The sequence below is a fragment of the Eptesicus fuscus genome, chromosome 22 (assembly GCF_027574615.1).
Source record: "Eptesicus fuscus isolate TK198812 chromosome 22, DD_ASM_mEF_20220401, whole genome shotgun sequence".
Taxonomy (NCBI): Eukaryota; Metazoa; Chordata; class Mammalia; order Chiroptera; family Vespertilionidae; genus Eptesicus; species Eptesicus fuscus.
The window spans coordinates 13,309,372-13,366,185 of NC_072494.1; the positions used below are offsets into that span (position 1 = coordinate 13,309,372).

Consider the following 56,814-nt stretch of genomic DNA (forward strand, 5'->3'; position numbering starts at 1 on the left):
CTGTAAAAAAAAAAAAAAAAATGTTTGAAAACCACTACACTAAACAGTGGAATTATTTTAGGTGTGGGAAGGTTTGAAAAGTCATCTAATTCATTCCTCTCTACTTATAGTTCATTTTAAAAACAGTGCAGGCTTTTAATTATCTTTTTTGCTGATCATCTTCCCATCTCAACATCTGCTAGTAATGATTAGTGAATAATTTATCTCTTGAAAGCTATTATTTTAATAAAGCTATAGCTTAAAGTATGAAGGCAAATCTTTCAAACTCCCCGTTTGTTTTTTTTTTCCAATGGCTCCTGTTCTACCCCAGGTCCCTGGGGCCACGGGCATATGGCAAATGTGTCCAAAAGAGCTGTCTCCCGTGCCGTCCCAGGAAGCCTGCGTTGCTGAAATACATGTGACCTAGTATTTCCGTGGATCTACTGTATTTATATTTAGTTGGCCCTTGAACAATGGAGAGGTTAGGAGCACCGACCCTGTTCAGTGGAAAACTCATGCCTACCTTTTGACTTCCAGGTGTCCTTCTTACCCTGGGGAATTGGTTCCAGGACCCCTGTGGATACCAAAATCTGCATTCGCTCAAGTCCCTTTAATCAAGTGGCACAGAACAACACACACAGTCAGATTCTCAACCAAGAAAATATCGTTTTGGCCGAAACCGGTTTGGCTCAGTGGATAGATCGTCAGCCTGCGGACTGAAGGGTCCCAGGTTCGATTCCCGTGGTGGGGGGAGGGGGGCATGTGCCTTGGTTGCGGGCACATCCCCAGCGGGGGTTGTGCAGGAGGCAGCTGATCGATATTTCTGGCTCTCTCTCTCTCTCTCTTCCTCTCTGTAAAAAATCAATAAAATATATATATATTTTTTTTAAAAAAGAAAATATCGTTTTGGATCCGTAGTTGGTTGAAGCCACAGATGAGAAACCCTCAAATACTGAGGGCCAACTTGTACATTTCTTGAAAAAAATAAAATAAAATCTGCTTATAAATGGACCCGCATAGTTCTAACCTGTGTTTTCAAGGGTCGGCTGTAAAATTTATTTTCCTCTTTTCCCTTATTTTAAAGTTTTTATCCTCCTGTATAGATACCATGAAAGCCTGAAATGCTTGGATTTCACTTTGTCCCTTCTCCGTCGGGGACGCTCTCTCTCACGCTAACCAGGGCTGCCGTCTTTGACTGAATTTTCCATCTGTATTGCCCCTGTGCTCCAACTGCCCACATTCACTTCCTTCTTGTGAGTCTCCTTAGCTCAACATCCAGATCAGAAGGCCTGAGTGCATGTGTGGGCACTATTCCTCATTGTCAGCAGTGGGCTACAGGCCCAACAAAAACAATAATACACTTACTATTCACAGTCTTGTTAATCAGCCGTGAATAATATTTACTCAACACTTTTCTGTGCTGGGCATCCTACATGCATTAATTAGGCCAGTGAAGTCTCCTCAATAACTCTATCTCATAACGGAAGAAACCGAGCTTAGACGAGGTTCAATAATGAGCTAGTGAGTGCGTGGCGGGACTCTTCATCGGCTACCAGGCTCCCCCTCGCTTTGTTCACTCGCTCCCCAAGTATTAGGCCTGAGCATTTTCCCCCAAAGGCCTCCTGCCTAAAAGACAGTTGTGATATCCATGAGAAGGTCTCTGTTCCTTGAAGTCACGCCTTGCTAGCTGGCGGTGCACCAAGCACACTCCGCAGATCGCCCTACCCGGCGGGAGGGGGTCATTGCCAAGGTGGGCGGAGGAAGGTAGAATGCTCACAAGGCTGTACACACGTGTGCCCTGGGAGAGAGCAAAAGCAAACACTGAGAACTGACTTAACTGGTTTTATTTCCTCGGCGTGTTCATCACGGGTCAGGGCTGCGATGCAGCTGGCTGTTCTGCATGTTGAGTATCAACCTGGCCATAAATCTTGGAGTTTGACCCATGGGGCGGGGGTGGGGGGGGGTGGGGGTTCTGGGCAGTTGTCGGAGCTCTACGGAAGGAGGAACAGGGGAGGGGGCGAATTTTAATGCCATTAGAAAGGTAATATCTTGTAAAATGGCATGCTTTCGTGTTTTCCTTTTCTAAATATTGACTTTATCCTTAGCTGGCCCTTGGCTTCCACCTGCCTGAGGAAGATAAGGATTTGTTACCGAAGGAATGGGGGGTGGCGATGGGGGGGGGGGGGGGGAGAGATACTGAGATATTTAGCTCCTGGCATTCAAAATAGGATTTTACAGCAAGACAAGCATTTCCTAAGCCAGGTTAAGAGGCTTGAAAGATTTCCTAAATTCCTTTTCAGATTTAAAAAGATTTCTGTAACTCCCTCACGAGTCCAGCTTGGAGGACTTAACGCAGGAAGTTCTTATTCGATGGGCCTGCCAGGCCTCAGTGCCTGCTGCTGCCAGGGAGAGGGACATGGAGTGGAGGAAGATGCGGAAGCCTGTGTGTTGGGTCCTGGAGGTAACGGGAAGGAGGGGGAGAGAGAAAGGAGGAAAGGGAGAACGGTTAGATGTGGGTCCTGATTTCTCCTCTCCGGGCTTCTGGCTAGAGATGATGAGAGGCATCAGATAAGGAGCAGTGGGGACGTACTCCCGTTTGGGCTCCTGTGAGGAGGCACAGGATGCTCGGTACCCACCTCTGGCATGAAAGTACAAGCACCCTGTAGTCAGGCAGGGGGACCTGAGGTCTGGCTTTCCCGGGGCGCTGCCAGTGAGGCCACAACGGCTGACTGTCTGGCTGAGGAGCTTGCTGGAGGAGTCACCTCAGTGGGGCACGGTGACACAGTAGTGAGGACTGCAGAGTGGACCACCCACACCACCTTCCCAGGGTCAAGGTCACATGGGCCTTTTAGACACCCTCTGGGACCTGCAGAGCCAGAAAGCTAACAGGAGTTTGAGGGACAGCCAGGAGGCCCGAACAACCTAAGGGAGGCCAACTCACGAGTTATATCCGCCCGGTCTCTTGAACCACAAAGTTCAGCTGCAAATACCAGCGGGACCAGGTGGGTGGGAAGCCATTACCCCCAAGGCCAGAGGAGTCAAAGAATCCTGCACTCGGGGGCTCTGGGCTCTCTCCTGTCATATGGTTGCTGGGAAAAGGGTGAACGTCTGAGAATTCTGAGGAAAACAAGCTTTACTTTCCTAAAGAGAATGAATATTACTTGAATGGGTTGTTTAAATTATTTGATGAGACTTAACTCTTTTTTTTTTTTTTTTGCTTTTTTAAAAATTATTTTTTAGCCCTAGCTGGTTTGGCTCAGTGGATAGAGTGTCGGCCTGTGGCCTGAAGGGTCCTGGGTTCGATTCCGGTCAAGGTCACGTGCCCGGTTTGCGGGCTCGATCCCCAGTGTGGGGAGTGCAGGAGGCAGCCAATCGATGATTCTCTCTCATCGTTGATGTTTCTATCTCTCTTTCCCTCTTCCTTCCTTTCTGAAATCAATAAAAATATATTTTAAAAAAATGATTTCTTAGAGATGATTATGAAATATGTAAGAACTACAGAAATAAGGAGTAATGCAAGGAACCTATGTACCTCCCACTCAGTATAAAAAAATAAAACCTCATCAATACAGTTGAAACTACCAGGCTATCAATCCACAAATATCACTTTTATTAGGCTGAATACAAAATTGCCAATATTAGATTTTTTTTTTTTTACCTACCACCTCCCCCCAGCAATTTTTATATGATTGAACCTAATATTTTCTTTTGATGTACAATTTCCATTTATTTTTCCCCCAGAGAACTTTCCTTCACTCTTTATTTATTTATTAATATTTTATTGATTTTTTTACAGAGAGGAAGGGAGAAGGATAGAGAGTTAGAAACATCGATGAGAGAGAAACATCGATCAGCTGCCTCCTGCACACCCCTCACTGGGGATGTGCCCGCAACCAAGGTGCATGCCCTTGACCGGAATCGAACCTGGGACCCTTCAGTCTGCAGGCCGACGCTCTATCCACTGAGCCAAACCGGTTAGAGCTTTCCACTCTTTAAAGACTTAGCTCCTTCCATGGGCTTGGGTGGAGGTCGTGGGGCAGCACCCACAGGTCTAAATCGGGGTGGGGGTGTTCGGTCCTTCCGGGCTTCATGAGAACGGTTCCTGACCGCCTTGCTGTGACTGGCACAGCTCACACGGTAATGCAGCTTCACATACAGCTTGGGAAGCACATAGGCGTCGAAGACACTCGCTTTGGAGATGTCTACGTTTCTAAGGACAAACTTCTTAAGGGCCTTGTCCTCGGGAACGCACCGGGCGGGCGCAGCTGGTGCAACGAATAGGCTGCACATGGCCTCGGCCTTTTTTGGCACGACCGTCATGCCTTCTTTTCTTGGTCATCTTGGAAACAAGGACCCGAGAGAGCCTAACATTTTCTTTTGATCAGTGCCTTGATCATTCTGTGGTCCACCTGGAGTGCCTTCCTTCCTCTCCCTCATTGTCCCACCGCCTATCCAAGCTTCACGACAAGACCCGAACTCCACTCCTCGCGAGAAGTTTTCACTGAAGACTTGAGCCTGCATAGAGCTTTCCTTTCTCTTTCCAGAATGTGCTATCTGTCTCACACAGTTAGCATCATTTTGTATGTCATATGCTTTAATTGTCTGGATCACTTAAATTACCACTTGGCAATATTATGGTACCTGTGATTTTGTTAATTAACATGTAGAAGAAATAATGGGCTTTTATTAAGTGTTTGTCTGATTAAATACAATAAACTACTTACTTATTGGAAGTTATTACTCCTAGAAATTTCATAAAAGATGTTTGACTCCAAGACTCAAACTATGTAGAAGAGATATGCTCAGGTGAGAAATCTGGGGAAGAGTGAGAATAGGGAGCCTGTCAGCCATGAGTATAGTCAAATTTTATCATGACCCATAAAATACTTACATTATAGTTTAGGATAGCTTAAGAGCTAATAATAAAAGCCACCACTTAAGGAGTAACTAATATAAGCCAGGTACTGTCCTATGCATTTTATGTATTATATTTGTAATACAATGTAGGTAATATCAGGCTCTACCCAGTTAGCCATACCAACTCCCACTCTTTACCACGGAAGTGTTGTGCAGTAATTTTTTTAATCCAGTCTTTATACCAATGTATTAGCATAGTTAGTCTATGACAGTGGTCGGCAAACTCAGTCAACAGAGCCAAATATCAACAGTTCAACGACTGAAATTTCTTTTGAGAGCCAAATTTTTTAAACTTAAACTTCTTCTAACGCCACTTCTTCAAAATAGACTCGCCCAGGCCGTGGTATTTTGTGGAAGAGCCACACTCCAGGGGCCAAAGAGCCGCCTGTGGCTCGAGAGCCGCAGTTTGCCGACCATGGGGCTATGCTGAATTAACAAATTAAGCAGTTTCAGTGGCTTCGCATAATACAGGTTTGTTGTTGCTGTTGTTCTGGTGAAGTCCATTGTATAGTGGGCAACTCACTACTTCAGTTCTCCTCCCTGGGGTGACTCGGGGATCTAGGCTGCTTCCATCCTGGGATTCTACCATCTCCCTAAATGGGGAGGGAGGGCGGAAGGAACCCTCACTGACACTAGTGTTTCCCATTTCCCAGGATTCAATCTTGAGGCCCTACCTAACAAAAATAGCTGCAGAGGATGCTGGGAAATGTAGAGAGCCATGAATAGTCCATGAGCCACAGCCAATGAGTCGGTGAAGTAGGGCCAGGAGGGTCTCTCTTTTTCAGGATTTGAGAATCTGAGATAAACTCCTCAATTCCAATGGTATCAGTTCAACTAGCCAAGGTAGCTGTCTGTCTTCCTGGCTTTAGAGGTTCCTGAACTATCCCAGATATTGAAGAACATCTTGGGCAAAGATGAAGGAAGACATAAAATAATAATAGCAATAACAATTAGTACCTTAATAATAAGAATGATAAAATACGTAATAGTAATAATAATATCAATTAGTACTTTAATGATCCTATATAATAAAAGGCTAAAATGCAAATCGACCGAATGGCAGAACAACCAGTCGCTATGATGTGCACTGACCACCAGGGGGCAGACGCTCAATGCAGGAGCTGCCCCCTGGTTGTCCGTGTGCTCCCACAGGGGGAGCGCTGCTCAGCCAGAAGCCCCGAGCCGGGCTCACAGCTGGTGAGCGCAGCAGCAGTGGCAGGAGCCTCTCCCTGTGGGGAGCGGGCCTAAGCTGTCAGTCGAACATCCCCCGAGGACTCCCGGACTGCAAGAGGGTTCAGGCCAGGCTGAGGGGACCCCCCCCCCGGCCCCAGTGCACGCTTTTCATGCACCTGGCCTCTAGTAATAATAATAAGCCACTTGTTAAAGTGAGAGGAATCTCTAGCTTCTTGGGCATTCGTGTTTGTATGATTACTGTGAGATGTATCATTTCTCTGGGAAGAGAGGGAGTGAAGCCTCTTGTCCGATGAGCCCAGGGCCTGAGGCTTTTTCTCTGAGGTTCAGGCACAGGCACACACATGGGCTTCAAGCCTGGACGAGTGGCAACATTTTGCATCTATGTACAAATGTGCATTGTTCTAGAGGAGATAATCCATAACTTGCATAGAGATTTTCAAGGGGTTCACAATGCGGAAAAATTTAAGATTCACTTTTCTAGGACGGGACTAAAGTCTTTGAGCAGGAGAAGCAGAGATCAGAGGCACCGGGAAGCAGGGTCTGCGGGAAAGGAAGACTCATAATCACACCTGACTCACGGTGCTTATACACTGACGCATTTACATGCAAACCTAGCAATGTGAATTATTACCTGGATACGTGGAGGTTAAATCATTTTCCTCCTATGAAATGACTTTAAACTGTTGAATCTTGGCACTTGCACATTTTCAGATTTTATTACGTTTATGTTTCAGGCAATAGTAAAGGCACTAAACATGAATCCTGACTATGATAGGAGATAGCCTCCTTGCTACTTCTCACTCTTACCGTACATGCTCGACAGTGAGAAGAGACCCAGTCCTGACCCAGCGCCTCAGTTGTTTGGAGTGTCATCCATGCACCCAAAAGGTTGGGAGTTCAATTCCTGGTCAAGGCACATAACTAGGTTCCTAGGTTGTGGGTTCCATGCCCACTTGGGGCGTGTATGGGAGGCAACAGATCGCTATTTCTCTCTTACATCGACGTTTCTCTCTCTCTCTCTCTCTCTCTCTCTCTCTCTCTCTCTCTCTCTCTCTTTCTCTCTCTCTCTCTCTTCCTCTCTCTCTAAAAATCAATCTAAAAACATATCCTCAGATGAGGATTTAAAAAAAAAAATAAAAGACCCAAAAGGTATCTTACCACTTATCTACACCAGAAATCTTTAAAACGTAATTCTGGAGAATACTTCAGTCTCCTCATCTGTAAAATAATGATATTAATTCTCATGTCCTCAAAAAGAATGAATCAGTAAGTTAATGTCCACAGTTTTGTTCTGGAGATTATCCATGACTATAATGAAATACAAACACTGCTAAATTAGAAAAGAATGAATCCTAGAGAAAAAAAAAAAAGGAAGTTTTAATTAAATTTTATTTTGCAATCTATTATAATGAACAAGCCACATAACAAGTGTGTCTATAAAGTAATCCAACTCATTTTTCCATGAAGCTTTATGGAATCAATTCAATTACTTTGTAATTATACCTGCTCAACCCTGTAGCAACAACCTAGATAAAACAAGTACAGCTTTGCTAATGAGTGTCTCTTAAATAATATTAATTTAACTCAAAGTTTAACTAAATTATTATCTTCCGTGACATCACACAGCAACTCACAGAGAAGTCTTGATGACTGATGAAGTTGTTGCTCTGCATTTCTTACAAAATAAATTTTGAAGACAGAAACCTTTAATTGCCTCTTTCTGAAAACTAATGAGGAACTCTTCTTTTAGATACCCAGTCTGGAACTTTCTTTGGCTCCTGAAAATTTTCTGAGCCCCAGAAAAGCCCCTAGCTCCTCTAAACATTAGGAGGTAGCAAATAATATTCTTTTTTAAAATATATTTTATTGATTTTTTACAGAGAAGAAGGGAGAGGAATAAAGAGTCAGAAACATCGATGGGAGAGAAACATCGATCAGCTGCCTCCTGCACACCTCCTACTGGGGATGTGCCCGCAACCAAGGTACATGACCTTGACCAGAAACGAACCTGGGACCTCTCAGTCCGCAGGCCAACGCTCTATCCACTGAGCCAAACCAGTTAGGGTGCAAATAATATTCTTAAATAAAACCTAGCAGCAGTTCCTGAGTTCCCATTTTAAAAATTGAATTTATTGTGGTGTCATTGGTTCACAAAACCATACAGGTTTCGAGTGTACAACCCAACATCATCTGCACACTGCATCCGTGAGCCCATCACCCAGAGCAAAGTCTCTTTCCATCCCCTTTATCCCCCCTTTGCCCACCTCCACCGAACCCCACCGCCCTTTCCCTCTGGCTATCACCACATTGTTGTCTATGTCCATGTGTCAGTATTATTTTTTGCTTAATCCCTTCACCTTCTTTCATCCAACCCCCCAAAAAAACTCCCTCCTCTCTGACAGCTTTCAGTGTGTTCCATGTAACCATGCCTCTATTTCTATTTTGTTCGTCAGCTTATTTTGTTCATTAGATTCTACATGTGAGATCATATGGTATTTGTCTTTCTCGAACGGGCTTATTTCACTTAGCATAATAATCTCTAGGTCCACCCATGCGGTCGCAAAAGGTAAGTTTTCCTTCTTTTTTTTTTTAACGGCCGATTAGTATTCCATTGTGTAAATGTACCATGGCTTTTTTATCCACTCATCTACTGATGGGTACTTGGCCTGTTTCCAGATCTTGGCTATTGTAAATAATGCTGCAGTGAACACAGGGTGTATACACTGAGTGGCCAGATTATTATGATCTCTGAATGCATAATAATCTGGCCACTCAGTGTGTATGTGTGTGTGTGTGTGTGTGTGTGTGTGTGTGTGTGTGTGTGTGTATTTATATATATATATTAGAGGCCTGGTGCATGAATTCATGCATGGGTGGGGTCTGGCCAGCCTGGCCAGAGGGAGGGGACATGGGCGGTTGGCCGGCCTGCCTGCTGGTCGAACTCCTGGTTGAGGGGACAATTTGCACATTAGCTTTTATTATATAGGCTATACACTGAGTGGCCAGATTATTATGTGTTCAGAGATCATAATCATCTGGCCACTCAGTGTATATTCTTTGAAACTTTGTTCCCCAAGTGAGGCATTTCAGTGTCCTTCCCACTCATACATGTTGATTTCTTCTGACCTCCAGGCTCAGTGCAATCTGCTTTCAATCCTGAGTTGGGAGATGCTCAGATGGTGAAGATTTCTCCGCTATTTTTCTAGCTAGCTCTCAGGTCTTCCCAAATGAGTAGCTCCCTTTGAGCTCCTGCATTTGACCACCCTGAGTGTGTGTTGTAGGGAACAAGATGCTTGTTTTTGAAGAAACCTGGCTTTGTCTCCCACGAAGCTGCTTTCTGCCTGAACTGACCTCACAATCCTCTCCACTCTCCACCCCAACACCTACCTGTCAGCCTCACACTGAACCTGAGCAATCGGGGATTAATTGCCTCTGTATATTAGCAAAATGACAGCAGAGGGACCCCCATGGCTCACTGCTTTTGAAGACATGTTGAAATCATTTGTCTCTCTGCCTTGACACTCTCCGAGCTACAGGTGGTTCCAATTTTCAACTTGTGCAAAAACCATAAGCCAAGGAAGCAAGTAAGCGTTTCCACAAAATGTAGATAAGAAACACTCTCCTGCTACCCAACTGTGCAATGCCCAAGTTGGTACTTCCATTAACTTTTGACCTTCTTTCTAAGAAACCCATAAGGAGAGGATTCCATTTCTTCTAAGTCGGCTACTGAGGCCTGGGGTTGATTTTTAGCAACAGAACTTGGGTTCAATTACTTCAATATACCAGACTGAAGTGGCTTTCAGACCCCGCCCCAAGGTGGTATGGAGGCACACGTGAATTTCGAAGGATTCCATCCAGGTTATTTATGCTGCTTCTTCGGTTTCCCCTCGTTATTAAGATGGCGCACATAGAAGAGCGACCACAGCTATCGGTTCCATCACTTCACTCGTCTAGACACTTGTGTTTAGCTGAAGACAGCAAAATGTTCCAACATTATGTCCAAAGGAATATGGCCATTCCCTCTTCAGCATGGGGAATATGTTTCTGGAAAGAGGAGCCCTAACTGTATGGTCCTTTTTGAGATACTGCTCCAGTTTTCCAAGGTGGTACAGCTTTCTTCAAATTCTCTGTGGCATAGCTAAGGACACCTTTTTTAAAAAAATATATATTTTATTGATTTTTTTACAGAGAGGAAGGGAGAGGGCTAGAGAGCTAGAAACATCGATGAGAGAGGAACATCGATCAGCTGCCTCCTGCACACTCCCCACTGGGGATGTGCCCGCAGCCATGGTACATGCCCTTGACCGGAATCGAACATGGGACCCTTCAGTCCGCAGGCCGACGCTCTATCCACTGAGCCAAACCAGTTTTGGTGCTAGGGACACATTTTATAATGTCAGAGAGTTTACCCCATTCCCTGATTGTCTGTTGATCTTTACCTTTCTTTCCTGAACTCTTTCCTTGAAGGTGCCTCCAGGCCCCACAAAATTCCCATTTTAACATTCAGCCTGATATGCTTCCTTTATTTCTTTGAGGGCAGGCATGGCACTGTCACTCATACACATTTTGCTAGCCATCATGAGCCAAATCTCCCAGAACACAAACTAAATTACAGAAAAATAGGTCAAAGAGAAGTAAACAACACACTGAGGAACTCACGTAGCTGAAGCAGCAGCTCTCCAGCTCTCACCCTGGTCCAGGCCACCATCACCTCTCACCTGGATTATTGCAATAGCCTCCTAACTCATCTTCCTGCACCTACCCTTGCCCCTACCAGTTGCTCTCTACAAGCAGCCAGAGTGTTCCTTTAAGAGGGTTAGCCAGGTCATGCCACTCCTCTGCTCAAAACCCTCCAATGACTTCGCTTTCACTAAGAGTAAAACCTGAACTTGGCTTCCCTGTGTTCAGGTCTGTGCTCAAATGTCACCTTAAGGATGAAGCCTCCTCCAACCACCCCCACCTCTGCACCACACTCCCAATTCCCCCATCCTGCTCTTTTCCCCATCCATAGCACAAAACACCATATCACATCCTATATAAGAAAAGCCTAATATGCACATTGACCGAATGGCGGAACGACCAGTCACATGACATGCACTGACCACCAGGGGGCAGACGCTCAATGCAGGAGCTGTCCCCAGCCCGCAGGCCCCAGGCCAGCCAAGGCAGGTGCCAGCAGGGCCCCTGACCCCCCCCCCCCCGAAGAGGGAGGTGACTGGCGGGCAGGGGTGGGCGGGGCCGGTGAGCGGGTGGCACCAGGCTGGCCAAAGTGGGTGCCAGTGGGGACCCACCAATCACCCTGCTGGTCACTCCCACAGATCGGCCCTGATTGCCGGCCAGGCCTAGGGACCCTACCCGTGCACGAATATCATGCACCGGGCCTCTAGTGTTATATATTTCTTTCTGTAAGGTGTGGCAGGTCATATTTCCAAGATGGCCACAACAAGATTTTCCATTCCACGTACTTTTCTTACAGCAGGGTGTTTCTCCTAACTCCTTTGAGAGATGTTCCCCATCCCACCTGCCCTGAATCGAGGTGGGTCTGTAATTGTGGCGGACGTGATGCTATGGGACCTCTGAGTTAGGTCACAAAGAGCCATACAACCTCTGTTTGGTCTTCTTGGAGCAGGCAACCTTGGGACTCAGCCATTATGATATGAGGAAGCCCAGGCCACACTGAGAGGTCAGTCCAGAGCCAGCTGTTCTGGCCAACAGTCCCAGCTGCTGTCCAAGCCAACATTCATCCACTTTCAGACTTTTGAGGAAGCTTCTGAAATGACTTTCAGCCTCGGCCACCACATGAGACTCTAAGTGAGAACTGTTTAGTTTAGCCTAATCACCTCCTAGGACCTTGAGAGATAATAACATTGTTATTGTTCTAAGCCACTAAGTTTTGGAGCCATTTGTTACTTAACAATAGATATTGGAACAATTTGTGTATGTGTATGTTGTATACATCTCTTCCCACGAGCGTATGCTTCACAAGTTTAGGGATTTTACTTGTGTTCTTTGTTGCTGTATTCCCAGCATCTAAAGCAGTGCTTGGCATATAGCAAGTACTCAATAAATATATTTTGAATGAATGGATGCAAGATGCATTTTCAATATGGAATGGCAATGATTATTGGTCAACAGTACGTGGTCTAGACCTCATTGGCAGAGAGCACCAGTTGGCACTTGCAGCATGGCAAAATATATGATTCAACAAGAATACTTTGGAGGAAAATAACATTAAATAAATTATAATAATTATTGCAGGAAAGCATAAAATAGGATTAGAACTTCATGTGGAATTTGTTTTTGCTGATTGATTCCATAAACTCACCATAGGCTTTTCCCGATCCGGTCTGGAAAGACTTCAGAAGTATTTTAAAAAGGATTAGTGATTCTCTCAATTCCAATAATGAAATTCTTCTAAGAATGACTACTTGAAATCACATTTTTACTATGAAATGGGATGAAAATGGGTGGTGGTATATGAGTACACCATTTGGAATGCATACTTCCACTATCTATTTTCATAGTCCGGCGGTTTGAATGGGGTGTGTATAGAAAGAGAAGGAATAAATATGATTCTGGATCTCCCCAATCTTGCACCAAATACTTGATTTAGCATTTGGAATGAAGCAAAAAAATTTTAAGAACTTTATTGTTTTGTGTAAAACTTAAGGTGTTTGTTTTTTTTAAAAAATATATATATTTTATTGACTTTTTACAGAGGGGAAGGCAGAGGGAGAGGGATAGAGAATTAGAAACATCGATGAGGGAGAAACATTGATTCAGCTGCCTCCTGCCTCCTACTGGGGATGTGCCCGCAACCAAGGTACATGCCCTTGACCAGAATTGAACCTGGGACCCTTCAGTCCCTAGGCCGACACTCTATCCACTGAGCCAAACCAGTCAGGGCCTTAAGGTGTTTTTTAAAAATATATATATTTTTATTGATTTCAGAAAGGAAGAGAGAGGGAGATAGAAACATCAATGATGAAAGGGAATCATTGATCGGACCGTGACCTTGAGGTTCATAGGTCCATGCTCAACCACTGATCCATGCCAGCTGGGCAGATGTGTGTTGTGTTTTTTAAAGAAACACCATCAAAAGTCCATCCCTTCCTCAATTATCTGCTTCCCACCGTCCTCCACACACTATCCCCAAACATTCTGGAGTCAGGGAGTGGTGGGGAGGCAGCTAATCAGGGTCTAAGGATACAATGTATCCATTGTGTGGCCACACTCATCTTCTAAGTACCAGGTTGGGAGGGTTGTAACTGGGGGGTTAGGGACCACTGGGCTGGAGATGGGCTACCGAGGGAGCTGGTCATCAGGCCATGGCTGGGGGAGTCCACCCTTGTTGACTGGGGCCTTGGAGGCCAAGGGAGAAGGTGGGTTGGGTAGGGTACGTATCTTCTTCCCAGTCTCCTCATCTATCGCCCGTTGCCTTTCCAAATAGTTCAGAAATGGCCTCTTGAGGTGACCCACGCTGTGGATATCAGAAACTCCCACACTTCTGGAGCTAAAGGGCAACAATATCCTCAGACATCTAAAGAAAATATTAACATTTTATCATCTTGGGAGATAATAAAGGACACAATTCCTTAGCGTCCTGGAAAAGAGGTTCGTTTTTGTTTGGGGGAAAAACAACAAGTGGATGCTCTTCAATGGACTAACCAGTATTTTTGAGCCAAACCATCTCTGCCATGATTGAAGCAAAAAACACGGTTATTGAGACTATGGCTTCTTAGGATGGAGGGTCTTGGCTGAGTGTCTTCACAATGATTTCAAAGCCGTTTTCCTATATGAATCCCCCTGATAAGCAATCATGCGCCATTTTCAGAACCCACAAGGATTCGGGGGGGGAGGGGGGGAATGGCTTTTAGAAGTTCTTCACTTTTAAGGCTGTGCCATGAGGCTACTTGGCCGGATGTCTCTTGAGGAAGAGTGTCATTTTGCTGCCTTTGTTCCGATGACAGTTGTTGGTGTCACTGGGCCTCACCATCTGGCCTGTGCCAGGAGGTTCCCCTCCTGATGAGGTGGAAGCCTTGAGTGGCAAGTGGGGACATTCCCAAAATTTTCCTCCAAAGTCCAGGCAAGTGAACTGGGGGAGCATTTCCTTTGGAAATCCCATTTCCCTCACCCCCACCAGAATTTATATTCTTTAGAAACCTGCCTCTGCAGCTCATTATTCTTTATTTCCTATTTTAAAAAATAATACATGTTTTTATTTATTTATTTATTTGCAGGCCCAGACGAACTTGATTAGGAAAGAAGCCCAGGCGGGGGTTAGGCTGAGCCCATGACGTGCCCCACACCCCAACCAATGGAAAGGCCCCGAGAGGGGGAGGGCGGAAGTGACGAGCCGTATCCCTCCGCGGGGCGAGAGGGTCGGTGGGGGGAGTCGGCGTCTCTCTCCCCCGCGCCAGCTCCTGTACACGGAGCCGCATTCCTTGGCCCTCCCACCCCCTCCCTCGGGGCCCCCCCCGCCCCCCTCGGGGAAAAAAAATCCATCCCAAATCACTCGAACACGAGGGAGGTTTCCTCGCACCCTCAGGGAGACGAGCCTTCCACGGTTCCCTCTCCTCCGTCTCCCCCCAAGCCCCCGTCCCCTCCCCTGCTCCCACCCCCTGCTCCCGGCGCCGAGTGCAGGTCCCTTTAAGGCGACGGCGCCTTCTCCGGGTCAGACTACCGGCGGCGACGACCACGGGAGGTGAGTGAGCGAGCCTTCTCTCTCCCCACCCCCTTCTCCCGGGGGTTCCGTTATCTTTTCGTTCGGCGAGGCGTTCGGAGGCGAGACAATGAGAGGGGGGATGGGGCGGGTACGCAGGGTGGAGGCGGGGGGCCCGGTGGCGCGCGCCCCCGCCCCCCCCCGCGAGAGCGGCGAGTAGCGGCGCGGCCCGCGGCGGCGGCTGGCGTGGGGCGCGGCGCGCGAGCGCGAATGTGAGTGCGTGCGACCCGCCGGAGCCGCGCGGCGGCCGGGCCGGGAGGCCCCTGCCTGCTTGCCGGCGCCCCCGCCCCCCGGCGGCCGCCGTGGCGCTCGCGCGCGCGCGCGCGCACTCGGGCCCCACGGCCCCGCACCCCCGACGTCCACACGCACGCCCCGGCGCGAGGCGTCTCGGAGGAGTGGGCGGCGCGGGTGCGGGCAGCGGCCCGCCGGGGAAGGGGCGGGGGTGCGGGCGGCGGCGAGACCGGCGGTTGGGGCGGGCGTGGGGCCGGGGGGCGAGGCTGCGCTGGGGAGGCGGGCGGGGTGACGTCCCCGGGGTGGGGGGTGCTGGGCCTGCTCCGCTCCCCTCGCCCCGGGGAAGGAGCGGGGCGCTCTCTTGGAGGAGGAGGAGGAGGAGGAGTGATGGCTCGGCCTCTCCCTGGGTTATGTAATGCCCACTCGGTCCAGGAGCGCATCCCGAGCCTCCGGGCACTGCAGTTCGTTGATCCCGTCTCCTCCCTCGGCCCCGCATCTTCTTTGGGACGGCGCCGTGACTTATAAAAATGGGATGGGGCGGAAAAATATTTCCTGGTGATTCCATTCCGCCGCGGTGGGCGCCATGTTTATCCCAGGGACTATTTTCTCTGGGTCCTTAGCACCCACCCTGAAAAGGAGTGATTTCGTAGATGCACCTGCTTTCCCTCCTTTTCTGGGAGTTTTCCTGATTGCTTCTCCCGTTAGACGCGGGATTCCCTCCCACTCCCTGGGCGTTTCTCTGCTCGCCAGTCCTGGACCTTCTTAGCTCAAAAAGGTAGAGCTGAAAAGAGCCCAGCCTCATTTTGGAGGTGGGGATTGAGGTACAGTCGCCCTGCCTCAGCCCTCTTGCTGCAGACTGTAGCCCAGCTCTCTACGTTCTTGTTTTGACGCCTTCCACCGCAGCTCAACACCCACATGTCAGCTCTGATGGGCTTGTATCTCACACTAAACTGAAGCAATGAACCGGATGGCAGAGGAGCAGGGAAGGCCGCTTCCTGGTAATAGACATTGAATTTTGCGACCCCCCTCTCCCCCTTGCTCTTGGGACTGGGCATTGGCCTCTGAATTTGATCCACTTAGCACAGTTCTTGGAGTTCATAAAAAGTAACTTGGAAATTGCTGAAAGTGCCATTTGGTAGGGTCTCATCCCCAAGTCTGATGGCGAGGGAGGTGTCATGTCGACATTTTTCACTGCTGTCCTCAGTCGAGGCTGATGAAGGTAACTTCCACATTGAGAATTGTTGGTCCAGCATGAAGGTGCTCAAAATAAAACCTTACAACAAAATTGCAATCTGTGTCCTTGGTTTCCTGCTCCTTTCCTGTGTTGGTGTGTATCTCAAACTAAATGAACTAACAGAATGAAGACTCTTGGGGCGAACAGAGTTTTGTTGGTGTTTTCACCCCACCTTGAACCAATGGTATAATCTAGGAAAGCAGTTCAGAAAGTATGATCCACTGATACATGGGGATCTCCTCAGACCCTTGAGGAGAGAGCCAGGAGGTTATAACTATTTCCAAAATAACACTAAAAGGCTGTTTATCTTCTTCACTGACATTTGCACTCCTGCTCCAAAAGCAAGGATGGGTGAAACTACTGTTGGTGTTTTAGCACAAAGCAAAGAAGTTGAGTGAAACGCTACAATCCTTACTTGAGAATGTCTTTGATGAAGCAATAAAAATGATTAAATCTCAGACCTTGAGACCTAGGGAGTATCACGCTAAGTGAAATAAGTCAGTCAGAGAAAGACAAAGCGATCTGAAGCCTGGGGTTGATTCACTCATGTGGAATCTAATTAACAAAATACACTGATGAATGGAGTCGATCCAGAGACATGGAAGCATGAAACAGTGCGGAATCTTGGAGGGAAGTAGGGGATAGATGGGTGTGTGGGAAGTAATCAACCAAAGAACTTGTATGCATATATGTATAATGCATGGACACAGTAGGGTGGTGAAGGCCTGGGGCAGGCTGGAGGGGGTCAATGGGAGGAAAAGGGGGACTTATGTAATACTCTCAACAATAAAGATTAAAAAAATATATATCAGCCCTTGAGTTCAAGTCTTTTTAATTTTTCAGTATCTGTGACCAAATGGGAAATATGCTTAAAGTACTTACGCTGCCTAACAAGGTCTGATCCATGTCATAAGGAAACGTACTTGTGAGATTGAGTTGAAACAAACAGCATTGTTTGTTTCATGGAACAGCATTTTTACTTGAAAGAATGACTGACAGATTCGTGTTTTACACTTGAGTGTTTGGTGGATGTTTTCTTGAATGAAGTGAGCTTGTCACTTAGAGGGAAACAGTTGACATCATTTGTTACCAGTGATAAAAATTTGAGAGTGAAATTAGAATTCTCAAATGTCGACATCTTGCCCAGCTGGTGTGGCTCAGTGGTTGAGTGTTGACCTATGAACCAGGAAGTCATGGTTCAGTTTCCTATCAGGACACATATCCAAGTTTCGTGCTTGCACCCAATTAGGGGGCATGTAGGAGGGCTATTTACTAATTGTAACCATGTGTGAGTTACTTAATCTCACTAAACTTCCGTTTTGACCTCATCTGTAAAATGTAGTTACTTAGGACAAAAAATTGTGAGAATCACAGAGATAATGAATGTAAAGTGCATAATAATACCTGGCTATGTCACAGTAAAATAAAACATATTTCCAGATAATGTTGTGTCTTTATTCTCCATATGTTTTTGTTGAAGGTGGAGACCTCTGATTTAAATTACAAACCCTAGAGCTGGTTGGTGCTTTGTCATATTAATATGGTACGACTTTGATAGATTCTTTGGCATTCTGGTTTGTGATATTAAGGCATAGCCACAAAAACATTTTTACATGTAACTCTGGGGAGGAGAAGGGGAGGGAAATAGACTAATGTTTTGCTAGTATTTAACAGAGTTAAATGCAGTTGAGGGGCTAAAAATGGAATTTAGACCACATACAACTGTCCGTGAAGAAAAACTTTTATTGGGAGAGGGACTCCTGAATATTAAACCCTTTGAAAATAGGGAACTTATTGCTTCCTTTAGTTGTTTTAGTAAACAGCATATAACTTAATATTTGGGTGCTTATTGATAGGAGATTTGTTGTCACAAAAGTGGAAAATATTTTGTGTTTGGGAATAGTAGATTATTAAAACTATTTAAGAATCTATTGTGAATACTACACGTAACAGATCCTTTGAGGGGTAAAGTGGGCTATGCAAAGGATTGGATAAATAAAAGCTTATTACAGGTTTAACAATAATTCATTTTATAACCATATTAAGGAGTCAGCCCTGTAGGTTTTCTGTAGTGAATCCTTTTTAAAGCTCCACATTGAGGTAACTTGTTTATTTCTCACCCTACAGGAAGAGAGTGATGTTCTTAAATTTTTTGTTTATTAAAACATTTTTTCCTGTTCCAAGTGTTCTTTGTATATTGATTTATGAGCTAGTATGTACTAGCAGTGAATTGAAAATTTAGATTCTGAATTCCTTGTTCCTGGAATTGACTTTACAGCTATGAAAGAAACAGACAAATTAAAGGAATTTGAAGTTTCAGAACCAAATCTGTCTGGGGAGCTTTGGTAGAAAACAGGTGTTTTCCTAATCTTATTTGAGATGAAGATAGGTAAACATTTGCTGTCCATTAAATACCTCAAAGGTAGACTGACAGGTATATCTGCAGGATTCTTTTTGCTGCTTTTAAATAACTTCATTTATAAAGAGGCTCATTGTACCTTGCCTTTTCAATTATATAGGCTTTTACTGATTAGTTGATTATATAGGACCTGAATATAAAATAGACTACCATATATGCCAGCATTTAAGACATAATTCACTCCTCCCTAGAAAGGTCTGTACCTGGTAAACCCACATTATGGATGGAAGGATGAATGCCAAATACTTAACACGTTAAGTGCCAAGCCTGTTTTGTCTTTCTGTTTAGCCCACGATATCCAATTTCACCTATATGCTGGCGGCTGGAGACTGACGTGTTTCGGACGGAAAGTATAGTGTCAATCACCGGTGACTGACATGGTACTTAACGTGTTAAAAGACTGCAGGAATTGCTAATAGTCCTATGTGAGCTGCAGTGTTGAGTAAAGCTTACCTAGTGCACAAAAATCATGTTGCTAGTACAATCTCTATAAGCCTAAGCCTAAGCGACCATTACAACAGGATGACCGGTCGCTATGACTCGCATTGACCACCAGGGGGTAGACGCTCAGCACAGGAGCTGCCCGCAGGCCCTGATTGCCGATCAGCGTCTGGCCCCTGGGTTGGGACGGGGAACCGGGGGTGGGTGGCGGCGGACACAGGTAGCTAGGGAAGGAGGAGGCAGGGAACCTGATTGGCCCTGATCGCCAGCCAGGCCTAGGGACCCCATCCGTGCACGAATTTTGTGCACCTGGCCTCTAGTCTATATATATATAAAAGCCTAATATGCTAATTGTCCAACTGTTTGACTGGTCGCTATGATGCACACTGACCCCTAGGAAGCAGATGCTCTAACCAGTAGGTTAGCTAGCTGCTGGGGTCCGGCCGATTGGGACTGGGCGAGACAGACCAGGCATGCCCTGGAGCCAACCTCCCGCAGTCCCTCCCTGGCCTCTAAATTTCTTCTAATTAATTTCCTTTCAATGTGCATGAATCTGTGCCCCGGGCCTCTAGTTGTTACTATAAAATACAGAAACCATATATGTTACCAAGATGTCGAATAATGAATGGCCCTAGCCGGTTTGGCTCAGTGGATAGAGTGTTGGGCTAAATGGTTGCGGGTATGATTCCAGTCAAGGGCTTGCACCTCGGTTGCAGGCTCAATACCCAGCCCTGGTCAGGGCACGTGCTGGAGGCAACCAATCGATGTGTCTTTCTCACATCGATGTTTCTCTCCCTCTGTCTCTCCCTCTCCTTTCTACTCTAAGAATCAATGGAAAAATATTGTTGGGTGATGATTAACAACAAAAAAGATGGGGAATAATGAATTGGGTTAATGGAACATGGCAATGTTCATCTCATTTTACACTACCTCTGACAAACCTTAGATTAATTTCTTTTTTCTAATGTTAATTATTGTGCTATATCTTAAGAAATGTGCATGCAATCTGTATGAAAATTGCTTCTAGAAATAAGAACAGGTTAACAGAAAATTTAACCAACAAAGCTACCAGTTTGACTTAGTAAATGGCAAAAAGATGACAAACTAGCCTATCTTATAAAGAGGGAATATGCTAATTGACCCTCACACTGTTGTAAAAATGGCGGTGCCCACAGCCAATAAGGGGGAATATGCTAATTGACTGTTTCGCCCTCAAAGATGGCAGTGCCCACAGACAATAAGGAGGGAATATGCTAATTGACTGCCCCCCGCCCCCTCAAAGATGGTGGCGCCCACAACCACAAGATGGTGGTGCCCAGTCCCCTCAGCGCCTGCCTCCGGGGTCCCCTAGTCCCCTCGGCCGCCCAGGGCAGGCCCGAGGCACAGGCAAGCCTCGGATGGCGGCTGCCCAGCCGCCCAGGGCCAGCTGAGGCTTGCGCTAATGGCAGTGGCAGCAGCAGAGGTGTTATGGGGCATTGCCTTCTCCTGATCACCGGGTCACCTCCTGCCCCTGAGGGCTCCCGCACTGTGAGAGCGGGCAGGCCGGGCTGAGAGACCCCCTCCCCTCCAGTGCATGAATTTTCATGCATCGGGCCTCTAGTTGTATAAAATATCACAACCAAAATATGAGTTAGGTAGTTTTTCTCCCCAGCTTTTTTTTTTTTTTCCATTTCAGAGGTACAGTTGACAAATTTTAAGATATTTAAAGTATACATCATGGTGATTTCATATACATTGTGAAAGGATCCCCCATCTAGTCAATATGTCCATCACCTCACTTATTTATTTATTTATTTAGGTGGGAACATTTTAAGTTCTACTCACTTAGCAAGTTTCAGATATATGATACAGTGTTATCAACTATAGTCACCGTATTATACATTAAATTCACAGACCTTTTCATCTGATCCCTCAGCTTTTTACTAATAAAATTCCATGTATGTACAAAAGGTAAAAATACTATAAGGAGTACCTACACTACCTAACGTTAAAAAAACATTTTTTATTTATTGATGTGTGTTTTTATGAGAGAGAGAGAGAAAACATTGATTTGTTGTTTCACTTATTTAAACATTCATTAGTTGTTTCTTATATGTGCTCTGCTGGGGATGATCAAACCCACAATTGTTTTTTAAGAGAGGGGGGAAGGGAAGGGAATGCAGGGGTGGGGGCTAGGAGAGGGGGAGAAACATTGATTGGCTACCTCCCATACATGCCCCTACCAGGGCAGGGATTGAGCCTGCAATCGAGGTACTTGCCCTTGACTGGGAACCAAACCTAAGATCCTTCAGTCCACAGTCTGATCCACAGGCTAAGGCTCTATCCACTGAGCCAAACCACTGGGACCAAACCCACAATTTTGCCATATCGGATGATGTTCTAACCAACTGAGCTTCCCAACCAGGGTCTAGTCAGTGGTTCTCAACCTTCCTAATGCCGCGGCCCTTTAATACGGTTCCTCATGTTGTGGTGACCCCCAACCATAAAATTATTTTCGTTGCTACTTCATAACTGTAATTTTGCTACTGTTATGAATCGTAATGTAAATATCTGTGTTTTCCGATGGTCTTAGGCTCTACAGCAGGGGTTCTCAACCTGTGGGTCACGATTAAAGGGTCGCGGCATTAGAAAGATTGAGAACAACCCACTGGTCTAGATGCAACAATTTTTAACATATTGGCATATTTGATGTCTCTTTAAAAATGCCAAAATGTCTGTATATTTGCTGAACCAGTTGAAAGTCACAGCCATAACACTTCCATTAAATATTTCATGTATCCTCTATTTAATGCTAATTCCATTATCCTTTCTAAAAAATCCCCAAATGGCATCTAGTAACTTCAGGCATACCTTGGAGATAATGTGGGTTTGGTTCCAGACTATCACAATAAAGCAAGTCACATATTTTTGGGTTCTCAGTGCATATAAAAGCTTTGTTTACAGTACGCTGTGATCTGTTATAAACAGTACAATAGCATTATGTCTACAAACACAATGTGCAGCAGACCTTAATTTAAAATACTTTCTTGCTTAAAAATGCTAACCATCATCTGAGACTGTTAGAGAATGGTGCCGATAGACTGGCTCAACACAGGGTTGCCATACGCCTTCTGCTTGTAGAAAATGCAGTTATCTGTGAGGCCCCATGAAACAAGGGGTGCCTGTATTCGATACTCAGCTGCTCCATTTGTCTCAAAATGTTCTGTATAGTTTTTTTTATGAACCAGAATCCAGTAAAGCAGGCGTCCTCAAACTGCGGCCCACGGGCTACATGCGGGTGTTTTTGCCGTGTTTTTTTTTTTACTTCAAAATAAGATATGTGCAGTGTGCATAGGAATTTGTTCATAGTTTTTTTTTAAACTATAGTCCGGCTCTCCAACAGTCTGAGGGACAGTGAACTGGCCCCCTGTTTAAAAAGTTTGAGGACCCCTGCAGTAAAGGTTCACGTGTTGCATTTATGTCTAGTTTCTTTTCATCAACTTTGGTCTTCTCACTCTGTGTGTGTATGTGGCATTGACATTTTAAAGGAGACCATGTCATATATAATATTTCATATTCTGCATTTGCCTGATTATTTCCTTATAGAAGGTCTCAACTTTCTGGATTTATCTCATTATTTCTTTGTGGTGCTACTTATTCCTCTATTGCTGTATTTCCTATAAATCGGAGGTTACATTTAAATGCTTGCTTTTGACATATGTAATACTTTCTACAGTAAAGGTTTTAAAACATGCTTGCTTTAGATGGCCAGCCTGGCTCAGTGGTTGAACATCGACCTATACACCAGGAGTTCACGGTTCAATTCCAGGGCACATAGCCAGGTTGCGGGCTCAATCCCCAGTGGAGGGCATGCAGGAGGCAGCCAATCAGTGATTCTCTCTCATCATTGTTTCTGTCTCTCTCTCTCTCCCTTCCTCTCTGAAATTAAAAAAGTGTGTGTATACACACACACACACACACACATATATATATCCTACCTAATAAAAAGAGTAATATGCAAATTGACCCTAACTCTGCTACACCCACAAGCCACGCCCACCCGCCAATCAGGAGCAAATATGCAAATAAACCCAACCAAGATGACTACAGCCACAGAGAACAGGAGAGAGGCTTGGGTTTCCCTGGTAACAAAGGAAGCCAAGCTTTCCACGTGCCATTGCAGGCCTAAGCCTCCACTCAAGGCTACAAAGTTTCAATTATAGAAGGTAAACAAATCCAAACAGAAATGGCTGCAGCCACTGAGCTGGAAAGAGCAGGAGGCTTGGGTTTTCCCCGGGCAATGGAGGAAGCAAAGCTTCTGCAGCCCTGGCTGGCCTAGGCCTCCGCTCCAGGCTACAAAGTTTCAATAATAGAAGAACACAAACCCCAAAAGAAATGGCTGCCAGCCATGGAGCGAGCAGGAGGCTTGGCTCTGCTCCAGGCTACAAAGTTTCAGTTGTAGAAGGTAAATAAATTCCAGATACCAGGGCCTCTGCTTGGGTCACCAGGGGGCGTGGCTGGTCTGCAAACGACCACAGGCCCTTTACCCAGGCCACCCCACACCCCAAGGAAACCCCCACCCTGATCTGGGATACCCTTCAGGGCAAACCAGCTGGCCCCACCCGTGCACCAGGCCTCTATCCTATCTAATAAAAGAGTAATATGCAGATTGATCATCACTCCAACACACAATATGACTGCCCCCATGTGGTCAAAGATCCTGCCCCCATGTGGACACAAGTGGCCACCACAAGATGGCCTGCAAGGGAGGGCAGTTGGGGGCAATCAAGCCTGCAGAGGAGGGAAGTTGGGGGTGACCAGGCCTGCAGGGAAGGGCAGTTGGGTGGGACCCAGGCCTGCAGGGGAGAGCAGTTGGGGGGGGGGGGACCAGCCCTGCAGGGGAGGGCAGTTAGGGGCAAACACACTGGCAGGGGAGCAGTTAGGCATCAATCAGGCTGGCAGGGGAGTGGTTATGGGGTGATCAGGCTGGCAGGCAGAAGCGGTTAGGGGCAATCAGGAAGGCAGGTAGGCGAGCATTTGGGAGCCAGCAGTCCTGGATTGTGAGAGGGATGTCCGACTGCCCTCGAGGGGTCCCAGATTGGAGAGGGTGCAGGCTGGCTTGAGGGACACCCCCCACCCCTTCCCCCCATGCACGAATTTCGTGCACCGGGCCTCTAGTTGTGTGTGTGTGTGTGTGTGTGTGTGTATAAAATTAAGTTAGTTTGGTGTGGGAAGAGGCTAAACATGAGTAGAATGATAGTTTGGGAAGATCTGTACATTTTAGTACCACATATATAGTAATTCCTGTCTTTGGTCAAAAATAGTCAAAAGGTGCCGAAACTGGTTTGGCTCAGTGGATGGAGCGTCGGCCTGTGGACTGAGGGGTCCCGGGTTCGATTCCAGTCAAGGGCATGTACGTGGGTTGCGGGCACATCCCCAGTGGGGGGCGTGCAGGAGGCAGCTGATCGATGTTTCTCTCTCGTCAATGTTTCTAGCTCTCTATCTCTTTCCCTTCCTCTCTGTAAAAAATCAATAAAATATATATATTTTTAAAAATAGTCAAAAGGTGACTATATGCCATGGATCACTTGAAAGACCAAAGAGAATGATGATGTTTCTTTCTTCAGCATCTTGGTGGATATAATAAATACAGCATTTCATCATATTAATTAAGTTTTTTTTTTAAATAATGACAGATGCTAAATTTGCATTTTTCATTTTTAAAGTTTGACTGAAGTATTTAGGTTGATATCTATTGTAACATGGCCCATCTTTCCAACGAAGTTAAATTTTTGTACTCTGAGCTAGAGATGTGAAATGAAAGGAATGATAATGTTCTGAGATAAGAGTATAGGTCAGATAGCTCTATTTATTTTGAAGGAAAATTTTCTATAGATTGCTCAGCATATGTATGGAGAGTTTGCTTGCAGCTCGTCAGAGCTGAAAGAAGATTTTTAAAAAATATATATTTATTGATTTTTTACAGAGAGGAAGGGAGAGGGATAGAGTTAGAAACATCGATGAGAGAGAAACATCGATCATCTGCCTCCTGCACACCCCCTCCTAGGGATGTGCCTGCAACCAAGGTACATGCCCTTGACCGGAATCGAACCTGGGACCCTTAAGTCTTCAGGCCGACGCTCTAGCCACTGAGCCAAACGGGTTAGGGCATGAAAGAAGATTCTTTAAAACCATCTATAGAGGTTATCCACATATATATTTATTCTTCTGGGTTTGATATTTATGCATTAATCATCTATTGCCTGTGGCTCTCAGAAAGTTATACAGTAAGGAACAATGTATAAAATTAATGAAGTACTGTAGTTAGGGGCATAGCTAGTGTGCCCAGTGATTGGAGCACCAGCCTGTGCACTGAAGGGTGCCAGGTTTAATTCCTGGTCAAGGGCACAAACCTGGGTTGCAGGGGATGCATTCGCAAGGCAACCAATCGATGTGTCTGTCACATTCTCTCTCTCTCTCTCTCTCTCTCCTCCCCCTCCCACACCTACCTACACTCTCTAAAAATCAGTGGAAAAAAATATCCTGAGGTGAGGATTAACAAAACAAACAAAAGTAGTTAGGGGGGCAAGTTTAGAGTGTTACCTTTTTCAGTGGAATTAGACTGGAAAATACAGCTGAGTATAGTCTTGGCTCAAAGAATGACTGATATGGACTTGGTTTCTTTTTAATTCAATTTATGGCTAGCATTGTCTTTAATATATGTAAATTAAATATGAAACTAATAAAATTTAAGTTGGTATCTTAGATCTTTTTCTTTTCTTGCTCATTCCTTCTCCCCTTTGTGGTTTTGGGGAAACAAATAATTAAAAAGAATATTAGGCCGAAACCGGTTTGGCTCAGTGGATAGAGCGTCAGCCTGTGGACTCAAGGGTCCCAGGTTTGATTCCGGTCAAGGGCATGTACCTTGGTTGCGGGCACATCCCCAGTAGGGGGTGTGCAAGAGGCAGCTGATCGATGTTTCTCTCTCATTGATGTTTCTAACTCTCTGTCCCTCTCTCTTCCTCTGTAAAAAAATCAATAAAATATATATTAAAAAAAGAAAAGAATATTAGACTACTTAGAAGCAAATTAATAAGCACTTTACCCATTAAAACTGGGCACTTGGCTGTAGCTAGTTAACTCACTGAGGCATTGCCTGGATTTTTAAAAATTTCAAGAGAACAATGCCATCTTGTTGGGCATCTCGCAAACTAATGCTATCATACTGTATGGACCTCACTACTTAACTCAGGTTGGCGGTTTTGCTTTGTTTTGTTTTTCGCTTGGTGGTGTGGTGAAAATTTTACTGAGATACTAAGGGCTTGAGAAACTTTGCATTAAAGGCTTTGTTTGAACATTGAGCAGTAATGCTACTCCCATTCCAAGTCAAAGAAATTGACCTTTAGTCAACTAGTATTGGAGGGCAGAATAGCAATAGCTCTTTGTTTACATTGCAAAGATGTACTAGTAGACTTTGTTTTTAAAAGAAGCACATAGCTGATGCCTGGCCCGCATGGCTCAGTGGTTGAGTGTCGACCTATGAACCAGGAGGTCACAGTTCAAATCCTAGTCAGGGCACATGCCCAGGTTGTGGGCTCAATCCCCAATAGGGCATGTGTAGGAGGCAGTCAACCAATGATTCTCTCTCATCATTGATGTTTCTATCTCTCCCTCTCCCTTCCTCCCTGGAATCTATAAAAATATACTTACAAAAAAAGAAAATTAAAATGAAGCACATAGCTGACTTCAAAACTATGGGGGAGTACTAAACAGTAGGAGGGCTGGGACTAGTGTGAGACAAATGAGATTCTCCTCTTGGGTGCAAAATTTAAGAGGTTGCAGAAAAGGCTCAGTAATGAAGAAAATAGTATTTAATGTATAATAATTTTGGACCCTTGGAAATAGGGGAGGTTAGAGGACATGGTAGAGAGTAGTACAAGGGGATAGGTTACCAATGGATTCAACAATCAGATTCAGTGTTTTGTATAAAACACTTTTTTTCCATTCTGGGGTCAATATCTTATTTGATTTTTCATTGATTGATTGATTGATTTTTTGTAGCATGGCGGACACCGACCTGTTTATGGAATGTGAGGAGGAGGAGCTGGAGCCATGGCAGAAAATCAGTGATGTCATTGAGGATTCTGTAGTTGAAGATTATAATTCAGTGGATAAAACTACTACAGGTAACAGAAACGCTTTGATCTTAACACTAACTTGTCTTAATTGAAGGACATTTTTGTTAAGAAAGTGTGAGGTGGGGAAGGACTTTAATAATTCACGGACGCTTCCTTGTGGCACGGGTGCTGCCTTTATTTTCCAGTGTCTAATTTGTATGTGCCTCCGTTTCCTCATACACAAAGTTAGACACACTGTACTTAATTCATTAAAAACATTGAGAGCTGTATTAACCAATATTTACCAAACATCTAGCAATCCTCTTACCAAATGATGTATAAACACGAATGCAAAGTTAATGATGTATGTCAGTGCCCATTTATGCATGCAGTCCAAAACCAAGTTCACATAGTCTTGGCTTTTTTTTTTTTTTTTCCTTTTACTTGAATTTAGTTTCACTTGTGAGCTGAGTAGAATTTGCTTTGTATCTGCCTTCAAGGACAGTTTACAAACTTAGGCTTATTGGCTTCTCTTTCAAAAAGGTGATGTTGCAGGGACAAGTTTTAGCCCTGAATTCAGAAAGTGGGTGGTCGTCCTCCCCGCTCCTCCTCGGCCAAATTGTGCCGGTTGCTCTCTTTATTTGTATCTTCCTTGCCTTGGGAGCTGAAGATAGCATTGATTTGGGCTGAAACAGGACACAGTTTAGCATCTTGTGGATGACTTACTCTGCATGGTTATGAATACTGGTTGTGGTGCTAATAAAGCTTTGCGTCCTAGAGGTTTGCTTGACCTGCATAAGCAGCACATTAAAATCCCGGTTCAGTGAGCTTGTGATTTCACTTCATCAGTTAGGAAATGAGACACAGAAAAGGCGGCATTGTGTGTAATTGGTGGAGTGAGGGACAAATAGGAGGAGAAATAGATCAACAGTTGGATTTACAAATAATGCAGGAGACCTTTTGGGCATACACACCTGCAATAAGATGAAAGGGGAAGATTAGAACAGTATCCTTTAGTGTCAACTGTCCCTGCCTTCAAGTGACTGTGCCTCTCCTTCCCCACAGTTTCTGTGAGCCAGCAGCCAGTCTCAGCTCCAGTGCCCATCGCTGCCCATGCTTCTGTTCCCGGGCACCTCTCTACACCCACCACCGTCAGTAGCAGCGGGGCACAGAACAGCGACAGTACAAAGAAGACTCTTGTCACATTAATTGCCAACAACAATGGTAAGTGGGATTATTGGGAAATTCTTCCTGGGTTAGAGGGAAGAGAGAATTTAAAAAGTCTTAGGAACAGCTAGCTGTACCTGTTTAGCTTTAGGTACTGACGTGGTGGTAGTGGTTGGAGAGTGAATTTAGTCATGATTTTCTGTTGGGCAGGTGATTCAGTAGGTGGCGCTGTTCCTTCTGAGTTAGTGCTGAATTGATGATGGTGTTTCAAGTCCGAGTGCAGCGGATTCTTGCTGCTAAAAATTTCTAGGAGAGAAAATGTAAACCCAAAATTTGTAACTATTGAAAAGATCTGGGTTGAGTTTTTGTTGTTGTTATGGTTTGATGGTTTGTTGTTTTTTAATGTGAAGAGTCCCACTAGTTGGTTAAGAATCCTCCCAGAGCAGATTTGTTTTGTCTGGTAGATTCATTTGGCTTTTGGGTCCTAGATATGGAAAATAGGAAGGGCTGTTGTCTACCTGAAGGAAATGGTGAAAGAGTAGTGTTTTTAGTATATTTATTAACTAGAGAGACTATATAGTGTTGGTTTTTATTTCATTTCTGATAGCTATTTCTACACTCTGAAGATGAGTTATTGGCAAGTTATAGCTCAAGATTAAAAACTAGAATAAGCATCTTCATAGAATCATTGCATTGCTGCAAAGGACTTTATTCTTTTTATTTTTTATTGTTTGAAGTATTACATATGTCTCCTTTATTCCCCCATCGACCCCTCCCTGGCCACTCCCACCTCCCAGGACAAGCCCCCACCACCCTAGTGTTCGTATCCATTGGTTATGCTAATATGCAAGGATTTTATTCTTAATCATTTTATTTTATTTAAAAATAAAATAACTTTATTCATACAAGAATAATATGTGAATTATAGAAAAAGTAGGCTGAAAAAAATAAAAGAAGAAATATTTTAAAACTGGGAGTGGGGTGGGGGTGGCAATGGTAAGATATGTACACATATAATACCTTAATAAAAAAAATTGAAAAAGAAAAAAAGAAATATTTTAAAACTATAATCCCACTTTCTGGATATAACAATTTGTAACTCTTTTTCTGTATATATATGTACTTTCTGTATACTTCCATATGCTATATATAGTGATTTACTTTTTTACAAAAATGGAACATACAGACTGTATTACTCTTTGCCTGCTTTTTTTTTCTTCAATATGTAATAAATGTCTTCTCATTTTACTAAATATTTATCTGACTATTTTATCTAAATATTTTTGATGACTATTTTCCTTTGCTTGGTTAACTTTTATTAACAATAGGTTGTAAGAGGATATATTGTTCTTTTAAAGAGCTATTGCGAACATCTCTGTCTTTCTATTCTCACATCGTTAGTTCTGAGAATACAGAACTAAATTTCAAAGATCATCACAATTTTAAGGATTTTGGTCAATTCTTTTTCCTGGGTTGGAAATGTTATGTCAGTTTATATTTCCATTAGAAGTGCATATAGCATTCTTACTTTTGGATATAACCATTTATTTCCCTAATGTTTATTACAGTTCCAATTTTTTGTGATTACAATGACTGTGGTGAAAATTCTCAGGCATTATATATCACTCACTGTATAAGCATATCTGCAGTATAAAGTGAGATTGCTACGTCAGGCATTTCCAATTTGATGGACAGTGTCAAGTTGCCCTAATTGGTGGCTTTAAAAAAGTGCCCACCAGTAGCTCTTTCCCCATATGATTGCCAACTAAGTATTATTGAACTGAAATCTTTATAATTTCCATAGGTATTTTTTCAATCTTTGGGTATTAAAAATTTATTCTTATCATGTGGAAAATCCATTGCTTTTTTTCCCAACTTATATATAGGTATTCTCAAATAAAGATGAGGAACCATTACCTAGAAAATTCTCTCATTTCTACAGATGTAGAAACCGAGGCCTATAGTCTAAATCAGCGATCACCAACCTTTCGGACCTCACGGACCACTGGTTGGCGACCGCTGGTCTAAATAATTTGCTTAATGTCAAATAGTTGGTAAGTGACTAGACTAGATTTGAATTATCTAGATTTCAAAGCCTGTGGCCTTTCCACTGTATTTTACTGCTTTTCTTGGTTTCTCTCAACATAATTGTCCAAGTTCTGTTAGCAATCAGTTTAGCTAAATTTTACTTTCATCCGAGGTTCCAGGCCCCTGATAATCATCTCATAACCTAGTCTCCTTGACTCCTTGAATGGACTCCATTCTGAGCCCACCTAGGGCCTGTGTACAAAATTATAAATATACAACACATAAATTGATTTTATTTATTTCAGAAACCTCTAGTATTATAAATAAAATAATCCAAGTTCATGGTTTTAAAAAAATGGGTATAGACTAGAAACCACAGTTACATATCTGTGTATTCTTCCAAAAACTGTTCATGCATGGATAAGCGCACATTAATAGGTCCAACTTGTCTTTCCTGTTTTCTGTACCCTTTTTATCAGATACTCTTGGAATGGTAGCATAAGTGTAGGGATTAGACATCACAATAGAGTGGATAAAAAATATTCCCTCCTAACAACCCAGTTCCCATTAGCCTTCAGTTTAATTATATTGATATATTGTCTACTTACTACATTGTTAACATAACAAGGAAGACTAACTGTTAAGCAATTCAATATTGTTTCACTTAGTGTACCAGGTTCTTCAGAAAGCTAAAAAAAATGTTTGTTTGTTTTCCTACTCTGCACCCTCCTTTTAAACCAGTTTTAAAACCATTCTGGCTCCTAGTGATCAACAGCCACCTTCTCCAGTAATTATATTTTAAAAGACTGTTCCTTTGAGGGCATTGATTGACCTGTATAATTTACCTGTTTCTCTTATTTTCCTTGCCCTCTCTTCATAAAGAAGCATTTACTTGACTCTTGATTTTAAGAAACATTTACATATATGTGGGAGGGAAGCCAGGGTTTGGAAGAGTAGGAGAACATTAATAGTATTTATAATGCTCTAGTCCTAAACTGGGTTGTGTTTGTTTTAACATTATACTTTATAACTTAAATATATATAATACTAGAGGCCCGATGCACAAAATTTGTGCAAGGGGCTCGGCCCTCGCAGCCCCGGCTTTGTCTGGAAGGTCGTCTGGCTGTCTGGTCTAATTAGCATATTATGCTTTTATTATGATAGATTTTATGTGGATCAAATGTTAAAATATAATTAAAATAAAGATTTTTTTGTTAATCTTCACCCTAGGATATTTTTTATTTTTTAAATATGTTTTTATTGATTTCAGAGAGAGGGAGAGAGAGACAGAAACATGAATGATGAGAGGGAATCATTGACCTTCTTTTTCATAGATCGATGCCCAACACTGAGCCATGCTGGCCGGGCTCACTGATTGCTTCTTGTATGTGCCCTGACCAGGAATCAAACTGGCAACCTTGTTGTATCAAGAGGACACTCTAGTCAACTGAGCTATTCAGCCAGGACAGCATTCTTTATAGCAGTAGAGTTTGTGCAGATTTTATGAGAACCATGCCTGTCCTTTGAGACTTGCAAATACTGGTTGATTTCACATAAATGCAAAACATTTCCATCATTTCCTTCCTCTATTTAGTTGGAATGTAGAGTTCAGTCATTATCTTAAGAATTTTTAGGCTTAAATAAATAACAGTTTATTTTCTTTAACCCTAGTAGTGAAAATAATAAATAGAAAATACATGATTTTGTTTAGCCAATATTTTTCAACTATAAATTGGAAAGGCAGAAAAGAGATAGATGCGGAATCTTTGGATTAAAAGAGACTTAGGCTTATGTCCATCGGTTACACTTTATGTGAACCCTTTTGTAACTTGATTCAAACAAACTCTTTAAAAAAATTACAATCATCAATTTGAAGTCTGACTTGGTATTTGATATTTAAGTGTTATATATTTAACTTTAGTATAATTGACAAATATAATTGCAACATATTTAAATGTACATCATGGTGATTAGACATACATTTGTGAAAGGATTTCCACTATCTAGTTAATTAACACATCCATCACTGAGTGAGAACATTTAAGTTCTACTCTAAGCAAATTTCAATTATATTTATCAACTATATATATATTTTTTCACCTGGTTTTCTCAGAGACTTACACTTTTTGGAGTGATAATGGTGTTGATATTCACTCTTTTTAAAGTTATCTTTTGAAGTTATTTATATATATAAAAGGCTAAGTGTCAGTCCTTCCCTCCGACTGGTGGCTATGATGCACACTGACCCCCAGGGGAAGATGCTCAACGCAGCCGAGCTGCAGTGACTTGGCAGCTGTGGTTCTCGGGTGACACGCCCGGAACCTTAGAGGAGGGAGCCCAATTCCTGGTACCTCACACGAGAATCGCCCTCTCGCATTCCGGGACTTCTCGGGGGATGTCAGAGAGCTGGTTTCAGCCTGATCCCCGCAGGCCCGGCCAAGAGACCCCACTAGTGCACGAATCCGTGCACGGGGCCTCTAGTATAGATGTAAAAGGCTAAGTTGACTCGCACATGTGTGATACATATAAAGCTGAAGCGGGATTTTTGGACTGAAACGCGTGGTTACCGGGTTCTCTGTCCGTCGGAGTCGAAGAATGAATCCACGGACAGAAGATGGTATAGCAAAGATGGAAATTTATTGAAGAACAAGTACAGATTCCACGTGGGTAAGGGGAAAGAATTTCACAGCACAGACTCCCACGTGGGGAGAGGGAAAGGGTCCCACTGAGTTCCCTTTTTCTGTGCCTTGATATCCCTTCTGATTGGTCACTATTTCCTTAGACTGGTTACTATAGAAACTTTTGAGTTTAAAGGTTGAACCTCACGTGGGACATGTGAGGTTTTCCTCCCCTTCTCCCTTAGTGTTTTCCTATCCCCTTTAGGCCTCCTTCTTTTTCCTCTGAATGAGAGGCTTCCTTCCCTTTACTTAGTAAATATAGACCTTCTGCTGTTCCCAGCTCCCTCATGCTATGGAAATGTACTGTTGCAGCTTTTCAGCTCCCCTATTCTGTGGAAATACACCTTCTGCTGCTCTGCAGCCCTGTGCTTCCTCCATGGTCCCCTTAATTTCTAAAATTTTTTAAACCTGTCTTTTTCACCCCTAAAAATTCCTGTTTCAAAATTCTCGCTGGCGCCAATCGCACGCGTGTGTTTCAATCTGTCATTGTCGATCGTAAATTTGGTTGTTTTTGTTGACATTCTGAAGCTGAAAGAAAGCCGCGTCCTCCTCGACAGAATATGTCTGAAGACCAACCACTGCCACCACGTATCTCTGAAGCTGAAAGAAGCCGGCGTCGTAGACAGAATATGTCTGAAGAGCAACGATTGGCACAGCGTATCCTTGATGCTGAAAGAATGCGACGTCGTCGACAGAATATGTCGGAAGAAGAACGATTGGCACATCGTATCACTGCAGCTGAAAGAAAGCGAATTCGTCGACAGAATATGTCTGAAGAAGAACGATTGGCACAGCGGATCTCTGAAGCCGAAAGAAGCCGGCGTCGTCGACAGAATATGTCTGAAGAACAACTATTGGCACAACGTACCTATGAAGCCGAAAGAAAGCGACGTCGTCGACAGAAAATGTATGAACAGTCGTCGACAAGTACTACCAATACTGGTAGGAACTGCCTTCATAGCGAAAATGAAGTAAATGAGGATGCAATTATCGAACCCAGTTGTGGTGGAATATAACACATGTGGTGTTACATGTCAATTTTTCCTATCCCTAAATTTATCGGATGAAATGGAGTTATATGTTGCTTTCTCTCCACTTCACAGAGCGTGTGATGTTAAAGTTCTAAATACTTCATCACAAGGGAAGTTAGTCAAGCACTCTGAAAGTGTTTTTACTCTTAATGTGGTATACAGGGAGATATTAGAATAAGTTTAATCAATTTATCAGTCTTTGTTTTTATCAATATTGTTTTTATATCATGTTTTTGTTGTTTTTATATCATCTTTTTGTTTTCATGTCTTTGTTGTTATTGTTTATTTATTAATCAATTTATAATTTTCATGTACATTTTACTAATTTTCTTTTTTCTATATAATTTTATTGATCACTGTTAAATAAAATATTACTTTTCATTTGCTTCAATTCATGTTTTCTTGATCAGTTCTTTGTTTTTCCTTCCAAAAATGTCATATGCCACACCTGAGGCAATGAAGAATTTTTAAACAACACAGCTAAGAACTTGAACATTCATTCACTTGCAGTTACCTATATGCTTACTACATGCAGTAGGGCTCCTGGGGGTTTAGTCATCCTGTTATAAATTTTTGGAAAACATTTATCATAACCTTTATTCATCTTTAATTCATAGGCTCTGTTGCATCTGGGAAAACCTGGTGACACGCCCACGGGCGCTGCACCCTGGCCACCAATAATAACCACATGGCCCATGGTAGCTCACGCGGACTCCTCCGTCTGTTGCCGACGGAAAAGCACTAATTTTCTTTCAATTCTGACACTTCTATTATAGAGAAAGGGTGAATGGCAATATTAAAATATTTATTCTAATTAATTTCCTTTCAATGTGCACGAATCCGTGCACCCGGCCACTAGTATTGAAATATTTATAGGTGAAATGATATGATCTAAAACTTGTTTCAGAATGATGTGGGCGCTAGTAAGTGGGTGAAAGGAATAGATGAAACATGATTGGCTAATCGATGAAACTAAGTGATGGTACATGGGATTCATTATAGTGTTCCATTTTTATATAGATTTTAACTTTCCCATAATCAAACATTTAAATTTAAAATATATACAGTCAGTAAGTTGCCAGTATAGTTATCATAACTTGTTGGAATATTTTATCTGTCAACCTCTATAATCACTACTCTGCTGACCTGGTAACTGTCAGGGTCTAGTCCACTACTGGGCTCTCAGTTTCTCGGAGACTGGGACAGACCACTGTTGGCCCAGTAATAGCCACCTGTATACCCACTCTGCTGGTTTTGCTTCGTAGCTAACTACAGTGACTCCATTTGCCAAGTTGAATATACAGTTCAGAGGAGTCCATCTTATTCTGGTGATTTGAGGTAAAAAGGTTGAGGCAATATTTTGCTTTTATCTTTGATTTAGGTATATTGGCTCTCCCAAATTTTCTGTGTGGTATTAGAATATTTATAAATTAGAAAATATAGTATTGAGAATTTTTTTAGCCAAATGTAGTATATAGAGGACTTAAAAACATTTAAAAATTGCTTTTCTCACAAATGAAAAGGAATATAAAATAATTCAATAACAATTAGCCCAGTTTATTAGTATGTGTTTATTAATATTTATTCGTGAATGAATCATTGCCTTATTAAGTCAACATTTTTACTTAATATTGTTTAGTTTTTGACCAGGTCTTTTGTTTATCAGCCTTGATGACATAAAGCGAAAGAAGGCAGCCTGTCAATCTCTGTGTTTCCATACCTAAGACCATGGTTGTTCAGAAAGTCTTTTGCATTTCTGATATTTGACTTACTAGGAAGAGATGCCATTTTTAAAAAATATATTTTTATTGATTTCAGAGAAGAAGGGAGGGGGGAAGAGAGAGAGAGAGAGAGAGAGAGAGAGAGCACAACATCAGTGATGAGAGAGAATCATTGTTTGGCTGCCTCCTGTGTGCCCCACATGAGGATTAAGCCCGCAACCCAGGCATGTGCCCTAATCGGGGAACTGAACCATGCATGACCTATTGGTTCATAAGTCGATGCTCAACCCCTGAGCCACACCGGCCGGGTGAGATGCCATTCTTGAAAGTCTCTGTACTTGCTGAGTTAATGCTTATTGATGAATATTCCTCTTATTTGAAAAAATTAGGTAGTAGGGGCGGGCTAGAAGGGATCAATGGGGGAAAGGAGGAATATATGTAATACTTTCAACAGTAAAGATTTTTTTTTTTTAAGTAAGGTGGGTTAGCAGCAAATTACATTCTGACAAAATAGGTGTTACCTAGTTAAAATATGGTGTTCTTGTTTTTTGTTTTAAGAAAAACGTTATTTTATTTGTAAGAAAAAGAAACTTATATGTTATTTTGTTTTGCTGATTTGGTATGGGGAGATTGTGTTGTCACTTAATGAGTCAAAGTGGTAGACATATAGAAGTCATAATGTGTTGAGACATCCCTAGTTAAGATATATAAGGTAGATATTAGTGAACTTCCCCTATCTACTTGTTTTTTCTGTTAGTTGTAGATTTGGGTGCAGCTTAAATTTTTGGTGAGTTTGGTGACATTAACCTTGAACTGAGTGACAGTCTCGGATATTTTGATATCTAGGACACCATTTCTTATTTAAATCACAATGTTATAAGATGTGGGTTTGTTTTCTATTACATTCATATTTTTCCCTCCCTTTTACACTTTAGCTGGCAATTCTTTGGTCCAACAAGGTGGACAGCCGCTCATCCTAACCCAGAATCCAGCCCCAGGTCTGGGCACAATGGTTAGTCAACCAGTATTGAGGCCTGTCCAGGTCATGCAGAATGCCAATCATGTGACTAGTTCTCCTGTGGCCTCACAACCAATATTCATCACTACTCAGGTGAGTAGGGACTCTGAATTCTGGGACTGGTAGAGAGGAGAGAAAGACCATGTGAACTTTCGGAGGCTCTGCCTTAGGTCTTCAGCATCATTAGAAATGGTCCTAAGTCCTGTTTTTTCACCTGGTTTTCTCTTTTGCTGTTTTGTAATACAATGCTGACTTTTGTAAAAAGCCTAACATAGCTTACAGCTGGTTAATTTCCACTTCGTACCCCTTAGAGCAGGGGTCCTCAAACTTTTTAAACAGGGGGCCAGTTCACTGTCCCTCAGACCATTGGAGGGCCGGACTATAGTTTAAAAAAAACTATGAATAAATTCCTATGCACACTGCACATATCTTATTTTGAAGTAAAAAAACAAAACGGCAAAAACACCCGCATGTGGCCCACGGGCCGTAGTTTGAGGACGCCTGCCTTAGAGGGCTATTAAGTGATTTGAGGTCTGGGCAGAAATTAGTGGGAAATATTGGATTCAGAAACCTTAACACATGGCCCTCAAGCTTCTTACCCTTTGCTTGGGCTGCTCTTAAAATGGGGTAAGTTGACTTTTGGAAGTCTTATATGTGAAATTGGTGAAGTGCGGGCAGATCTTTGGAAGAGAAGATGACTTATTTGATATGTAATGTGATTAAAGTTGAAAGCCTAATGCTGAATGTGGGATGTAAAGACAAATTCTCCTCTTTGCCTTTGACTTCCTGAGTTACAAACTCTTTTCTTAGAAATTTGCCAGGGATTAATGGCCTTTGAAATGGACTTTGGGAACAATTTCTTACAATTGTTTGTTTGTTGAATTACTCTAGTGAATACTCTTAGTGTCTTTTTTTTTTTTTTTTCCCCTTCTATGCCTTTATCGGTTTAGGAGCCAATCTTTGGTTGAATTTTTTTAAGCTGAGATTTTCTTAAGACAGGAAGTAGGTTTTCATTTTTGCTCATGTGTACCAAAGCTTATTCTTCAGTTTTGATATTTTGTCACTCAAAAGTTTGCCAATATTCCTAAATTTCTCCATCTTAGTCATTTAAAAACTCGAAACTCGAGAGAGAGAGAGAGAACTGTTAGGTAAGAGTGTGGGCATTTTTTTGGATGTAGGCCATACTGCAGTCTCTGCCAGTGTTAGCTGATCTCCATGTTAAAGATCATTTTGCTTTTTAATACAGGGATTTCCTGTAAGAAATGTTCGGCCTGTACAAAATGCAATGAATCAGGTTGGGATTGTGCTGAACGTACAACAAGGCCAAACGGTTAGACCAATTACACTAGTCCCAGGTAAGGAAAAATGTTTGTCCATGTGGAATAAGCTTGCATCCTCAAGATTTGTTTTTATTGTCTCAAAACACTATAGGTCATTTAAAAGTGTATTTAAGGAAAATCTAAAAATAAAACCATATTGATTTAAGCCCATTTTTTTAAAAAACTGTTTCTAACCTTTGGCCAGGGTGGTGGTTTTATTTATTTTTCTTCTTAACTTTTTACCACCCATTATGAAGTAGTGAAACGGTGTTTATACAGTCATTTTTATGTTTCTTATGGTTTAGTCACCCATGAAATTTGTTCTGAAAAATTATTATTAATGCAAATTCCCAATTCCATATTTTTTATAATTCTATTCACATACATGGTGGGATTATAAACTTCATTTTGCTTTAATTTTATAGTATAGATTTTTTTTGGATATAAATTAAACAAATGACATACCCTTTGAGGATAAATATTGCCAATGATTAGTTCTTTACTTAGTATCTAACTTTGCTGTAATAAAGGCCAAAAAAGAATATCTTAGCTGAGTTGTTTTAAGGGTATCTCTGTAGCCTAAGTTTTTGTTGTTCTCGGAGCCTATAGAGTGTTTTTGGCCTTCAGTCTGTTGAGGTTATCAACTCTCTAGTTCTGATATTTCTTAAATATAGGTCAGCAGAATTGTCTATGGCTGAGCCAGGAGACTCTCATCCTTGGGACATCCTAGTAGAGTGGCATAGTTGGTCTTCCGTTTGAGTTTATATAAGAGAAAGGAAGACTCCTTTAGTATTCTGAGAAAGAAAGGTTTTTATTGTCAGGACCAAGCCTGCCCTTGGGGCCTATATATACCCATTCTGCCTCTCACTCTATTCCCATTCTTTCTCTTCCAATACCAAGGCAAGTGGTAATGAGTTTGGGGAGGAGTTGATAGGAATCCTCTTTCTTCAGTTTAATCTTTTTAGGGCTGATTACCTAGACTAATTTCTTTTATCAGTTTGCATGCATATTGCCTTCTTAGATATTAGAATCTGTGCTATTCTTGGTAACCGTTGATGGTCACCAGTCAGTTTGGGGAAATGATCATTTTCTATTCCAGTATTTCCAGTAAAGATAGGAATGTATTATAAGTGAGCTGATTGACCAAGATTTGGTACTTTTCTTTGTCTCTCTTTTGAAGCCCCAGGTACCCAGTTTGTTAAGCCGACAGTTGGAGTCCCTCAAGTGTTCTCTCAGATGACCCCAGTGAGGCCAGGCTCCACAATGCCTGTGCGGCCCACCACCAACACCTTCACCACCGTCATCCCAGCCACGCTCACCATTCGAAGCACTGTCCCACAGTCCCAGTCCCAGCAGACCAAGTCCACTCCCAGCACTTCCACCACTCCCACCGCCACACAGCCAACCTCACTGGGGCAACTCGCTGTTCAGCCGCCAGGCCAAGCCAACCAGACCTCGAATCCCAAGCTAGGTGAGGTTTGGGAAGAGGAAACGGCAGAGCTGGGACGGGGTGGTGGGTGGAGAACAGATGATTATCACTTGGCCAACATAGCTCCCTCCTTCCCCTCTCCACCTGCAGTGAGCATTACCAGCTTTGTCACTGTGAAGCGACCTGGGGTTACAGGTGAAAATAGCAATGAAGTGGCCAAACTGGTGAATACCCTTAACACCATCCCTTCCCTGGGCCAGAGTCCCGGGCCAGTGGTGGTATCCAACAACAACTCTTCCCAGGGCTCTCAGAGAACCAGCGGACCTGAGTCTTCAATGAAAGGTACAATAACCTGAAAGACTCTGAGCAGCCAATTATTCAAAACATTGATGTTGTATCAGAACTCTATACTATGAAATAGAGAAATAAAATAGAATATAGTTACCACAATCCGTTCTCACAGGAGCTTTAGCGTAGTAAAGGGGATAGCCACTTGTGAGAAGTGTAACTGAATCTGCTTCAAGCAATTCTATAATTGTGCTTTGTGGATTAGTGAAATGGATTGATCAGATATGGGTGGGACAGTCAAAAGATGGCTTCATAGATGAGATGGATTTGTGAACAAGGTTTTAAAGTCAGGATTTGGTAGAGAGGTTTGCAAGTGTAGAAGGATATGAGCATGAGAGTTTTTAATAGTCTAAATTAAGTTTTTCTGTAAATGACATTGAGCATTAGGCCTATGTCACAACTACTCAACTCTACCACTGTGGTGCAAAAGCAGCCACAGACAGAATGTAAATGAGTGAGCATGACTCTGCTCCATCAAAACTATCTATGGACTCTGAATTTTTGAATTTCATATAATTTTCATGTGTCCAGAGATCTTATTCTTTTTTTGCTTTTATTTCAACCATTTAAAAATGTAAAAACCTGTAACAAATGGTGTTGGAAAAAACAAATATCCACATGCAAAAAAATGAAGTTGGACCCTTATATATAAAAATTAACTCAGTGAATCAAAGACCTAAACATAGAGCTAAAACTATAAAACTCTTAGAAGAAAACATAGGGGAAAGCTTCATAACATTTAATTTAGCAATGATTTCATGCATATGATACCAAAAACACAGGCAACAAAAGAAAAAATAAGTAAAACTACATCAAAACTAAAATCTTCAGGGCAACAAAGGACTCTTACAAGTACCGGGAAGTCAAGCCACTGAATAGGAGAAAATATTTCCAATCAAATATCCAATAAGGGATTAATATCCAGAATATATAAAGAACTTCAACAACTCCACAACAAAAGAACAAACAGCCCAATTCAAAAATGGGCAGAGGTGTTGAATAGACCTTTCTCCAAAGAAGATATACTATACAGATGGCCACTAAGCCCATGAAGCAACACTAAACATCACTAATAATTAGGGAAATACAAATCAAAACCACAATGAAATACTACTATACAGCCATTAGGATGGCTGTTATCCAAAAATCAAAATAAGTGCTTGTGAAGATGTGGAAAAATTAGAACCATTGTGCAATGCTGGTGGGAATGTAAAATAGCATGATTTTTACTATTGATACTGATATTTACAAAAAAGAAAGAAACATAAAATTACCATATGAGCCCTGGCCAGGTAGCTCAGTTGGTTAGAGCGTCATCCTGATATGCCAGGATTTCAGGTTCCATCCCTGGCCAAGGCACATACAAGAATCAACCAATGAATGCATAAGTAAGTAGAACAATAAACCAATGTTTCTCTCTCTTCCTGCCTCTCTCCCTCTAAAATCAATAAAAAACTTAAAATTACCTTATGGGGAAATATACCTAAAGAATTGAAAGCATGGATCCAAACTGACATTTCTGCATCCATCTTTATAGCAGCACTAGTGGCCCGGTGCACAGATTTGTGCACATTGAAAGGAAATTGATTGGAAGAAAGATTCATGCAGTAACAATGTTACTGCAAAAAATTACATGTCAAAATAGTATCTATCCTGTATAATAAAAGCCTAATATGCTAGGTGTCCGGTCGTCTGTTCAACCAATCAAAGCGTAATATGTTAATGATATGCTAAGGCCACTAAACCACTTGCTATGATGTGCACTGGCCACCCCTAGGGGCAGACAGTCTACCAGTTGCTATGACGCTCTGACCGGTAGGTTAGCTTGCTGCTGGAGTTCAGCCAATCAGGACTGATCAAGAAGAGGCAGACACGCCCTGAGCCCTCCCACAGTCCCTCCCTGGCTGGCCAACCTCCCATGTCCCTCCCTGGCCCCAATCATGCACCTTGATGTGGGGTACCTTGGCCTAGCCTGCACCCTCTTGCAATCCAGGACCCCTTAGAGGATGTCCAAGAGCCAATTTGGGCCCAATCCTGCAGGCCAGGCCAAGGGACCCCACTGGTGCACGAACCAGGCATCTAAAAAAATATACATATAAAAGGTTAATATGCTAAGTGTCCCTCTGCCCGTCCAACCAATTGTTATGACATGCACTGACCACCAGGGAGCAGACGCTCAGCGCAGGAACTGCTGTGACATGCACTGGCTATTTACACAGAAACGGCAGTGCGGACTTGGCGCCAACAAAGCAACACTCAGCTTCCCCCAAGTGGGACACAGTCCCTACCACCACCCCAGAGTGACAGCCCACCAAATCGCAGCCAACGCTGCCATGGTGCAAAATGCGGCCCACAGCCCAGCTCAAACCGAAACAGTGGCTGTGGGCACCGGGTAATGACATCACTTAGCAATGCCTGGCTTCCTCTCCCTAGCAACTAGCCTCCTTGCAGTTTCTTCAGCCCAGGAACACCAAAGTGGAAACATTTCACACTTTAACCAAATGTTTGTGAAGCGTTTTCCCATGCCTCATCTCATTTGATTCTCATAGAAGTCCTGGAGTGGGTAGATAGGAGACTCAGTGGAATCCTATTTTCTGTTCATTAGCCAGAAAACGGAAATTTAGAAAGCTTAGATTGAAAAGTAGTAAGAAATGGTTGGCCTTGAAAATGACTTCAGGTTTTCTCACTGCACAAAATATAGTCAAAACGCTGTAGCTAAATATTTTACCCTTTGTTCTTCCTGCATGATCTATAATCTGCTTCATGTTGATATTTACTGCTGTGTTGCTGACAATTACCTGAAAGAGAAGTTGGGGTGCTTCACTAAGCTGGAGAAAGTTTAGCTAAATCAGAAAGCAGGTCTAATTTTGCAAGTTCATATCTATAAAAGGCTAAGTTGACTTGTTCATGTGCGATACATATAAAGCTCTGGTTGACACCAATCGCATGCATGTGTTTCGATCTGTCATTGTCGATCTTGAATTTGGTCAACACTTCTATTACAGAGAAAGGGTGAATAGCGATAGTAAAATATTTCTTCTAATTAATTTTCTTTCAATGTGCACGAATTCGTGCACTGGGCCACTAGTATATAATAAAAGACTAATATGCTAACTGTCCAATAGTCTAGTCGCCCGTTCAACCAATCAAAGCATAATACGCTAATGATATGCTAAGGCCTCTCAACCACTTGCTGTGATGTGCACTGACCACCAGGGGGCAGACACTCCGACTGTTAGGTTAGCTTGCTCCTGGGGTCCGGCCAATCAGGACTGAGTGAGATGGGCTGGACACGCCCTGGAGCCCTCCTGCGGTCCCTCCCAGCTGGCCAACCTCCTGCGTCCCTCCCTGGACCCAATCATGCACCAGTGGGGTCCCTCAGCCTGGCCTGCACCCTCTCACAATCTTGGACCCCTCTGGGGATGTCAGAGAGTCAGTTTCAGCCTGATCCCGTTAAATTGCCAGTGTATGTCATATGTACCAGCCAGTCCGTCTGACGGTTGAATAAATCGCGATGTGGTTCATGTTGAATGTCAATAAAAACCAAGTTCAGCCAAAACCGGTTTGGCTCAGTGGATAGAGCGTCGGCCTGCGGACTGAAGGGTCCCAGGTTCGATTCCGGTCAAGGGCATGTACCTTGGTTGCGGGCACATCCCCAGTGGGGGGTGTGCAGGAGGCAGCTGATCGATGTTTCTGGCTTTCTATCCCTCTCCCTTCCTCTCTGTGAAAAATCAATAAAATATATTTAAAAAAAAAAAAAAACCAAGTTCACAATCAACAGTGACATATTGAAACGCGCATGCGATTGGCACTAGCAAGAGGTTGATATGTATCGCGCATGCGCCAGTCAATGCCAGTGCACATCAGGTGTACCAGCTGGACAGACGGACGGTTGGTCACTTAACCTTTTATATAGATAGATTATTCATAATAGCCAAGAGGTGGGAGCATCTCAGATGTCCTTCAACCTATGAATAAATAAAATGTGGTATATATGTAAAATGGTATATTGTTCAGCCTTAAAAAGGAAGAAATTCTGACAAATGCTACAACAGTCATGAACCTTGAGGACATGATGTTAAATGAGCCAGTCACAAAAGGACAAGTACTGTATGATTCCACTTATGTGGCGTACCTAGAGTAGTCAGATTCATGGTGGTTGCCAGGGACTAGACAGAGTGGGGAATGGGGAGTTAGTGGGTATACAGATTTATTTTTGCAAGATGAAAAGACTTCTGGAGATTGCTTGCACAACATTGGGAATGTACTTAACACAACTGTACACTTAAGATTGCTTAAGAAATAAATTGTATGTTATGTGTCTTTTACCATAATCAAGAAAAAAAAAAATCATTCTTAGCTCATGGACCAAATAGAAACTGACAGCTGGCTGGATTTGGTCTATGAGCCCAGGCGTAATTTACTGACCCGTGACCTAGAGTTAGAAGAATAGTAAAAGGAATGACCCTCATGGTGATCTCTCATGCTTGCCTACCAACCTTGATATGCATCTCAGGGAGTGTAACCTTTTCCCAAAAGGCCAGTAATATTATCCAGTATCATCTTATTAAGCTTTTCAATGCTTCTCTCTTCTTCCAGTGACCTCTTCCATCCCTGCGTTTGATCTCCAAGATGGTGGCCGGAAAATGTGTCCACGGTGTAATGCTCAATTCCGTGTAACTGAAGCTTTGAGAGGTCACATGTGTGTAAGTGATATCACCTGTGATGGGATTCGATTTAAAAAGCCACCACTCACTGTATGCCTCCTGTCGCAAAGGGAGCTTGTGAAGCAGGGATTTTAAAATGACTTGGAAGCTTTTTAAAGTGCTGCTTTGTCTTTTGGACTGTTTTAGAAGAGTTATATACTGTGGGATGTCATAGGATACATTTAATGTCCCTCAAATAGATCAGAACATATGCAACCTTAATTCCTTAGTTGTGCTAGATTTTGAAATTGCGCAGGTCAGGTTTGTTAGATAACCAGAACTCAAACCAACTTGGCCTCAGTTCATTTTCTGCTTATGTGTCATTGATGAATCAGGAGATGTTAAATCAGTTCCCATTTCTAACCTTTCTGGTTTTTTTGTATTAGTCCTGATGGAAAGGTTGGAACGTCTTCCTGCCAGAGAGCTTAGGACCAAGTTATGTTAGTGAGTGATTAAAGAAACTAAAGCAAGAAGAAGTACAAGATAAGGTGTTTGGAGTGGCATGTGGCTGTAAATACATATCTATCTATATAAAAGCCTAAGCGACCGAACAACCGGTTGACTGGTCGCTATGACACGCACTGACCACCACGGGGCAGACACTCAACGCAGGAGCTTCCCCCTGGTGGTCACTGTGCTCCCACAGCAGGAGTGCCGCTCAGCTGACTGACAGGTGCCAGAGGCAGGGCTCATGGCTGGCGAGCACCACTATGGGGACTGACTGGGCGCGAGCCCGTGGCAGGCGCAGCAGGGCTGAGATGTGCGGGAGCAGCAGGCAGGAGCTGCAGGCGCTGTTGGACTGCCAGTTTTGGACCGACCCCCCTGCAGGCCACACCCCACTGGTGCACGAATCCGTGCACTGGGCCTCTAGTACACAGAAAAAGGGTGACACTTGGAAATGCTATAGAAATCTTGAGGGTGAAAGCTGGATGAGACCACCTAGAACCCAGCTTACCAATGACTGTTAGTGAAGCTGGGGAGTTAGCACACCCTATCTCCAGGGTAACCAGAATGATCAGGTGTCTTCTTTCTTTATAGTACTGCTGCCCAGAAATGGTTGACTTCCAGAAGAAAGGGAAGTCTCTGGATTCAGAACCCAATGTCCCATCAGCAGCAAAGCCCTCATCCCCTGAGAAAACAGTTCCTGTTGCTTCCACACCCTCTTCAACACCTATTCCTGCTCTGTCACCACCTACCAAAGGACCAGAGCCAAATGAGAGCGTGGGTGATGCTGTCCAGACCAAGCTCATTATGCTAGTAGATGACTTCTACTATGGACGGGACGGTGGCAAAGTAGCCCAACTCACAAACTTCCCTAAGGTCGCTACATCTTTCCGATGCCCACATTGTACCAAGAGGCTAAAAAACAACATTCGGTAAGTGTTAAAGAGCCTTGGATGTTACCTTGGACAAGACAAGACTGAATTTTTCTTACATGTTTAAGTCTTTCTCTTTGGAGAATTGCCCTATTATCCAGTCTGGGCTAAGGATTAGCATTAAATCAAGAGCTAGTACTATAGCAGGACATATTGTGGTAATAAATAAAAGATAACTGGGAGACCAATTAAAAGATAAGGGAGACCAGTGTGTCTCCTTCCACAGAAATCTTAATTGCAAGAACCCTTTTCTGGGTTAACAGAGGAAGTGGAGGGAGGAGGAGCAGGTAATATCTGTTCTGTGATTCTGCTGTTACATGTCTCCAAGGCTACTGGTTTTAAATGTTTTCTGTACTTTCCCTTTGCGCTGTACTACAGATTCATGAACCATATGAAGCACCATGTAGAACTTGATCAGCAGAATGGTGAAGTGGATGGTCATACTATCTGCCAACACTGTTATCGCCAGTTTTCCACTCCCTTCCAGCTCCAGTGCCACTTGGAAAATGTTCATAGTCCTTATGAATCAACTAGTAAGTTTGGAAACTCTTAAATCCTAAGGATATACTTAGCTCTTTATCATTGAACTTAGAGGCCTGATGCACGAAATTCGTGCAAGGGGCTCAGCCCTCGCAGCCCCGGTTTCATCCTGAAGGTCGTCTGGACCATCGTTCTGCTGTTTGGCTGTCCGGTCTAATTAGCATATTACGCTTTTAGTATTATAGATGGCACTAGGGGGAGCTGGTTATATTTATATGTGGGTGACAGTGTAGAGGAAGTTGTTTGCATATTCGTAGTGATTTCATTACTTCGCTTGCCCTGTTTTCTTTCAAGCCTGAGTTCTGTTCTGTTCAGCATGAATTGAGTTCAGTGCTAGATCCTGAATTAGGGACTTTGGCTTAGGACCACTGGAGAGAGATACATGTAGTGGGTTTATTTTCTATTTGAACCTTGGTTTTAGTTTGTCCCCTGATAGATTTTACGGAGGATAAAAGATAATCCTACCTAATAAAATAGTAATATACAAATTGACTGCACCTTCGCTACGCCCAAGCCACGCCCACCAGCCAAAGCCACGCCCACCAGCAAATCAGGGCGAGTGTGCAAATTACCCAACAAAGATGGCGGTTAATTTGCATACGCTGAGGGAGGGAGGAGTGAAGACTGAAGACAACTTAGAAGGAAGAGGGAGGAAAAGCGGAAAGCAAGGTGGCTGCCAGAGGGAAAGCCCGGGTGGGGCGGGCGGCAGCAGCGCGCTGGTGCAGGCGCGGTGGCCTCAACAGCAGCGCATGTGGCCGCAGCGGCCACTTGCAGGATTCTTCCTGCAAATGGGCTACTAGTGTTTATTATAAAGCACTTTACAATTGAGACGGTGCTTTAAAAAAATTTAGTTATTTACTGAAGACCATACACCTCAGTAAGGTGACATTGTGAGAATTTGATCCCAGTCTTCTAGAATATTTCCTGTGTCCTTTAAGGGATTTCTAGTTGTGTTGAAGATATAAAAATTATGTAAATATAGGGAAATGTGAGCACAACATAGTATATTTATTGTAAATATGTGTTATATGTTTCACCAAGAGTAAGTGAAATAGATCAGAAAAGGGAACAGATAGGTCCTTGTGGCCAGATCACAGAAAGTCATCTTAAGTTTTTGGGGTCTTTAAATACAAGAAGGATTTAAATTGATGGTAATGAGTAAGGAAAACTTTTACATGATGGGAAAAGCGAGCAAAGGCATAAAGACCAAAAATATGCATAAGATCTGGATGCTTTTGCTACAAATTAAAAACCTTGACTTAAATAATTGAACAATAAGGACATCCTTTCTATCATTTTAACTGAGAGAACTGCAGGCCCAGAACTTGAGTGTTCTGCTTCTTAACATTTCTCTTGTCTCTGGCTGTGTTAGTCTCAGGTGTTTCATTCAGACACAAAATTGTGCAGATGAAGAAGAAACCATATCTTCCTGTGTCTTCCCTGAATCTATGTCTTACAAGGCAGAATTGCTTTCCCTTTTATCTCCTTGGCCTTGGTTATATTTGCAAGGGCAATGGGATTGCCATGAGTGGCTTAGACTAGTACTGGTCAAAGAAATATAATGTGAACAACATATATAATTAAATTTTTTAAATAGCCGTTTTAAATCGTTATAAAAACCTAAAATTAATTTTAATAATGTATTAAACTCATACCCAAAATAGTTATTTTAGCACGTAATCACAATTTTAAAATTAATGAGATATTTAACTTTTTTCCTATTAAAGAACAGATTTTTAATATTTTGGTAAGTTTGCATGATGACGGATGATTGCTAGACTCAGTGTGATGATCACATTGTAAGGTATATAAATGTTGAATCACTATATGATACACCTGAAACTAATATTGTATACCTAGTATACTTAAATTTAAAAAAAAAAAGAAAGAAAAGAAAAATAGCCCTGGCTGGTGTGGAATTGCAGCCTTATAAGCTTGACAAAATGGGCAATTGCAAAGTTATCTTAAATTTGTTATTGCTATAATAACTCATAACAAGCCAAGAACTTCTGTTCATGAGTCTTGGTTTTTTTAGGACAAATTCTTATTTGTACTGATTTAAGATGTTCAATAAATGTTTGTCGAATTATTCATTGGAGATAATCATTGTCTAACCTTAAGCAAAATAATTAAGCAATGTAGTATTTGAAAGAATTGATTTGGTAATGATATGCAAAAATAGGTCTTGTATTTGTTGGTGAAATAGAAGGAATTGGAATTTAGCTGATAAGTGTAGGAAATCATATGGGCTTCTACCAAGTTTTTGCCTATGAGATTGGAGAAGTGACAATTCCTAGATGCATTTTGAAATAATGGTGAAAACACGAGTATAGGGTCAGAGATGGTGCCTAAATTTTTAAAAATATATTTTTATTGATTTCAGAGAGGAAGTGAGAGGGAGAGAGACAGAAACATCAATGATGAAAGAGAATCGTTGATCAGCTGCCTCCTGCACACCCCCTACTGGGGATTCGAGCCTGCAACCCAGGCATGTGCCCCTGACCGGAATCCAACCTGGGATCCTCAGTCCATAGGCCGATGCTCTGTCCACTGAGCCAAACCAGCCAGGGCCTAAATTTTGAGCTGAGGAAGAGGTGGGGTAGTGAGAAGGACAACAATGGGAAGCAGCAGAATGCTGCTCTTAAGTTAGAGTTGATGGTAGAATATCCAATTAGAAAGGTCTTGCAGATAATTCAAAACCTAGAATGGAGCTTTGGTAAGAAGTCTGAGCTAGAGATATGGTTAGTTTTATCAGCAACACATATATTAAGGTGGAACCATTTTAAAGAAAGACGATGATTTTCTAACTATGGAAAAAGGAAGATACAGAACTCAGAAAATAGAATAAGTCAGGAGGACTTTGGTCTTATTTCCAGGTGAATTTATTGATTATTTTTCTTCTTACAGCCAAGTGCAAGATCTGTGAGTGGGCATTTGAGAGTGAGCCACTATTTCTGCAGCATATGAAGGATACTCATAAGCCTGGAGAGATGCCTTATGTTTGCCAGGTATTATCTTTCTCCCTAGAGAGTTTTAGCCATTTTGCTCTCAGGCTAAATACAAAGAATCCACTCAGGACCAGTGCTGAACACCACACACACTCAGTTTTAGGAACACTGCGAGATGCAGAAGAAATAGTAAGCACAGGTTCTGTTTTCAGGATTATTCATGCGGGAGAAAAACATAAAGGAACATACACATGTGCTAAGTGAACTTGCCCTTTGGAGACTATCAGAGAAAACTTTGCTCCTCTTAGTCAAAGAACACAAATTGTTCTCAGACGTTCCTGTCCTTCCTCATTTTTATCTTAATTCACGGCTGAATCTATCACAAAGTCAGAAATATGATTTGATCTATACATTTAAGGAATTTTATTTTCATATTTTAACGTTTTTGTTGCTACCTCTTTTTTATGGCCCCAGTCGTTTGCTTCATTCTTAGCTTACTTTCCTTCTTGTGTGACTCAGGTGTGTCAGTATCGCTCCTCACTCTACTCCGAGGTAGATGTCCATTTTCGGATGATCCATGAGGACACTCGGCATCTGCTGTGCCCGTACTGCCTGAAGGTCTTCAAAAATGGCAACGCATTCCAACAGCATTACATGAGGCACCAGGTACCTGGCACCAAGCCATTGCCATGTTCTTATTTTTAAAATGTATGGTTGCTAGGGCCCGAGCTGAGCTAGACAAATAATTTTGATAGAAAAGAATGTATATGTGTTTGTAAGTTTATTGAATTTCGTTTATATACATTGCACTGGGCTTAGCAGTTTACTGGCAAACAAGATAACTAAACAGTACAATAAAGCATGAAAAATGTCGTGTTAGAGGAGATACAGAACACAGAAAAGCATGTACCTATCCTGAAAGTCTAGTAAGCATCTAGGAGAAGGGTATGCAAGACCTGAAGGTTGAGGAAGGATGAGCAGGTGAAGTGGAATTAAACTGTGCTCAGAGGCACAGAGCCAGAGTATGGAGGTTCAGGGAATCGAAAGAAATTCAGTGTGAAGTGCAGGGACAGGAAGGTTGGCAGTAGGGAACAGATAGATTATGGAGAACCTGGTAAGCCATGAAAAGGAATTTCAACATGAAAATAAGTCATTGGGAAGCTATCAAAGAGGTTTTTCAGTCCTGGACTGCTGTGCTTAATGTTCACACGTGTGTACAAACACGCCAACACCCTCACTTGTAAATACCGTTAGACCCGTACATTCATTTGCACAGCAGTGACTGCTGACAATCCACCACAAATGTACGTATTTTCAAACAGCAGCATAGAGAGTGTCACTGGTAACTCAGCTGACGTTACACGGCCTCCTAGGGAAGAAAGTCATAGACTTGGATCCTGTCGTCAAAGGACTTCAGTACACAGCACTCTGAATCTTCACACTGGTCTGTCTCACCGGAGGCATATTTGTACAGATTGATGTGTTAAGAGGAAAAAGAGCAAAGTATAGAAAAGTACTATCATTTTTGTTGTCAAAGAAAGGAAAAGCAGGGAGGTGGTGATGGGAGAGGTATGTGTTTGTAACACGGTTGTCCATGAAAGAAACCCAAGAAGCTGGTAAGTTGTTTTTGTGGACGGGGACTAAGGATCAGAGTTGAAAACAATCTTACAGAGTAAAAAGTATGATTTTTTTTTTACCATGTACATTTTCTTTTCTTTTTTAAAGAGCTTAGCCATTGTGGCTCAGTGGTTGAGCATTTACCCATGAACCCCAGTAGGTCCCCGGTTAGATTCCCGGCCAGGGCACATGCCTGGGTTGCAGGCTCAAGCCCCAGGGGGCGTGCAGGAGGCAGCTGATCAGTGATTCTCTCTCATCATTGATGTTTCTCTCTCCTTCCTTCCTCTCTGAAATCAATAAAAATAAATAACAGTGTCCACATTGTAAATATAAAGTATGGACAAGTAGAGCTTGAGCCACTCATCCAGATTATTAAAGCAAGTCGGGAAGAGATGGTTTGAGGACCTAGTGGTCCTGGCTTTGAGTCCACCTTCCTTTGGGAGAATGGGAGGTGATGATTCTCAGTGGTAGGCTGTGCCTGCTGTGCGTCAGCAGAAAGATGTGCAGAATAGTATGGTTGGCGTTGATCTACCTTCTCCTCAGGGAAGAAAATTCACTGGGAAGAGGTAAAAGAGTTTCTTTCTTTCCCCCTCAGAAGAGGAACGTCTATCACTGCAACAAATGCCGGCTGCAGTTTCTCTTTGCCAAGGACAAAATTGAACACAAGCTTCAGCACCATAAAACCTTCCGTAAACCCAAGCAGCTGGAAGGCTTGAAACCAGGCACCAAGGTAAAGGGATTGTCAACATTTCCTTTGCAGATTCAGGAGAGGAATAGAGAGTTTCAGTATCTGATGTCTAATTGTTCCTCCCCTTGACCCACAGGTGACAATCCGGGCTTCCCGAGGGCAGCCACGAACTCTTCCTGTCTCCAGTGACGCTCCGCCCAGCACCTTGCAGGAGGCAGGACCACTGACCTCGTCAACGGAACCTCTGCCAGTCTTCCTTTATCCCCCCGTCCAGCGCAACGTCCAGAAGAGAGCTGTTAGGAAAATGTCAGTGCCTTTCTCTAGAGGCCCGGGCGGGGGGCACGGCTATTCCTCACCCAGTGTGGCCTGGTAGCCTTTAGTAGGGTCTGTCCTCTAAAGTCCTCACAATGTGGGTGCCCAGAGGCAGTTTATGATCATCTATCTTCCTTGTTTCTTGACAGGAGTGTCATGGGCCGGCAGACGTGTCTGGAGTGCAGCTTTGAGATCCCAGATTTCCCAAACCATTTTCCTACGTATGTTCACTGCTCTCTGTGTCGCTATAGCACCTGCTGTTCTCGAGCTTATGCCAATCACATGATCAAGTAAGTCACGATTAAACCTCTGTTTCTGTCTGGGAGTTCAGATTCGCAGAACTCTCTATTCCCTCCCCTGTTTTTATAGTATGTTTTTTCCTTCAGTTCTTAGAGCTGTTTGTCCATCTCTCGGAGCAGAATGAGAGGCCAGCCCATGTTCATTTGACTTCAATGGGCTGTGCTCTGATTTTGTGGAACCTTCTACTCAAATTGTGGTTCAAGGACCAGCAGCACCATACGGAAGCTTGTTAGAATTGCAGCTCTGGGTCCAGCCCCAGGCCCTCGCAATCACTGTGTGCATTTTCGTAGACCCTAATCCTAACCCCCCGCCCCACAGGAAAACTGGCACCATTTGAGGTTAGGATGGATTGAAGGATTTTTTTGGTTGTTGTTTTTTTTTTTTTTTTTGTGAAAGGGAGAAATATCCATGTGAGAGAAATATCCATGTGAGAGAAATATCAGTTGCACCCCAACCGGGATGATGCTCCAATTGACTAAGTTACCTGGCCAGGGCAAGAGGCATCTTTTTGTTGGGTCATTGTCAGTGGCTGGTGATCTCTGTTTAACCAGCAGAACCCTGTAACTCATACCACTTTTTGTCTTTCTCAGCAATCATGTTCCACGGAAGAGCTCCAAGTATTTGGCTTTATTTAAAAATTCTGTGAGGTAAGGGAAAACTTGCTGATGGTCTCTGAATTTTGACGTTTTGACGGGTACATTAGATCCTTTTTAACCCTTTGCACTCGCTTTTTTTTCTCGATTCCTTTATTCTAATGCTAACCGTGTCGAGTCACACTCGACATCCGAGTGCAAAAGGTTAACTGTTTTGGGATGGGTGGGTGTGTGAATCAATTTGAGAGAGAAGGAAGGACACTCCTTTCTTAAGCCTCAAGGCTTAACGCTCTGCGTTCACTGCTGTACGTGACTTCTGTACTCTTGGCTCTTTCTCAGCGGAATCAAGCTGTACTGCACTTCCTGTACCTTTGTTACCTTTGTGGGCGATGCCATGGCCAAGCATTTGGTATTCAATCCCTCTCACAGATCCAGCAGCATTCTGCCACGAGGTAAGTAGGAGAGATGGGATTAGCAGGACAAGAAAAAAAAAAAAAAAGATAGAGATACAAGTAATGTTACATGAATCAGGAGCATCCCTAACCCATTCACTGCTTTGGCCTACTCCACAAATTGGAAGCATTCTAACCTGAAGTTTATATAAGACTTGAGTAGGCAGTAGATTTACCTTTTTGATTGAAATCCCAAGACACTGTCTTTAGAAGGCTTTTTTCTTCACTGAGTTAACTTTTTTTAATTGTCTCCTTTTCCATAGCACTCTCTTGGATGTCTCACTCAAGGTAAAAGAAACTCACTTCATGGTTTAATTTCTGTTTTACGGTGTGTTTGGTTTTTATTATTATTATTACTGCTGTTACTTTGTATTCCTGGTTTTACTGAGGTTTTTCTTCCTCTCTTTGCGAACCCTTTAGGCATGGCCAGACCCGTGACCGGGTGAATGACCGGAACTTGAAGAATATGTACCCTCCTCCTTCCTTCCCCTCTAATAAAGCTTCCACTGTGAAATCTGCCGAGCCCACCCCAGCTGAGCCTGAAGAGCTACTCACACCCATGGCCCAGGCACTCCCATCACCAGCCTCAACTGCAACCCCACCACCAACCCCCACGCTGCCCCAGCCATTAGCCCTCCCGCCCTTGGCTACAGAGGAGGCCGAATGTCTGAATGTTGATGACCAGGATGAAGGAAGCCCAGTCACCCAGGAACCTGAGCCAGCCTCAGGGGGTGGGAGTAGCAGTGGGATTGGCAAGAAGGAACAGCTGTCTGTGAAGAAGCTTCGAGTAGTACTGTTTGCCCTGTGCTGTAATACAGAACAGGCAGCCGAACACTTCCGAAACCCGCAGCGACGCATCCGCCGTTGGCTTCGGCGCTTCCAGGCCTCCCAGTGGGAGAATCTGGAAGGCAAATATCTGAGCTTCGAGGCAGAAGAGAAACTGGCTGAGTGGGTGCTGACCCAGCGAGAGCAACAGCTTCCGGTCAATGAGGAGACCTTGTTCCAGAAGGCCACGAAAATAGGGCGTTCTTTGGAGGGGGGGTTTAAGATCTCTTACGAGTGGGCTGTGCGTTTCATGCTGCGGCACCACTTGACTCCCCATGCCCGGCGTGCCGTGGCCCACACGCTACCTAAGGATGTAGCAGAGAATGCAGGACTCTTCATTGAATTTGTACAGCGGCAGATTCACAACCAGGACTTACCCTTGTCTATGATTGTGGCCATTGATGAGATCTCCTTGTTTCTGGACACAGAGGTATTGAGCAGCGATGACCGAAAGGAGAATGCCCTGCAGACAGTGGGCACAGGGGAACCTTGGTGCGATGTGGTGCTGGCCATTCTGGCAGACGGCACTGTCCTCCCCACCCTGGTTTTCTACCGAGGACAGATGGACCGGCCTGCTAATGTGCCAGACTCGATATTGCTAGAGGCAAAGGAAAGCGGCTACAGTGACGATGAGATCATGGAGCTGTGGTCAACCCGAGTGTGGCAGAAGCACACCGCCTGCCAGCGCAGCAAAGGCATGCTCGTGATGGACTGTCATCGCACTCACCTGTCCGAAGAGGTGCTGGCTATGCTTAGTGCCTCTAGCACTCTGCCTGCAGTGGTCCCAGCAGGCTGTAGCTCCAAAATCCAGCCATTAGACGTATGCATCAAACGAACAGTCAAGAACTTCCTGCACAAAAAGTGGAAGGAGCAGGCTCGGGAAATGGCAGACACTGCGTGTGATTCTGATGTCCTGCTGCAACTGGTGGTGGTCTGGCTGGCCGAGGTACTGGCTGTCATTGGGGACTGTCCAGAGCTGGTTCAGCGATCCTTCCTTGTGGCTAGTGTTCTGCCGGGCCCTGACGGCAACATTAACTCACCCACAAGAAATGCTGACATGCAGGAGGAGCTAATTGCCTCCCTAGAGGAGCAACTGAAGCTGAGTGGGGAGCAGTCGGAGGAGCACTCAGCTTCCACCCCCCGACCCAGGTCATCTCCCGAAGAGACAGCCGAGCCTGAAAGCCTCCACCAGCTCTTTGAGGGTGAAAGCGAGACCGAGTCCTTCTATGGCTTTGAAGAAGCTGACCTAGATCTGATGGAGATCTGAGTGTTGGGGTCTTGAGGGCGTATGAAGTGGGGGTGGGAAAGTGTGAGGGAGGGTAGAGGGGTTTAGGGGAAAGGGGGTATACCAGGTGGGGTATTTGGTTTATATTTTTTAATTTTATGCCACCACTGCCCCTGATGTTGACTTATACTTCCCTGTGGATTTGTGGATTATTAGGAAAACCAATAGTAATCACATCTGAGGAGCTGGCCCGTTGGTCATTCATTTATGATGAGAACAGGTTTTTGTGAATTTTTAAAAAAATTGAAATCACTGTGTTTGGTATTTTTCTGACAAAACAAGAAAAGAAAAAAAATCCTTTGTGGACAAATGTTAATTTTTTTTGTTTCCCCTTTTACCTCAATTGTATTATAGTACATCTGGTTTGTTTTACTGTGTGGCCAATGTCTGGGCATGATGCTATCCAACCATTGTCAATTTGAGAACATTTCTGAAGATGGGAAAGAAAAATTGTAGCTCACAAACTGGTTTATTATATATATGGATAAACTTTTTTCATTGTGGTCTTAACACTTTTATATAAAAATGAAAATGGAAAAAATCCCACTGAACTCTCTCTTCCTTCTCCTTTCTTACCTTCCCTCTCCAGAGAAGTTGGTTTCTACAGCAACTCGATATAAAATTGTGGCTTTAAAAATGCATGAACCCACCTTTAATCATCCAGAATGATGAATAGATCTTTTTCCTCACCACCCTCCCAACAAAAACACGACAAAACCAATATTCTTTGCACTTGCGATATTTGGCCCCTTTTCCCATTCTCACACCATCACTTTGGACAAAGGATCATACATGTCGTTAGCAAGCAAGAGGTACTGAGGTGATCACAGAGTGTTAGGGTGGAAGCCATTCCCGGTGTGGGGTCTTCCTCCTGCAGACCCTCTGGGGCAGCCCCCACTTTGTTGAACTTCATCTTAAGTGGACAGTGCCTGATCAAGTGACCACACTCCTACAGCCAGGAGCTAACTGTGCAAGAAATTAAGTGTTGAACTTTAAAAAGAAAAGACAGACCACTTGCTGAAATCCTGCTTTCTCCTATTTCTCTTAATGCTTAGTGAAGAATCTGACCTGAAGAAGAAATACATGGGGGTGTGCACAGAGAAAAAGACATGAATCTATTTTTCACTGCCAGCATCAAGGAAAGAAAAAATTTTTTCTACAGTTTGCATGAGGGATTTTTTTTTAAGTTGTATGTACTCA

General features: G+C 43.2%; 1 protein-coding gene and 1 pseudogene across 2 annotated transcripts; one reads left to right on the forward strand and one right to left on the reverse strand.

The window, feature by feature from the left end:
- Positions 1-3,954: 3,954 nt before the first annotated feature.
- LOC103291378 (40S ribosomal protein S26-like) lies at positions 3,955-4,324 on the reverse strand (annotated as a pseudogene).
- Positions 4,325-14,649: 10,325 nt separating this feature from the next.
- POGZ (pogo transposable element derived with ZNF domain) lies at positions 14,650-55,627 on the forward strand. 2 transcript variants are annotated; one of them, XM_028154304.2, is made up of 19 exons: positions 14,650-14,794; positions 27,178-27,302; positions 28,299-28,457; positions 36,794-36,969; positions 38,123-38,231; positions 39,376-39,666; positions 39,748-39,966; positions 44,572-44,678; positions 45,717-46,054; positions 46,433-46,587; positions 49,502-49,602; positions 50,062-50,208; positions 51,755-51,889; positions 51,984-52,153; positions 52,309-52,449; positions 53,050-53,106; positions 53,392-53,504; positions 53,768-53,792; positions 53,925-55,627. In XM_028154304.2, exons 2-19 carry the CDS (start codon positions 27,179-27,181, stop codon positions 55,594-55,596), a joined length of 4,239 nt encoding a protein of 1,412 aa, XP_028010105.2. In that variant the 5' UTR covers positions 14,650-14,794; position 27,178; the 3' UTR covers positions 55,597-55,627. The 2 variants fall into 2 exon arrangements, with proteins under 2 accessions (XP_028010105.2, XP_054567989.1); XM_054712014.1 differs by lacking the exon at positions 14,650-14,794 and adding an exon at positions 14,989-15,024.
- The last annotated feature ends 1,187 nt before the right edge of the window (positions 55,628-56,814 follow it).

What these genes read in the sequence shown, in the direction of transcription:
- POGZ (XM_028154304.2), top strand. Translation starts at nt 27,179, where the DNA reads ATGGCGGACACCGACCTGTTTATGGAATGTGAGGAGGAGGAGCTGGAG. An exon ending in AGTGGATAAAACTACTACAG is followed by an intron (nt 27,303 to 28,298) that starts GTAACAGAAACG and finishes CCTTCCCCACAG; the next exon opens with TTTCTGTGAGCCAGCAGCCA. An exon ending in CTTTGAGAGGTCACATGTGT is followed by an intron (nt 44,679 to 45,716) that starts GTAAGTGATATC and finishes CTTTCTTTATAG; the next exon opens with TACTGCTGCCCAGAAATGGT.